At 46.1% G+C, this 65271-nt stretch overlaps 2 protein-coding genes across 3 annotated transcripts; one reads left to right on the top strand and one right to left on the bottom strand.

Moving 5' to 3' along the window:
• Nucleotides 1-28383: 28383 nt before the first annotated feature.
• On the top strand, nucleotides 28384-37595 carry SLC10A1 (solute carrier family 10 member 1). The gene is made up of 6 exons (XM_083454502.1): nucleotides 28384-28549; nucleotides 29175-29595; nucleotides 32440-32650; nucleotides 33542-33720; nucleotides 35230-35426; nucleotides 36397-37595. Exons 2-6 carry the CDS (start codon nucleotides 29183-29185, stop codon nucleotides 36495-36497), a joined length of 1101 nt encoding a protein of 366 aa, XP_083310628.1. The 5' UTR covers nucleotides 28384-28549; nucleotides 29175-29182; the 3' UTR covers nucleotides 36498-37595.
• A 3375-nt stretch (nucleotides 37596-40970) lies between these two features.
• On the bottom strand, nucleotides 40971-45050 carry SRSF5 (serine and arginine rich splicing factor 5). Of its 2 annotated transcripts, XM_083445416.1 has the most exons (8): nucleotides 44834-45050; nucleotides 44041-44188; nucleotides 43675-43745; nucleotides 43467-43565; nucleotides 43288-43357; nucleotides 42068-42141; nucleotides 41694-41804; nucleotides 40971-41600 (listed from the first exon to the last, which is right to left on the bottom strand). In XM_083445416.1, exons 2-8 carry the CDS (start codon nucleotides 44164-44166, stop codon nucleotides 41351-41353), a joined length of 801 nt encoding a protein of 266 aa, XP_083301542.1. In that variant the 5' UTR covers nucleotides 44167-44188; nucleotides 44834-45050; the 3' UTR covers nucleotides 40971-41350. The 2 variants fall into 2 exon arrangements, with proteins under 2 accessions (XP_083301542.1, XP_083301543.1); XM_083445417.1 differs by lacking the exons at nucleotides 40971-41600; nucleotides 41694-41804 and having other exon boundaries at nucleotides 42137-43050.
• Nucleotides 45051-65271: the final 20221 nt, after the last annotated feature.

Here is a 65271-nt window from a genome sequence, read left to right as displayed (position 1 = left end):
ATGAAAATTATAAAGGCACAGCCTTCACACTTTCCCTCTGTGCTTGTTTTGCATCTGAAATCGGCCCATTTGTGTACTCTCTCACACGCACCTCTGCCCCGAAGATGAACCACAAAGGACACAGAATAATAGAATTGACATTATATGGAGAAAGAAAAGTTCAGTTCCACCCCAAGAAGGAATCAGAAGCTTGATTGAAGTTATGATACAGTCAGTGGCGTAGCGTGGGTTGTCAGCACCCGGGGCAAGGCAAGTAATTTGCGCCCCCTAACCCCTGGATTTTAGCACCGCGAGTGCGAGCGCGCCCCCCCCAGATGTTGCGCCCGGTGCGGCCGGCCCCCCCTGCACCCCCCACGCTACGGCACTGGATACAGTCACAGTTTGTTTGTTTCCCCAGTGGGCTGGCCAATCCGAAACATTTTCTACCCAGAAGTAGTACTTCAGTAATAAATAAGGTTGAACTTTTTAAAATTCCGGATAAAATAATTTAATTTTGGAGAGAACAATTGGACTAGCATGGGAAGCAACCTGCTAAAGGTTCGCACAGTCCCATCTGTCAAGCTTGGTGGTCCCTATGTCAATAGCAGTTGATGTGTATAAAAATGAAGAAACTGAGGCTTTGGGTCACCAAAAATGGTTGACAGCATCTTGAGCACACCCCCCCCCAAAAAAAAACCGGGCTGCCAGCTGAAGACATTTTGGCGCCTGCAGCAGACCCCAAATTGGCTCCCCTACTCCCCACCAGGGAAATGCTACATCGGGAGCAAGGGAAGAAGAAGGTTTGACATTGGAATCTGTTGCCCAGGTGGATCCTGCTACCTGAGGCAATCACGTCACAGATGATTGTGGAATGCACATCTCCAGCTTTGCATAAAAATTGGACATTGCTACCTTAATAATAATAATAATAATAATAATAAATTTTATTTATACCCCGCCCTCCCCAGCCAGAGCCAGGCTCAGGGCAGCTAACACCAATAAAATTACAATAAAACATAATAGGGGGGGCAAACAAACAAAAAACCCCAATTTATTAAAATACATGTGTCAGGGGTTCAGGAGCAGAGTCACAGGAGAGGGAGGAAATGGAGAGCGAGGGGGAGGAGTCCGAAGGAAATGTCAGCGATGACAGCAGTCCGAGGTCTCTGAGTCTCTCCAGTGACTCGGAGGATTCACAGAAAGGGGCCCCCATAGTCAGGGCAAGGGGAGTACCCAGGGGGGCACCTCGGGAAGAAGGGGCCAGAAGGGACTCAGAGAGTAGCAGCTGGAAATCCGGACCAGCGTCCCCCCCAGAGTGCAGTAGGGGGGAGGAGTCCCAGGCATCGGGATCAGGTGGCGCGCGGGCAGCGGGAGAACGTGAGGCAGGAGTGACCACACCCTCGTCAGGGAGCGAGGAAACGGTCATCAGGAAAGTTAAACGCGCGCGCGCGCCAAGTTCAAATGTACAGGAGGGCGGCAAGGTGGGCAGCCCGGGTAGGGAGCCAGGTCCTAAAGCCCGCCGAAGAGAGGGGGAGGAGTCAGAGGGGTCAACGTCTGCGTCAGAAGAGTCCAGGAGGGAGGAGACCCCGGGGGGTAGTAGGACCCAGAGGAAGAGAGAGAGAAGGAAGAGGTGGAGTAAGATTAGAGTCTTAAACTGGTGCACAGGGGGCGGAGACTCAGACGGAGCTTCGCCGGTCTAGACTCCAGACGTAGAGCTGGGACGCTGAGGCTTGGAAATGGAAACTATTCTTCAATAAAGACTTTGATACTTTACTACCGGCTAGCGTTGGTCCTTGGTGAGCTGGGACCAGGAGCCAGCTCTGACAGTAAGCTCCGTCTCCTAAAAGTTTTGGCACCAAGAACCTCGCCACGTGAGTCGACGCAGCGAGGGCAGAGGAGGGGTGCTTCCAGAGCTCACAAAACTCAGGCAAGATGACTACGGAAGAGCAACTAGCAGCCCTGCAAGAAGCTGTGACACAACTCAGCACGGAGGTACTTGCATCCAGGAAAAGGGAGGAGGAAATGGTTAACGCCTGCCGGGATCTCCAAGTCAGGTTGGACGTGCTTTCTAAACAGGGGCAACCGGGACCCAAAGCAGAGGGCATTGGCTTGGGGAGAAGGGGAGGCAGCCTCGTATCTCATTTCGACGGGAGTTTACAGCAGTACCCCAACTTCAGAGCAGACCTGCTGTTTGCGCTGGATCTGCTTGACAAAGACTTTAGAGATGAGAGAGAGAAAGTGGGGTTTATCTTGTCCCATTTGCATGGGGAGGCCAAAACGTGGCTGAGGAATTTATGGAGAGATAATGATCCGGCGCTCCAAGATGCGAAGGCTTTCATTAAAGCAATGGATTCGTGTTTTTTATCAAAGATAGACATCGATATTGCCAGGAGAGACATACATGGACTTAAACAGGGCAAAGCCAGCGTGAGGCAGTACCATGCACGCTTTTTCGGACTCGTTCATGCACTGGGATGGGAAAAAGATTCTGCGCCAGTGAGAGACCTCTTTTGGGAGGGCTTGAATGCAGATGTAAAAGCGGAGATTGGAAGGGGAGAGAGACCAAGGAGCACCCAGCAAGTAGTCCAGAGGGCTCTGGAAATCGGGGTGCATCTGGAGGAACGTCCTTGGAACAGAGAAGAAGGACGTTGGGGAAGGGCACCAGCCAGAGCACCTCCCTTCTCTCCCAAAGAAGCAGCGCGTGCGCACTCCACACCCTCGCAGGGAGGGGGAGAAGAACCGATGGAGATCGGAGGTGCCAGGGCTCAGTCAGCTACCAGAGCCCTAACACCGGGAGCAGTCAAAACGAAGCCTCCTAGAGGGAACAGGAAGTGCTACATCTGCGACAGTGCTCAGCACATGGCGAAAGAGTGTCCCCAGAGGCTCCACAAGCACACTGCAGCCTCAGCAACAGTCACAGAAGCAACTCAACTGAGAACACAGCAACAGTTAAACGACGGAGTCTGGCTGGAGGAAGAGGCACTGGGGTCCAGCCAGACAAGTCAATGAAGCAATCCCCAGCACTTTTGCAGCCCACAGACCCCCTCCCACCCAAACCAGTGGTGCAGCTTACAGCGTCTCTCCAACTGCCCAATGGACGCACTCTGGAAGTGCCGATCACCATTGACTCCGGCAGCAACGCCGACTTTATAGGACTGGATTTCATTCAGCAGCACAATATACCACTGCTACCAGCCACACTGCCCCTGAAAGTTGTCACGGTGGATGGCAGAGACTTGTTAGGGGGGCAGGTGGTACAACAAACGCAGCCAATGGTGATGCGGATTGGAAATCACCGAGAAGTCATCAGCTTCAATGTCACCCACCTGTCGGACACGCCGGTAGTCTTGGGCATGAGTTGGCTGCACAGGCACAGCCCAGCATTGGCGTGGTACCAGCGCCAACTGACCTTCGGCTCCTCCTATTGCGCGGAACATTGCATCCTTCCTAGCCCGGAAGAAGGAGGGGAAGACCCGCAGCTACAATTAGGCACGCTGCAAGCAGTGCCACGCAAGTACGCAGCGTTTTTGGAGGTTTTCTGCGAGAAGGAAGCAGACAAGCTGCCTCCCCACAGGCCCTATGACTGCAAGATTGACCTCCTGCCAGGGGCGACGCTGCCAGCCGGGAAACTGTATTCCATGTCTGAAGACGAGCTACAGGAGCTCAAGGAGTTCATAGACCTCAACTTGAAGCGCGGTTTCATCCGGGAGTCGAAAGCAGCGGGGGGCAGTCCGGTATTCTTTGTGAAGAAAAAGGACACGCCCCAAAAGAGGCTTGTAGTGGATTTCAGGCTCTTAAATTCCAAGACCAAGCCCACGGCCTTTCCCATGCCCAAAATAGATGACCTGCTTGCAACGGTGAGGAAAGGACGCGTTTTTACAAAGTTGGATCTGCGAGGGGCGTACAACCTGATTCGCATACGGGAGGGAGACGAGTGGAAGACTGCCATGTTCACGCCCCTGGGCACATATGAATACAGAGTTATGCCCTTCGGTTTACAAAATGGCGCTCACTGTTTTCAAGCCTTCATGCATCACGTCCTGGCGGGTCTCCTCTACAAGAAATGCGTCTGCTTCTTGGACGACATCCTGATATTCTCAGAATCTGAGGAGACCCACGAGGGAGACGTCAAGGAGGTTCTGCAGAGACTGCAGGAGCATCGGCTGTACGCCAAGCTGGAGAAGTGCCAGTTCGACAGGAAGGAGGTGGATTTCCTGGGCTACAAGCTGTCGGACAAGGGGCTCGCCATGGACAGCGCCAAGGTTCGCGCAGTGTTGGACTGGAAGAGCCTGCGCAATCGGAAGGAGGTCCAGCGGTTTGTGGGGTTTGCCAACTTTTACCGCAAGTTCATCAAGGGCTTCGCGATGCAGACAGCGGCCATTACCGACACGCTCAGCTCCAAGAAGAAGAAGTTCATCTGGACGGAGCAAGCGGAGCAGTCCTTCCAGAACCTTAAGCGTCTCTTCTCGTCCGAAGGGCAGCTACTGCATGTGAATCCCAGCAAACCGATGAGAGTTGAAATGGACGCCTCAGACAGAGCCGTGGGTGCCGTACTGTTGCAGAAGGACCCACATGGGGACTGGAGACCGTGTGCCTTCTACTCTAGGAAGCTCAGCAAGTCGGAGCAGAACTACACCATCTGGGACAGGGAGTTGCTGGCCATTCATGCAGCATTCAAGGCGTGGCGGCACTTCCTCATCGGGGCCAAACACACAGTGCAGGTTCGCACGGATCATAAGAACCTGGAGTACTGGCGCACGGCAAGGTTCCTGAACCAGCGGCACATCAGATGGGCGGAGTTCTTTGCGGATTTCGACTTCAGGATAGAATACATCCCAGGCAACAACAACATCATGGCAGATGCACTGTCCAGAAAGCCGCAATACCTCGAAGAGGCGGCACCAGCAGCGGCCAAGCACATTTTCGCTCCGAAAGCATGGGCGTGCGCTTCCGCAACCGTGGACCTGGAGGCGGTCCGTCGAGCACTGCAGGAGGACCCCTTCGCACAAGCCAAGATGGAGGAGGTGCGCAAGGGCACGGTGAAGGACGACGAGTTCCAAATACGGGACGGATTGCTCATCCGCAGAGGAGCACTCTATGTACCGGGAGACGACCTCCGTGCGAAAGTACTGCAGCAGTTGCACGACGCACCCACCGCCGGGCACTTTGGCAAGGAGAAGACGGCAGAACTAGTTGCCAGAGATTTTTGGTGGCCCAAGATGAGGGGGGAAGTCGCGGAGTACGTCTCGAGGTGCGACACCTGCCAAAGGGCCAAGTCAGTGCACAAACCTCCGGCGGGACTGCTCGAACCGCTGCAGACCCCGAGCGAACCGTGGGAGAGGGTGGCCCTGGACTTTGTCACGGATTTACCCAGCTCAAGGGGTAAAACGGCAGTGCTAGTGGTGGTGGACATGTTCACTAAAATGGCCCACTTCATTCCATGCGCGAAGGTGGCCACGGCAGAACAGACCGCCAAACTGTTCATAGACCACGTCTTCAGGGTGCACGGTCTGCCACGGTCTATCTTGTCCGACAGGGGGCGCCAGTTCATTTCGAACTTCTGGCAGAAGCTGATGGGTTTCCTGAATGTCAAGATCAACCTAGCGTCGGCGAGACACCCGCAGACCAACGGACAAGCGGAGCGCGTCAACGCCATCATGCAGCAGTACCTGAGATGCTATGCAAATCAGCAGCCGACAACATGGGTGGACTACCTGCCGCTCGCTGAGTTCGCCTACAACAACACGAAGCACGTGTCCACGGGGGTGACACCGTTCTTCGCCAACAACGGGAGGCATCCCAGAACCTTCCCGGGATTAGAGAGACTGGGGGAGGGGGAGCCACAGGCAGCGGAAGTCTTGGCGGCAGAATTGCAGGAGGTTCACGAACAGCTTAGGAGGCAGTTAGAGCTTGCAAAGCACGCATACAAACTGCAGGCTGACAAGCACAGAAGGGTCGGGGAGGACATACAGGTGGGAGACTGGGTGTGGTTAGCGGCCCACGCAGTGCCGACCAGATCATTAGCTAAGAAGAAACTCGGACATAAGCAGCTAGGACCTTACCAAGTTGAGGCACAGATCAATCCGGTGGCCTTCCGGTTGACACTTCCGGAGGGATCCAGAATGCACCCAGTATTCCATAGGTCGGTGCTCACGCCCTACAAAGCACCTCACCGATTTCAGGCGCAGGGCACGGCACCAGACCCGTATGGGGAGACCCCCCCAAGGAGGGAGTCGCCAAGAAGGGAGCCCATCAACCAGGTCACAGAGATTTTAGACTCGAGATGGGGGGAAGAGGGAGTAGAATATTTTCTCGCCAGTGAAGGTACCCCGGCCAGCGCCAACCGTTGGGTGCCGGACTATGCCCTGAACGAGCCGCTTCTCAAGGAGGAGTTTCATGCCTTGTTCCCACACAGGCCCATGCCAGCCGAGTATTTCGACGACTGGCTTTTCACACCCACGCTTTCAACCAGCACATTCCAGGGGTTCACCTCGGACGAGGAACCGGCAATAGAAACACGTTCCCCGGAGGGCTCGCCCTCGGGGTTTGCCTCAGACCGCTCGTTTTGGTGGGACGATCGAGGAGAGGAGCGGTGGAGCAGGAGGTGGCTGGGGGGTCCTTGGCAGGCAACGGACCCAGAGGGGACCGAGGGTGAGATGGACAGGGACGTGCTGGGGGAGGACGTTGGGTTCGAGCATGGCGGCACGGAGATGGAAGCAGAGGAGATCGAGGTCGGCGAAGACAAGGAGGACGAGCCGGACTTATCCGGCTGGATGCATGCCACGGGGGACGAACTGTATCCGCCATTCACCCCCACAACGACGGAGCACCCAGCACCCCCGCCGGAGGAGGGGGAGGGGGGAAGGGGGGGCTTCGAGGGGGGGATGGATGTCAGGGGTTCAGGAGCAGAGTCACAGGAGAGGGAGGAAATGGAGAGCGAGGGGGAGGAGTCCGAAGGAAATGTCAGCGATGACAGCAGTCCGAGGTCTCTGAGTCTCTCCAGTGACTCGGAGGATTCACAGAAAGGGGCCCCCATAGTCAGGGCAAGGGGAGTACCCAGGGGGGCACCTCGGGAAGAAGGGGCCAGAGGGGACTCAGAGAGTAGCAGCTGGAAATCCGGACCAGCGTCCCCCCCAGAGTGCAGTAGGGGGGAGGAGTCCCAGGCATCGGGATCAGGTGGCGCGCGGGCAGCGGGAGAACGTGAGGCAGGAGTGACCACACCCTCGTCAGGGAGCGAGGAAACGGTCATCAGGAAAGTTAAACGCGCGCGCGCGCCAAGTTCAAATGTACAGGAGGGCGGCAAGGTGGGCAGCCCGGGTAGGGAGCCAGGTCCTAAAGCCCGCCGAAGAGAGGGGGAGGAGTCAGAGGGGTCAACGTCTGCGTCAGAAGAGTCCAGGAGGGAGGAGACCCCGGGGGGTAGTAGGACCCAGAGGAAGAGAGAGAGAAGGAAGAGGTGGAGTAAGATTAGAGTCTTAAACTGGTGCACAGGGGGCGGAGACTCAGACGGAGCTTCGCCGGTCTAGACTCCAGACGTAGAGCTGGGACGCTGAGGCTTGGAAATGGAAACTATTCTTCAATAAAGACTTTGATACTTTACTACCGGCTAGCGTTGGTCCTTGGTGAGCTGGGACCAGGAGCCAGCTCTGACAACATGTTAAAATACAATTTAAGATGCAGCCTCATTTTAATAGTAGCCCATAAATCAAAACCATAAAGGGAGGGAAACATAAGGGTCAGACTGAGTCCAAACCAAAGGCGAGGCGGAACAGCTCTGTCTTGCAGGCCCTGCGGAAAGATGTCAAGTCCCACAGGACCCTAGTCTCTTGTGACAGAGCGTTCCACCAAGTCGGGGCCAGTACTGAAAAGGCCCTGGCCTTAGTTAAAACTAATCTAACCACCTTGTGGATTGGGACCTCCAGTGTTGTTATTTGTGGACCTTAAGGTCCTCCGCGGGACATACCAGGAGAGGCAGCCCCATAGGTACGAGGGTCCTAGGCTGCACAGGGCTTTAAAGGTCAAAACCAGCACCTTAAACCTGACCCTGTACTCCACCAGGAGCCAGTGCAGCTGGTAAAGCACTGGATGAATGTGATACTGTGGCAAGGACCCCGTAAGGAGCCTTGCCGCGGCATTCTGCACCCGCTGGAGTTTCTGGGTCAGCTTCAAGGGCAGCCCTGCGTAGAGTGAGTTACAATAATCAAGCCTGGAGGTGACCGTCACATGGATCACTGTGGCCAGATTAGGGCGAGAAAGGTAACTACTATGCAGTTTCATATGCTAGTGTGACTGGTCCCTCAAAGTAGAAATTATTATGCATAAATGTCAAAGCTTACGGGTAATTTTCCCACTACCTTTACTGAGCCAAACGCTCCAGGGAGTTCAATGGGATTTACAGTGGTGCCCCGCAAGACGAATGCCTCGCAAGACGGAAAACCTGCTAGACGAAAGGGTTTTCCGTTTTGGAGGTGCTTCGCAGGACGAATTTGCTATGGGCTTGCTTTGCAAGACGAAAATGCCTTGCGATTCCTGGGGTTTTTTTCCCCTCCCCCCCTTTTTCCCAAGCCCCTAAACCGCTTAACAGCTGTTCGCTAAGCTGCTTAACAGCTGATCGCTAAGCCGCTTAACAGCTGATCTAAGCCGCTTATCAGCTGATCTAAGCCGCTAATAGCCTTTTAGCAGCTAATCCGCTAATCCCTTAAACCTTTAATAGCCGCTAATAGCCTTTTAGCAGCTCATCCGCTAATCCCTTAAGCCTTTAATAGCCGCTAATAGCCGCTAAACCGCTAATAGCGCTAATCCGCTAATGGGCTTGCTTCGCAAGACGAAAAAAACCGCAGGACGAAGAGACTCGCGGAACGGATTCTTTTCATCTTGCGAGGCACCACTGTATTCTGAAGAGCGTGGGTATAGGCAGTGCTTTTTCGGGGGGGGGATGAAGGGGTATGCATACCCCTAAACATTTTGTGAATCTAAGTTTGGCCTCATTGGAGGGCAGAATTTCAATATGAGTAGGAAAATGACAGTACCCCTAAACATTTTTTTAAGAAAAAAAAGCACTGGGTATAGATGTAATAGTTCTAAGTTTGGATGGGAAGTTAAGAACCTCACACATCATCTATGGCAGAAGGAGAAGGGGCAGAAAACCCAAGCATTGTGGCTGAAGCAAAGGGGCAGTAAAAACAACTGGAGTTCAATGTAGGAGCCTAAAGGGAAAGAAATATGGGGGTTGACAAGAGTCCTAGGGGAAAGACTTCACCATGGGAGAATTGGGTTGTTAAGGCTAGGTTTCTCTGCTTTTAGGAATTGTACTGAAGCATTTTTCATCAATGCAGCGTTGGAACTTGGTGGTCCCTAAGGAGACAGCGGAAAGAACCAGGGTGCTAAAATGCTGGATTTCGCCTCTTGATTTGAACTAGCCAGGCAAATCTGTCTGTAGTGTTATTATCATCATCGTCATTGGCAAATGCTTCCAAGTGATTTATAGCAACAACAGAGAGAGGCAATAATTAAGAATGGTGCTGCTGGGCTTTATGTGACCGTTCAAGAAAAAACAAGTAATTTTAGTTGGGAAATGCTAAGGAAAGCAGGACAGAAGGATTCTCTAAATCTCAGTTATCAGGGGTCACTACAGAGTTTATAAATTATGGGTGCATCTGACAAGGGAAACCTGCAATAAAGCCAGGCAGAAGCACTGTTCATGGTGTCTGGTCAAGCAGGTGTCTGGTCAAGATACCAGCAACCAATACCATTAGTTTTGTGTTTCCCCCCTCCTCATTTTTGCTTCTTCTTACAATAGGTGGTATTCAACTAAGTTTTACTCAGAGTAGATAATTATTGCCTGGAACAGAATGCATCATCACCAGGGTTAGAATGGTCAACACAAGAAAGACATAAATTCATTGAAAATTAAGTGGGATACAAACAGTGTTAATTGTAGCAGCATTTAACCATTTATTAGGTTCAGCACACACAAATTACTTGGAAAAAATTCTGTAGTGATGTCTGTGCTTAAAATGTACACATTTAATCCATTACGAGAATTAAAAGGAGTAGATAAAGGAAAAAGTATATGAGCTAATAATGTGTGGTAGCAAGTTGTGCTAACTAAAGTCACTTGTTTTGCAACTGATGCTGAGCAGAGAGCAGAAGTTGAAGAGAAAAGTGAAAAACGATCACTAGATTTTGCAGATTATTTGAAGAACTGGCCCTTCTACTTCCCCCTTAAGCATTTGCACCATTGCTTTTTTCAATGGTCTTTTCTTACAGTTGAAATGCACTGAGTAGATAGGCAAGATTTTTCACCGAAAGCATCACTGCTATATATTTGTATACATTACACTGCCAGCACAACAAAGCAACAGGGGAAAGGCCTATAAGTTGCCTATACTTAGTTTAAGTTTACTAGGGTTTTTTTTAAAAAAAAAAATCTACAGAAACTAATAAAAGTTTTAACTTGTTTAAAAAAGGCCTTAAGCCACTTGTTTCTACACCAAAATTCACATTCTTGAGGCTTTTTATAGGCTAATCATGAATAGCATTCTGAAAAACAAATATATAATACCGTAACAGACCCCAATATTAAGAAACTCCTCTGTTCCTTATGGCTATTGTAGCACTTCCCCTCCTCCCCACCTACCCCCCATTTAATTAAGATTCTGATTGGTTCTGCTAGCCCTTGTACAATTGTGGCTTAACTCCCTGTTTGCCAGATACCAGCCAGTAGCTTCATCTTGTATTGGAATTATGATTGACAAATTCTGTTCCGGATGGTCTCCTGTGCTTTCAACAGCTCCATAATAGATATTCTATAGGGAAAGACTTCCTCTTGCTCTCCATAGTAGAAAAAGCTTCCCCAGTTGAATTTCTGCCCGGCATACAGCTATGAAATCCAAAACAGAATAGACAAAACACTGTTCAAACAAGCAAATGAGACCACTGGAGGAGCACAGCTGACACTACCTACAAACAAGTTATCTAATGTCTGATTTGTAGAAGTTTTTCATCTGTTCATATTCGTTTCTGTAGTACAGCAAGCTGAAGCAGAGAAATGAGGCTTTCTTCAGACTGCTCCAGTGTAATCATGGCTCACAAACTGTCTAGCTTTCCTGCTGCAAGGGAGGGCAGAGATTTTTCTCAACCAGGATCTCTGGATTCTGAAATCAGGAGAGAGAGACAGAGAAATGATTGTTCTGATTACTAGACCTTGGCAATAATGTTCCATAGTGTAGACCATCAGACCAAGATACTTCCAATGGCTCTGGGCTCAGAGCACACCCTCATAAGAACCTGTAAGCATATCAGATGCTTTAATCAATGTTCGATGTTTTATCGCGCTTTTAATATTCTGTTGGGAGCTGCCCAGAGTGGCTGTGAAACCCAGCCAGATGGGCGGGGTATAAATAAATTATATTATTATTATTACTCAAGACAAAGGAAGGCTGTTTCCAGACACTAAAATAGGGTGGTGTGTTGTAAACTTTTACTTCCGGGTATAGCGCTTATCAGGACAGAACCAAATTTTATTTGTGAGCTTTCCACAGACTTCTTTTTCAGTTCTGGTTAGTGCTTTGCTACTACTACAGGTATGATTTTGTTTGAGGTTTTAAACCTTTGTGTGTGTGTGTTAATTTTTCTGCATTTACCAGTTCCTAAAAGAACAAGCTGGTTTGCAAACAAATCAAAACACACCTTTAGTTTTGCTGTTATTTTAAAAACATATTTTCTAAAAAATTACCCTCCTCTTTTGACCCCTCCTGCCACACACAATATACAGAGAGAAACCTTTCACTAAGCAGAAATTGCCTAGAACCAGATTTCTGGAATACCCCATTGTGGTATATATTAACTTTTATCTTATGATTGATAGACACTGCCAAGGCAACTTAACAGAACAGATGTGGGAGGGGGGGTTGCTGCTGTCAAAGGACTTTTAATGCTCTCCTCCCTTGAACCCTGTACCTACAAAGCTGTTTGTAAAAGAAGCGTGAATCTAAAAGCTTGGGGGAAGGGGAGCAGGGGGGATTAGGGGACATCTGAGGAAAGCAGTATAAAATCGCACCAAAGGATAAAAGGGGTGGGGTGGGGGGCGGGATGAACCTATAACCCCTTTCCCCCACTTACTCCGTTAACAAATATGCAACCAATTAATGTAATTGCAGAGTTATTTATGGTGCACAAAAAAGACCCCAAGAGCCAAGATTGTAGAGATAAAAAAAAATAAAGAACCTCACTCCCTCATCTCCTCCTTTGCAGTTACTGGCTTGTGGAGTCCAGGTGTCTTATAACCAGAAAACATGTGCACTTTGTTTGCAGGTGCAACTTTCTGGATGGAGGTCAGGCGAGGAAAGGGATGGCAGGGATGGAGGAAGGGAGCAGAGAGCGAAAGGGTCTCTCTCAGTTTCAAACTGTGACCAGACAATATGGTTTGTTTGTTGTTCAGTTAGTTCCCCTTCACAGTCCACAATAGCCCTACTTAATCCTTCCCCCAATTACTCTTTCGGACAGCAGCAGCAGCAGCAACAACATTTGCACACAAGGTGGTTGTGGTGGGAATACAACTCGGTCGTAACTCCATAATTTAATTGTCTGGGATGACAGTTCGTCTACTTTTCAGCGTCCTTCAGGAGAGAGGCTTTAATTAGAACTATTGAGTGGTCTGAATTGGCGCAATTAGGGTCTGCATTAATTATTGTTGCATGTGCTTTTTTTGAACAGTAAGGCGTTTGTTGTTGCCGTTGCTCTTGCTGTAGCAGTAGAGGGTCAGACAGGGGTGCCAGCTAATGAACTAGGGGAGTGCAAATTACCTCTAAAATGGTAGGGCAAGTGTAACACACACTTGAGAGGAGCAAAGAAATCGCGGGGGGGGGGGGGATCGGCTGAAAGGCACGGCCTGTGAGAAACAAATCCTTCCCTTTAAGCTCTCAGCTCCTTTAGTTCATTCTAACACCAAGTTTAGGCCTGCAAAATTTTATGATCCACCTGCCTGAATGCAATCCATCAGTCATAGATCTCCAGCAGGCACCTTGATTAAGACTCTTCTCTTTGATGGGACTGCAAGAAGAAGGGATGTAGCCAGCACCTGCAAGACCACAATACATGGCTAGTAGATTGTGCCTATTGTGCAGAATCATAAGACTAAAAGGGAACAGAAAGGCATTTAGATCCTAGGCCAACACTTCCCCATTTCTCCCAAACAAAGGGAAACCCATTCGCTTGCCCTCAAGAAATGAATGAATGAAATTCAGTGGCGTAGCGTGGGGGGTGCAGGGGGGGCCGGCCGCACCGGGCGCAACATCTGGGGGTTAGGGGGCGCAAATTACTTGCCTTGCCCCGGGTGCTGACAACCCACGCTACACCACTAATGAAATTAACTCCATTAAGATTTCTTTAAAATTACTGTTTGTAGTTTAATGTGAATATGGTCTTACACTGCTCTCTCCTGTCAAAATCAGTACTTTTATTTTATTTTTCTTCTATAGTATATAATAATAACATTTGAAAACCTAGCATAGAAGGAAATCAATGCTGTATGTTGTTGCTGCAATTCATAAAGCACTTCATATTCCAGCATTCACTTTGGCTGCTATCTCCCCTACTTAAGCTCACTCTAAAATGGCACACTTCCCACCCCTGGAGCTGTCTGTTCTCACCCAGGAGCATCCACAATCATTCCACCACCCCCTTCCCCCACTCAGCAAAATTATATACTTCTCACCCCTGGAGCTGCTTGCTCTCAAAAGCACATGCACAGATATGCGCCTCCATAGGCACATACCTCTACATGTGGTGGGAATGTCCCAAAACCCAACAATTCTGGACAGCAATCGTAGAAGAAATATGCAAAATAACTAAGCAAATATTAGATATCACCCCAGAACTGGCCCTACTAAGCATCTTCCAAGACAATAATCCCCACTCACTGTGGACCATTGTTATCAAGTAGGTTGGGAAACAGCCCTATTAGAAAAACTAACCAATAAACTGAAACTGACACAGGAACAAATAGAAGAAGACGCCTTCACCCCAGTATGGCTCCCCTTTATCACGTACACAACCCCACAAGATAACGAGAAAACTCCACCAACAGCATACAAATCAATCTGGCTAACCTGATTTTTTTAAAAAATACACACTCACATACCCCTATCTCACACACAAATAAATCTCACTACAGCCACCCAGGGACAACCAACCACACCCTAGGTCACCCTCTACCTCTCCCATCACCAAGGAAACACAACAAGTGAATAGTAAGAAAACCCATACAAGTAATGCTGACACACATACACTAAATAGAAGAACAGAAACATAACCACCCCACCCACCACTCCCCCTCTTTATTTCCTAGTCTAACATTGTATGTATCATTAATATCTCATAACAAATGCAACTGAATTGTAGAAATCATAACTTGAAGAAAGAGACATCACACTGTTTTTATATACTTAAGAAATCTTTTTTAAAAAAAATTTTTTTAAAAAGCACATGCACAGATGCATGGGAAAAGCTGACATATGCCACACCAAAGATCCAAAAACGCTCACAATACACTTTTTGGAATGTGATGCAAACATCAGAGTTGTAAACCCAATCACAAATTGGTCTTCAGTTAAGATAGAAGTATAATAATCCACTTGTTACAATATTTTGCGTCTCCCATAAGAGGGAGCCATGGTTCTCCCAGTCCAACAGCACCACTGACACAGCCAGCAACAAGGTGAACCTCAACAGCAACCTCCAGGGACTCACTGAATAGGGCATGATGTTGGGAAGTTGGAGGTGGAATTCTAAACCATACTGGATGAATATATAGCTTCCCACACCTTTTGCATGCCTTGCCAGAAGCAGTCATCCTAGGGCACGACTCTCTGGACTCCAGTCCCTTGGTTGGTTTGGTTGCCCATGTCTACCCCTAAGATAGATATAGCTTTAGATGGGCCAAGCAGAACCAACCCTAGTACTCTATAGGTAGTTGCACCATTGCTTTCCATAAAAGTCTTGCAATGTTGTTTTCAATTGCTAGCATGAAACCAGACATTTTCACAGCCACTGGGCCCCGAGTGGATGTTTTAATTGAACCAGGATATTGACTATGACCACATGTAAATGCACCACCATATCACTTTAACAGTCAGGAGGCAACAATTCATCTGTCAGGAGGTCAGGTAAGCTGCAGCACCCCACCATGCTGTCTGCTACTGGCATAAGCCCTATACTTTAGAGAGGGTTGTGCCTCTAAGTTCTTGGCTCCCTTATTTCACAGGCCCCCAAAGTCATCTAGCACTGGGCCAGTCTATTCTAGAAGAGTAGAGCCATGTTGCAGCAAGGGCAGCAAAGACCCCTGAGCTAACTAAGGCATTTATTTATTGTGCTGTATGTTTTCATGTTCTGTCCCTTTAACTTTCTCCTTTCACAGCCATGTTCCCCGGCTGCTGCCGGCCCCCCAACACCAGCTATTAATATGTGCAAACTCCTGACACCCTGAATGGTTTCCCAGTGCCGACACTAATCACATTTTAGGGAGCAGGTCAGCAGTGAAGGGACTTAAATTCGTGTGAAAATGTCTCCAGGATGGCCCCGGTGGCTCACACCTGCACGCCCTATTCATCCGCACTGTTTACATGTTGTCATCCACAATTAATTCTTTCCTGGGTCGCTCCGTTGATTGCCCTCCCATTGCACAGGGACCCCATTCTGAGCCGTTGTGGCTGTTCAATTGAGCATGGGGCAGTGCGATTAAATTAAGTTTTGTGGCACTCTCGCTTTCTCTCCCTCTCATTTTCTCCCTCCCCTCTTCTCTCTCTCTGCTCAATAATGATGCCTGTTTGAGGATGGCTGGCACTGAAGTACAAAGGTAATTACAAGCACTCAGTGTGTGGGGAAGGAAGGCTTCTGTTTGGAAGCATGAACCAAGATAGCAAAGGGAGGGAAATCTTTTCTAGACTTCTGCCGAGGATTTAAGAACAATAACTGAGGAGGCGAGGAACAACAGAGGATCATCCATCTCAGTATTATCTACACTGAGGGTTTATCCACACTTTCTGCCCTGCGCTCTCCAGACACAGGTCCACACTTTAAAGCTCTGTGCCCAAGCACTCTTTCTTTTCGCCGCAGAGCATTCCCTGTGAAAACCATCTCTTTAAAGCTAAAGCACAATAAACAGCAATTCAGGTTTTCCACTGATTGTTTGCTCCAGTTCAGTGGTAAAGAGTGGGTTTTTGCGGGGAAAGCTCCAGAGCAAGAAGAAGAAGAAGAGAGTATTTGAACACTGAGCTTTAAAGCACAGGCCATGCCTGGAAAGCACAGAGGAACAGTAAGTTTGGATAAGCCCTGACTGGCAGTGGCTCAGACATCCCCAGGCCTAGCTGGATATGCCAGAGATTGTACCTGGCACACTTGGCATGCAAAACTGAGTTGAGAGTCTTCCCCTGCAGACCTGATCAGGAAAGAGAGAGCTGCAATATAAATCACCTAGGTCACATCCGTATCATTCAAAGTACAATGGTACCTTGGTACTCGAACAGCTTGGCTCCCAACAAATCAGCTCCCAAACACCTCAAACCTGGAAGTAAGTGTTCCTGTTTGTGAATGTTTTTCAGAAGTCCAATGTCCGATGTGGCTTCCACTTGAGTGCAGGAAGCTTCTGCAGCCAATCAGAAGCCGCGCCTTGGTTTTTGAATGGTTTCAGGAGCCAAACAGACTCCCGGAATGGATTAAGATCGAGAACCAAGGTACCACTATACATGGCTTTCTTGAATCCCGTGAATTGTGGTTTACCCTTCACAGAGCTGCAATTCCCAACAAACTACAGTTCACAGGATTCAGGATGGGTGTGATGACCCTAATCCGTGTGCACATCTCCATCACCCATATGGCAGATGTCTGGGACCTGTAGAAAGGGAGCGCATTGCACATGTACTTATGCTGTTCTCTACCACAGAACAAAGAAGAAGCAGAAACAAACCCATTGGGGGGGGTGACAAACATCAGGCTCAACATCCCACTTAGCTTGCCATGTGATAGTGGCAACCTGCAAGCCCAGTGGAGGCAGAATCAACCTATAGGCAATAAATGCCAGGATTCACTGGGAGGAGGCACCTTCCTACCTTCAGCTTGGTTTGGCCTGTTCTTTGCAACTATCCCATCCCAGTAGATGAAAACTAGATTCACCTCTCCTCTTACATGGCAGTTGGTCCCATAGACTGAGATGACAGATAGGCTAGGACCTGGGTGAGAACTAGACCAGAAATTAGCCCTCGCTCTTCAGCAGATCAAGATCAATGTCAGTGTAAGAAGGAAATGTAAGGTGGATGATAGGATCTTGCTTTGCATACAGGGAATATTGCCTCTCCCATTCCTTGCACTTGCAGGACTTCTGAAGCGCATGCACACCCTAGAGGTCACTGGTGGACACACTACATGAGCAGTTCATTGTGACCAAGGGATAGCAATTGTTTTTGCATGATCGTACTTCTAGTCTGCCCTAGCCCAGAGTCACAAGGAGGGCTGCAATATTGTCATGTATAATACAAAGTTAGTTGCATTTCAGTTGCTACAATATATGAGCTAGTTCATCAGGTTGACACCCCACTCAAAGAGGATACATTCCAGCTTTCCTGTTTTGATATCATACGAACATAAAAACGTAATCAAATGGCATTAACACACACACACTTGCTCCTAGGATACACCGTTTTTATTTTAAAAAAAGAAATCTGAACTGTAACAATTAGAGCCAGACTTGTATGACACACCATTTGAAAAAAGGAAATAGAAGAAGAGACAGTTAGACACTTGGTGCCTTTGTTTCCCTTTCAAGCAATGCGGGGATGATAGCTCTTTCTTACCTCCAAGGGGCAAGGGGCACTGGGATGGTAAACACAGCTCAGAGTACTTCCACATGTCCAAAGGGACCACAGGTCAAGCAGCCTGGTGTGGGAGGATGCTAGGATTCAGAGAGCCACAGGTTTCCCTGGGTAATATGAAGAATAATGATTTACTCCAGCTTTAATAACAGGAAACTCAAACCAGATTGCCATAATTTTGGACCAGCACTCTAACCCACTGAATAGCTCATCCCCTTCAGTTCCTGAATATCTGCACTCTTATCTCTAGCAGGTTAGATATGTTAGGACTTGGGAGATGCACCTTGAGATAGAGGCGCCCAGTTTTCTAGCAATGAATGCATGGGTAACGGTCACACAATTAGCTCATCTGTGTTGGCTCATGGTTCATTTTCACTTAAGGTGCAATTCTAAACTTGAGATCTGCCAGCTGAACGGCTATAGGTTTTGGACACTATGCTGTTGGATTGCCAGATACACCGCCACTATGGCAGATATGCCAGCAGAATACTCCAGACAGGCTTGTGGATCATACCACCAGCCTAACTGTTCAACTGGCAAAGATACACAGAAGAGTGGAATAGCAGAAACAGGGCAGAGTCATATCCTGTACAATCCATGGCCAAGCCCCATCAACAACAGACTGTTACACCAGCAAAAGAGGCCCCTCCTATTGGCTTCACGGGAGGGATTTAAAAAATAAAAAATAAAAGCAGCTGCTACCCCTGTGAAGATGAGACCTCTGCCTATGGCACCATGACACAGCACTGTGATATAACTCAGCACACCATTACGGCACATGACTGTGTAAATATAAATCCCAGATGGGGAGAACGTATCACAGATTACAGGGCATTCAGCAAGCGGCTATCTCTCTCTGCCCCATGTGCCATGCATACTTAGAGCTCTTACCACCCGGAGATGGAAGGTGGAGGCAAAACATTTGGCCAATAAGGAAATATCAACCAACAAACTCTGTGACTGACTCCATTGACAGCAACTATTGCTTAGTTCTCTGCATTTCTGCTGGTTGGGGATGAAGTTACTTGATGGGCATATGTCATACACCCACTTTGAGTCTCTCAGTGTCTGCATTGCATGTCAGCCTTGCCACCAACAGGGTCCCTGATAGGCTACAGCAGCGCTTCCAGAGATGCTGGAGGTGTGCCCAGTTTTTTGTATTTTGTGATTGGGCATTTTTTCCTCCTCTCCCATGCTCAGCAAGCACTGGATTGGGTATTGCAGCTGCTCCTCCTAAGTAGAGGTTGCATAACTCTCTCTGCACTGGCCAGCCTTGAAAGTCTTGAGTCCAGGGCCCAGACAGGCTATCGGCATCATATTACAAACCTTTTGAAGGCAAAACTTTTATAATCCTTACAACAGACGAGGAACAGTATCTTACATATGCATGTGCTTTTGTAAACAAGGAAAATATTTAATAAAAAATATATTTTTTAAACCCAGTATCTTACATAATAGTAAAATACCAGATAGATGAAGAGAAGCTAACATCACACTCGTACCTAGAGAAGATCAAGATTTGATTATAGCAAACAATTACTGACTGATTTCATTAGACTATAAGTTCTTTACAATGATTTTGTAAAAAGGATTTAAAAATATTCTAGAGAATTTTATTTATGGTGATTAATGTGGATTGATGCATAAAAGACAGTTAAGAGATAACGTCAGACATGCTTTAGATAATTTGGAAGATTTGATTTTTTAAAAAAATTAATTAAATTTTATTAAGTACAAATTAGAAAACATACATATTTACAACAAAAGAAAATACAAAAGAAAAAGAAAATACATATAACCAAGGGGAAAAAATTGAGAATACTTTGTCTCTTTTCATATTTACAGTTATTATTTATAATGTGGAATATTTGAATTACCACAGTGAGAGTCAAGAGGCATTGGGGTTTCTGGGGGGATGCAGAAAAAGTCAGAAGGAACACTGATTAAGTGAAAGTGATAGAAACCCAGCTGGATCCTTTTTCCTATCACTTTTTTTCACCCTCATACCTCCACACCTATTTCCTGGCACATTTTAGCCCCTGCCCTCCAGCTGTAGAGGGCAAGAAGCGACTCAGCGGGGCGCTGCAGTGTGTGTGTGGAGCCTAAAGATCACCACATGATTTCTTTTAACAAGGAAAGGGAAACTTTTAAATCATCCACTGTGTCTCTCACCCATGCCCTGGTCAGCGCACCCATTAAAATACTCTGCGCAAGTGTGAGAATATGTGGCTCTGTTCTGCTTTGAACTGTGCTAAAGTAATTAAATTGGTATCCCATTGTGCCTGGGTATTAGAGGACACCTGGTGAATTTCATCCTGAACTGCTGGCATGCCACCTGGAACACCAGGCTAGCTAGCAGCACCTGCAGGACTCCTTTGCAAAAAATAATAATGTTTTATCTTAGTACAAAACGCAGTCTGGCTTTGTTCCTCTGTGTATGTACCCTTTAAGCTCCAAAGGGAACAATCCGTGCCACAGTGTACCTTGTATCCTGTTGTATAAACATCCCCTTGTTTTTGACTTTTGCTATTGTATTTTTCATCAATGCCGCTGCTACGTTGCACATTTTGGGTATATGAATTATGAATTACGTCATGAGAAGCATTTAGTTAGCAAAGGCTTGTGTAGCTTGTGACTCGGGTAGGTAGATGCAAAAGAGGTTACCTTAATAATTCAGCAGCTGTAGCTTGCAATTCCCTCTTCTGTTGGTTTGTTTATATATATATTTAAAGTATTATTATTTATACATTTCATAATACGCTACAATAAAAAACCAACTAATCTAAACAAAAACTTCAGAAAGCAAGAGAAAAGAATACAAAGTCCTCTTTTGCAGGTAAACCTTACATTGTCCCACACAAAGGTGAACCCTCCCAGCTCTCACCTGGGAATTTCCCTTGCTTTTCCCATCCTCCCACCTCAGGAGGTCTTCTCTTCCCTGCCTGTCATACAGGGTCCGTCAACTATTGAGCCCCTGTTCATTTCTCATTCATGATCACTTTTGGGTGCCTCCAGACTGGTGTGATTTGCAGGAGGAATTCAAGCTGGAATTTCAGATTTACAGTGTTCTGTCGCCCTAGCACAACAAGTCCACTTTAAAACAAACATACTTTTGCAGTTCAGAGAGGGTCAGCGAAATGCACTGAAAAGGGTAGGGTGAATGAATGATTAAAACGGAGGCGTAGAAAACCTTGGAAGGAAATCAGGATGATTGCTTGTTGTCTTAATCCTGCCCCCACAGATAAGTGAGAACAAATGCTCAAGGAAGACCAGATCTAGAATGCGTACCCTTCTATGTTTAAAGCACATTTTTAACCTCCAAGAAACCTGAGAACTGTAGTTTGTTAAAGGTGCTGAGAATTGCAGCTCCATGTGGATTCCAGGATACTTTCAGGGTGGTAGTAGATAGGCGATTTAAAGCTATGGTGTGTGATCAGCCCTAGTTTAAACATATATGGTGATTTATTGACAGAACACTCTTCATGTCTATGGGTTGTATACAACAAGGGCACCTGTTACATTAGTGTAACAGGACTCCCCTCCCCAAAATCTATTTTGGGTTTCCCTCCAACCCTCCAGAACAGATGGAAGGTGCAAGTGGAATGAAGAGGGGCTGGAAGTCCCACTGCATAGGAGGAAAGTCCTTGCACTAAAGAGACAAACATGCTGGATACAACCCTAAATCTGCATATATCCCGGGGCATTGTTGTAAACTTGGAAATTCCAACTGTGAGTGGGTGAAGAGGAGCAAGTTTCCCCTGACAGGCAGTGGCGTAGCGTGGGTTGTCAGCACCCGGGGCAAGGCACGTAATTTGCGCCCCCCCCCCCGCTGCACTGTCCCTCCCCCAGATAGTCCCTCGCTCTCTCTCCGCACCGCACGCCTGGCACCCTCCCTTCCACAGTGGGCGGCGACCCGGCGGCTCGGATCGGATTCGCACAGCCAGCACTGCAGTGAGAGTGAGTGAGCCAGGTAGGGGCAGAGAGCTGCGAGTGCGAGCGTGCCCCCCCCCCAGATGTTGCGCCCGGTGCGGCCAGCCCCCCCTGCACCCCCCACGCTATGCCACTGCTGACAGGGTAGGGTTTTTTAAAAAATGAGTGAGAGTAAGGTCAGAGTAAAGTACAAAAAGCTATCCTTCCTAGAACATTATGGATATAAGGCCTCCTCAAGAGAAGCTCTTGCCGTAGAGCCTGACATCTTGTGCTGGTCAGGGAAAGCTGAGGGAGCTGAATGGGGAGGAAGAGAAGCAGGAGGAGGCAGGAAAGGGCAGGAGGCCATCAGAAAGTGAGAACAGGAGGAGGGGGGAACGAGATGCAGACAAGCTTGTGTTTCTTGCAGAAACAGAACGGCATTAGGGTTTGAGAGCAATTATCCTGGGAGGATAATGGATAAAGCTTGCTGTCCACCCTTCTCAAAATAGCAATTGGGGGAATTATATGTTTTTAGTCCTAGATGGAATGAAGCAAATTACTGCTGCTTATGCAAAGCATGCCGTAGTGTTGTGGTGGACTTTCAGTTTGTTTTGACTGCACTAAAAAATGTTGGGAATGTTCCAGTGCTAGACTCGGGTAGGAGTTTTCAGTATGGTTTTGAAGATCTTTGCCAGCCTTGGAAACCCAGTTGCCATGGAAAACAGGGGAAGTCACGAACGGATCCTGCACGCTTCAAGATGGAAGTGTGCAGGACATGCACCTCAGCCATTCCAATATCTCTGTGTGTGCCTTTCCCCCTGGGCTGGGTTTAATGGCAAACACCAAATGCTTGTAGTCACTTGTGTTCATGGCAGCAACACTGAGCCACATTGCTGCTGAGCGCAAGAAACCAAAGAAAGAGGAATGTTGCAATGATTTGACACCTGTCCCTCATTGTGCTATTCAGGCTGTGTGGAAACAGATTCATGATTGTGATGCTGACCTGCATCAAACAAGGCAGCCTTGATATTAAGGTTGATCTTGTAAAGCAATCATAGTGAGTGTCCTCAGCATCAAGAACAAACCAACCTCCCTGAACTCAGGCAAGGACACGGGGTGGGGGTGGGGGAGGCGGTGGTTGGAAAACTAAAAGAATCTCTGTTAGCGACAGCAGGGAAGAAGAAACTCTATTAATGTATAGTGTGATATGAAGCAAAAAATTCTCTTACTAATGGTAGCAAATGGATAATTGCTGGACTAATTGGCTAGCCGGTGTTACTTACGTAATTATTTCCAACATCTTAAAATGACTCTTCTGTGAGAAAAAGTGTGCAAGGTTCAAAGACAGGGAAATAACAGGAAACGTTGCCTTGCCCCACTACCCACATCTAAATCATGTAAGGTGCAGAAAGGTCCTCAGTCAGGTGCAGAGAAACTCAATCCACAGGGTGTTAGAATCTGGACAGGAAATTGCTGGCCATATCTCCCGAGTGCCTGTGCAAAACTGACAGCCAGCTTCAGGAGGGAGCTAAGAGGGCTCTCAATTTGTGCCCTCCAAATGGAAACGTCAAACACTGCCTGCAAATATTAATCATGCAGGTGCAGCTACATCTTATTTCCTCCATTCCTTTTCTGGTTCTGAAAAATCCCATCGCTGCATGTGCAGTCTCTGTCTTTCTGAAACCTACTATAATTTCATCAATAGTCATGAGACTCTGAGGGGTATTTCTCTCCCACCTTGCAGGCTGAGGAGTTGATAAGAAACTATTTTCAATGAATTTTAACTTTTTCTGACCCATACCTCAGATTATGTGGAGACATTTGTCTCCTACAAGAAGCCGATATATTTCTGGAGACTGTACAGTTTGTAAATCTGCTTGTAAGCATTTTTCCAATTAGCATAAAGATAAAAGCCCTTTACAAGTGTGATCTTGCTATAATTTCACTCCGAAGGTCCTAATTGGTCTAGACTTCTTATTGATCACTGCAGCTGATGGAATGTGCCACCACCACCCTGTCCCCCATTTACACTAATCTTGTTAGTTCTGTTTACAGTGAAACTTCCTGGAGCGCCCCCTTGGGCAGATAATGGCTTCCTTTGTTCTAGGCTGCCCCTTGTTTGCCATCAGAACAAGCAGATGGGAATTAAAGCATATTTCTAACCATGGCAGCCTTCTAAGTGTAATTAAAACAAGACAACTTCAACACACACATGCACAACCACCACACACAAATCCCCACAACCTCTTATTTTAAGGGAGCAGAGAAAGTGGGGGGTGGGAAGGCACAGGCTGGATTTTCCAGAATGCTTCCAACAATTCCTGCTAGGTTGATGGTGTGTCCCGCTTTGCAGATGACTGCCTTCTGTTTGAAAGGCTGTCTGATCCAAGTCCACTTTAAAGACTGCATGCAAAAGGTCCCAAGTTCAATTTCCGGCATCTCCAGGCTCTTTCCCTAAAACAGTGGAGAGCTGTTGCAAATCAGTGATGACAACACTGAGCTAGATGGACCAATGGCCTGACTTGGTATAAGGCAGCTTCATCTCTTAACCATAAGAAAGGAGAGCCGGGGGGCAGGCCTTGCAGTTGCCCATCAACAGTTAACGCCTGGGCAGTATACCAAGCTGCCACACAGGTCACCTGGTCCCAGCCTTCCTGACTATGATGAGCTGTATCATATGCCCACCTAAATTACTTGATTATTCCTTAATTTGCTTGGATATCTATACATTAAACATATGCAACTTTTACGCAAATATGTGCCTTTTGTCCCTGTCTAGTTCCTAGTTCCTGTCTAGTTCCTTGTCCCTGTCTAGTTCCTAGTTCAATGCATACCTCTCAAATGCTCCCCATTTTGATGAGCATTTGGTTGCTTTCAGGTGGTGTTTACCTTTTGGGAGTCAGTGTGGTGTAGTGGTTAAGAGCGGTAGACTCCTAATCTGGTGAACAGGGTTCGCGTCTCCGCTCCTCCACATGCAGCTGCTGGGTGACCTTGGGCCAATCACACTTCTCTGAAGTCTCTCAGCCCCACTCACCTCACAGAGTGTTTGTTGTGGGGGAGGAAGGGAAAGGAGATTGTTAGCCGCTTTGAGACTCCTTAAGGGGAGTGATAAAGCAGGATATCAAATCCAAACTCTTCTTCTTCTTTCTCCCTCTCCTTCATAGCTCTGGGCTGCCTATCTGGTCAGATGCCAACTGTCAAGAAGCACAATCGAAAGGTAAGACTTGAGCTCTCTTTTCCGTTTTGACGTCCTCTGTCAGAACTGGACTTGCCTGTCATTGAATGCAAAGAGAGCCTAACTTGAGGTAGGGCAGGACAGCAGCGATGTTGGGGTTGCATGGAAGCACCAGTGGAGCCAAACTCCCCCTGTACGAGGAACAGATGTACAGAGCTAATACTAGCCTCTTTCAGGGGGTCATTGTAAGGCTCAATGTGATGCCTGCGTGCTTTGAACATTCAAACTGCGTTTTCCCTGTAAAGCGCTGCTGTTGTTCTTCATGCCTCAGTTTCCCAACATTGAAACTGGTTTTAGATGGTAAAGATCACTTCTATGCTCCTTGCTACAAAGCAAGAATTTATTTAAAGATTGTTGTTGTTTAGTCGTTCAGTCATGTCCGACTCTTCGTGACCCCATGGACCAGAGCACGCCAGGCACTCCTGTCTTCCACTGCCACCCGCAGTTTGGTCAGATTCATGTTTGTAACTTCGAGAACACTGTCTAACCATCTCGTCCTCTGTCGTCCCCTTCTCCTTGTGCCCTCCATCTTTCCCAGCATCAGGGTCTTTTCCAGGGAGTCTTCTCTTCTCATGAGGTGGCCAAAGTATTGGAGCCTCAGCTTCACGATCTGTCCTTCCAATGAGCACTCAGGGCTGATTTCCTTAAGAATGGATGCGTTTGATCTTCTTGCAGTCCATGGGACTCTCAAGAGTCTCCTGCAGCACCATAATTCAAAAGCATCAATTCTTCGGCGATCAGACCTTCTTTATGGTCCAGCTCTCACTTCCATACATCACTACTGGGAAAACCATAGCTTTTACTATACGGACCTTTGTTGGCAAGGTGATGTCTCTACTTTTTAAAATGCTGTCTAGGTTTGTCATTGCTTTCCTCCCAAGAAGCAGTCGTCTCTTAATTTCGTGGCTGCTGTCACCATCTGCAGTGATCATGGAGCCCAAGAAAGTAAAATCTCTCACTGCCTCTATTTCTTCCCCTTCTATTTGCCAGGAGGTGATGGGACCAGTGGCCATGATCTTCATTTTTTTGATGTTGAGCTTCAGACCATATTTTGCGCTCTCCTCTTTCACCCTCAATAAAAGGTTCTTTAATTCCTCCTCACTTTCTGTCATCAAGTTTGTGTCATCTGCATATCTGAGGTTGTTGATATTTCTTCCAGCAATCTTAATTCTGGCTAGGGATTCATCCAGCCCAGCCTTTCGCATGATGAATTCTGCATATAAGTTACGTATGCACAAATGAAAAGGCTGGTACTTTGCCTGAACTGGAGATAAAATAATATGGAAAAAGAAGTCCCACACTGCCATCTGGTGGTCCTTACATGCCACTCAATTGGAATTTGAGCTATTGTCACAGCTGAATTGAATCTGATAAAGCAAAAACGGCCTCTGAACTCATGATGTTAATTTTAAACCCATACAACTTTCAGAAAGGGTTTCACACTTTGTAGAGTTTGGTATTACTACAAAATCTGTCAGTTCCCCCGGTAAGAGAAATCCCCCTTTCTTTCACAATATTCAGAAGCCATCCAAGCTGATTATCACAAATGGAGAATTTCAGGACCAAATTACATGAGATGTTATTCACATGGATTGGCCTTGTGTGTCTGATTAAAATAACAAAGCCGGGGTATGTGTGTTGCAGAACCAGATCGGGGCTGTGGGATGGAGGGGGAGGCGTCACCACATTCCCAGCCAATGATTTCATTTTATGTCATCCAGCCCATCATTGCATTGACTCAGTCAAACTGCCAGCAATATGGGAAAATACTCTTCCTGGCTAGGTAGCTACAAAAAAGAGAAATACATCTCACATATCGCAAGATATACACGGCTCTTTGTTTTTGCAATATGCCCAAGACCTTTTGGCCACCAAAGCCTTTGTTAGTTGGCAAAGGCCATTTAATAGTAATAATAATATTAAGGAGCTGGAGGAGCTGATTCTTCCCCTTTTCATCCTCACAACAACCCTGTGGGGAAGCTTAGGCTAACAGACTTGACTAGCTTCTTAGCTGAATGTAGATTTCAATCCTGGTCTCCTGCATCCTGATCCAGTAGCCCAACCATGACATCATCCCACAGGCTCTGTATGGAATTACAGAACTGCATCCAAAAGGCAATAAATGCTAAAGGCATAGAAGCACAAGGGCATTTTGAGTAGTGGAAAGCAAACACCAGCTTGAGAGGAGTACAAGAAGGTGGTTTTTGTTCTACTCTGGATAAAGTGGGTCATGATTGCTAAGTGCCATTGAAACCAAAGGAACAAATTGCTCATAGAAATGTCCTGTTGCTTTTAATAGAACCTGGCCGGGGGGGGGGGGGAGAGAGAGAGGGGGGGGGGAGAGAGAGAGAGAGAGAGATGGTGTGGCAGCAGAACAGGAAGAGTCATGTTCAGGCCACACATCAGAATCCATGGGGCAAGACAGGTCAGAAGTTTCAGAACCACGGATAGCTCCAAGTGAGCAAGTTGCCCACTCGGCAAGTTGAGAGCAGACTACAGTGGTACCTCAGGTTAAGATCTTAATTCGTTCTGGAGGTCCGTCCTTAACCTGAAACTGTTCTTAACCTGAGGTACCACTTTAGGTAATGGGGCCTCCCGCTGCCGCCGTGCCGCCGCTGCAGAATTTCTGTTCTCATCCTGAAGCAAAGTTCTTAACCCGAGGTCCTATTTCTGGGTTAGCGGAGTCTGTAACCTGAAGCGTCTTTAACCCGAGGTACCACTGTATATTAATGGGAACCAATTCTAAACCACACTCAAGCATGGTATGGACAAGCCCTGAGCCTATTAAAATCTGTGCACTCAAATTAACTCTCCCAGGCTCAACACCCATGTTCATAACTAGGTATTTAAAGGTCCAGCCCTTGTAGTAATTCCCATTAAACCCGGTGGAACTCGCTTCTGAGAAAACATGCATTATTGAACTGTTAAAACCCTAAAAAACATTGTACCCATTGTCAGATGACTTTGAATTAGCTCTGGTTTAGAGTGATGGAGCCGTTAGTCAGCAATTGACCTAATAACTGAATAGATAACCTTGTGGTCTACTGACAGACCTCAAAGTCTGGGAAGAAAATGCACTAGTGCATTCCAGGCATTAGTTCACACTACTTGCGTCAGCTGTCTTGGTCTTGCCCCTAATTTGAGCAAGAGTTGTCCATCCTCCAAACTTCTTCTGACCCTCTGTGGATTCAGAATTGTTTGAAACCAGCGGGAACAGGGCAAGCCAGGAAGAGAGAAAAGCTTACCACATTCCTTCCTCTTGCCAGCAGAGTCCCCAGAGCATTTTGGCTGGAAAATTGGCTTGCTGGAGTGATTCAATTCTAACAGAAAGAATTAATAATTTACCCGTGTGCTTAAAGACAGGAGCTGGGTAACTTCCTAATAAGAAAGGCACAGAAGTTCCAGAACAGAGGAAGAAAGCAGTGAAGTGAAAATCTTTATTTTCTCCCACATCCAGAATGGATCAAGGGGAGGAAGCATCAGATATCTAATCTCCAAAGGAATCAATTGGGATTGGATCATATCTCCATGGTGAATCATTGACCTTCCTCTCTTTTCTATGGTAAGATAGCAAAACAAACAAACAAAAATAGTATTAGACAGAAGAAGGATTCTCCCCGACTGAATGGTGCTTTTAAGCTTCACCTCATAGTAGAACTTGGAGCAAAATGCAACTGCCCTGCAAAGTGGTGTATGGAATCATTAGTAAATTAATTTATTGTGGTGTGTGTTTTGTGTGTGCATTCCCATAATGTCTATTATTCTGTTGGGAATGTGTCAGTAAATAGCTTCACTACAGAAATGTTCAATAAGAAGGAATGTAAATGGACCAAGATCAGTTGACATAGGGCAGGCATTGGTTCAACAGAAGATAGTGGGTGCAAAACAAACTTCAACTATGCCAGTATCACTGAAATCCTTATCCATTCCTATGATTCAAAATAGGAACATTAGAGGGAGGGGGGAACAATGGTGGAGCCAGACTGAACCGTATAACCTGCGTTCAAAACCAGCGTAAAACAAGACAAATGAACAGGTAATGCTCAAGTATTTGTAGTGCATGTGTAGAGTGTTCTACATCCTCAACAAATGACAAGAGTGGTCTTGAGTGATCAGTAGGCTCAATGAGGATTATGGCTTCAATGTTTTAACATCACCTTCTTCAACACCTTTGTCAATCCCCATAGGGAGAGCGATGACTAAGATTCCACCAGCTGACACTAGGAACACCTATGAAAACCTGGAACACTGGAGGCCAAGGCAGCTAGCCAACGCCTCTTTGGCTAATTTCACTTTTCCATTTGGGTTTGGTCAAAGGGCTGACTATGCCCTGAATGGCGTCATTATTGTTGTCATCTTCATCGTTATGGTATCTCTGGGTTGCACAATGGAGATCTCCAAGATCATGGGTTATCTCCGGAAACCCAAGGAAGTAGCTGTTGCTGTGGTGGCTCAGTATGGAATCATGCCTCTGACAGCATTTGCGCTGGGCAAACTCTTCCAACTGGAACCCACTGAGGCACTGGCTGTACTCATCTGTGGCTGTTGCCCCGGTGGAAATCTTTCCAACATCCTCAGTCTGGCATCAAAAGGAGACATGAACCTCAGGTAAGCAGGATGTGTGCTAGTGCTTATGAAGGCAGAACTAGACAGTTAATGGCAAAGCCGCCTTGACAGGGAGATAGTTACTGGGTTGAATACAAGGCTGGGATTTCCCCATTAGTCCAATAAATACATAGCCACATTCATCACTATTATGGAACAGTGAGAGGACAAAACGCAGGCATAGAGCACATGCCTCATATAATGTCCTGGATCCAATCCCTAGCATTTCCAGCTAAAAGGAAAGATAACAAGGAGGGATCCAGTCTAACCTCTCTTGAGAGGAAATTCAACAAAATGAGAACAGCTATAGAAAAAGCTCTCTCTCGTGTTTCTACCAACCATGCCTCTGACGCTGATGGGACCCAGAGAAGGTGCTCAGCCAAGGACCTTATCACCCAGGCAGGTGTGTAAAGGGAGATAGGGTCTTTCAGATAACCTGGGCCCAAGCCATATAGAGCTTTGAATTGTGTCTAGAAACAGACCAGTAGCCAGTAAAGTTGTTTCAACAGGGGAGTGGCATGTTCTCTGTAACCAGCCTGCCTTCAGTCTGGCCATAGCAGTCCGGACAACTGAAGCTTCCAAACATTTTTTCAAAGGCAGCTCCATCTGGGGTGCATTACAGTAGCCCAACTGGGATGTAACTAAAGCATGCATCACTGTGTGGCGAGATCTGACATCTCACAGAACAGGCATAGTTGGTGCATGAATCGTAACTATACAAACGCATTCCTGGCAACCAACAAAACCTGGGCATCCAAAGTCAGGGCAGAATCCAGGAGTACATTCAAACTGCGAGCCCAAATCTTCAAGGGGACTGTAAACCAAACACAGGTTGAAGCCCTGTTCCCTGATCTGCCTTCCAACTGACCAGGAGTGCCTCTCTCTTGTCTGGATTAAACCTCAAGTTGTTCAGACAGGCTTCAGATCCTAATGTCATTAATTTTGCAGTTAAAATGGTGCCTTTCTCTAAGGCTTCGTGTGAATAACAACATTCCCTTATCTTGTCCCTCCTTCCAAAAGCTTTACAAAGCAGGAAAATGTACCGTATTTTTCGCCCCATAGGACGCACCGCCCCATAGGACGCACCTAGTTTTTTGGGGGGGAAATAAAGGAAAAAAATTTTATTTCCCCCCCAGGCGCGGGGGCTGGCTCGGGGGAAGCCTGAGCTTCCCACGACCCCAGCCCCCAGAACAGGCTGCCGCCCCAAGTCTTGCGGCCCGGCGGGACCTCCTGCAGGGCGTGCGAGGCTTAAGGACATCTGCCTGAAGCAGGGGGCAGGCTCCGCAGCTCACCCCCTGCTTCACGCTGCAGGCTGCTGCCCCAAGCCTTGCGCGCCTGGCGGGATGCACCGCCGGGCGTGCGAGGCTTAAGGACATCTGCCTGAAGCAGGGGGCGGGCTCCGCAGCTCACCCCCTGCTTCAGGTAGCAGGCTGCCGCCCCAAGCCTTGCGCGCCTGGCGGGATGCACCGCCGGGCGTACGAGGCTTAAGGACATCTGCCTGAAGCAGGGGGCGGGCTCCGCAGCTCACCCCCTGCTTCAGGCTGCAGGCTGCCGCCCCAAGCCTCGCGCGCCTGGCGGGACCTTCTGCCGGGCGCGCGAGGCTTAAGGACATCTGCCTGAAGCAGGGGGCGGGCTCCGCAGCTCACCCCCTGCTTCACGGTGCAGGCTGCCGCCCCAAGCCTCTCGCGCCTGGCGGGACCTAATGCCGGGCGCGGGAGGCTTGCGGACATCTGCCTGAAGCAGGGGGCGGGCTCCGCAGCTCACCCCCTGCTTCAGGCTGCAGGCTGCTGCCCCAAGCCTTGCGCGCCTGGCGGGACCTTCTGCCGGGCGTGCGAGGCTTAAGGACATCTGCCTGAAGCAGGGGGCGGGCTCCGCAGCTCACCCCCTGCTTCAGGCTGCAGGCTGCTGCCCCAAGCCTTGCGCGCCTGGCGGGATGCACCGCCGGGCCTGCGAGGCTTAAGGACATCTGCCTGAAGCAGGGGGCGGGCTCCGCAGCTCACCCCCTGCTTCACGGTGCAGGCTGCCGCCCCAAGCCTCTCGCGCCTGGCGGGACCTTCTGCCGGGCGCGGGAGGCTTGCGGACATCTGCCTGAAGCAGGGGGCGGGCTCCGCAGCTCACCCCCTGCTTCAGGCTGCAGGCTGCTGCCCCAAGCCTTGCGCGCCTGGCGGGATGCACCGCCGGGCGTGCGAGGCTTAAGGACATCTGCCTGAAGCAGGGGGCGGGCTCCGCAGCTCACCACCTGCTTCAGGCTGCAGGCTGCCGCCCCAAGCCTTGTGCGCCTGGCGGGATGCACCGCCGGGCGTGCGAGGCTTAAGGACATCTGCCTGAAGCAGGGGGCGGGCTCCGCAGCTCACCCCCTGCTTCGGGCTGCAGGCTGCCGCCCCAAGCCTCCCGCGCCTGGTGGGACCTCCCGCCGGGCATGCGAGGCTTGCAGATGTCTTCCTGAAGCCTGGAGAGCGAGAGGCGTCGGTGCGCACCGACCCCTCTCGCTCTCCAGGCTTCAGCGAAAGCCTGCATTCGCCCCATAGGACGCACACACATTTCCCCTTCATTTTTGGAGGGGAAAAAGTGCGTCCTATAGGGCGAAAAATACGGTAATTCCTAATTTATATGTGAACTTTGAGAGCTTGTGTCTTTATCATCATTGCTGCATACCTCATGGGATTGTATGCTAAATACCTCATGTCCGGACAGGTCTGGATTCAGGATGTGTGGGGTGCATGGGCAAGAGAGCAGATTCTATACGTTAAAGGGTCAAAAAAGGGTCATGTGAGACATTCAGAAAAGGAAATATGTCTCCAAATTCAGACTACCTCCTTCACATAGGTTGCTCTTCTTTTGCCTCAGCATTGTGATGACAACCTGCTCAACACTCTTGGCACTTGGTCTGATGCCTCTTCTGCTGTATCTCTACACTAAGGGATTGTACCAGGGTGCTCTACAGGACAAAGTGCCTTACAAAGGAATTGCTGTCGCCCTGGTCATGACACTTATCCCCTGTGCCATTGGGATCTTCTTGAATGAAAAAAAGCCTCAGTGTGCTCGCCGCTTTGTTAAAGTAAGTGGGGATTGCAGTACTATTTGGATCTCACTTTGCATATCTATGTAAATGCTGCAGGGGAAGTCCTTTATCTTTCATTATTTCTTCTGCCCTGCACATGGAAAGGGTTTTTTTTAAAATACCAAATAAGAAATTGTGCACTGCAATTCTTTTTTTCTTTGTATTACCTGCTGCCTCAGTGCAAAGTTCAGCCCACAGTACTAGATGTGAAAGGTAAGCAGTGCTTGATTTTGAATTCCCTTGCTTTATTTAACTTGCCCTATCCTCATGCATTGAGCTTATTCATTTTTTTCTGCTGTTGAAATGTTTTTTTGTGTTTGAAGTCTCTGTTGCCAGGGACAAAATGTCCAAATAATGCATGTATCAAAATGAGATGTATTATCCTGCTTTGAAATGCAGGTCACTTTTTTACTATTTACTGAGCATTAACACTCAGTAAATTTATTTGCAAGAGGGTTGAACAATGTCAAACAATAGATGTCCCACACCTTCTAGTGCATTTTACTATTACTTTTGTTGCAGCAAAAAATCAGTGGAGGTGGAGGAGGAAACCCTATTTGTGTGTTCCATTCCCACCCACCCAATATGCACATTTTTTTCCTAACTCAAATGTCCAACCCTGTAGCTGCCAATGGCTGGGGTAGCTGTTCTGCAACTCTGGGAGAGTGGAATGAACCAGTGGCCAAAGTCAATTAGTCAAAGAGAGGAATGGGGGAATTGCCTCATCACTGTGCAAGACTGAAGGAGTGAAGCAGCTTCCTCCCATAGTCTATGAGGTAGGTGGCACAAGGGAACTGCAATACATAGATCGGTATTAATGTAACAGATGATGCCCAGTTTTGGATTAAATGCAGTGGTGTTTTGTTTTAACCTCTCTTCCTTTTTCAGGCAGGTATGATTGTTCTGCCTGTGCTATCTATCACAATAATTGTTCTGAGTGTGGTCAGTTTCGGAAGCAGTATCTTGATCATCTTCTCTCCACACTTGCTGGGAACATCAGCTTTGATGCCTGTTATTGGCTTCTCCTTGAGCTATATCCTGTCTGCATTCTTCAGCTTCAGTGATCAGTATGTCCTCTTAACTAAACCCAATTCCTTTTGCCTAAAGACAGGTACTGAACTGGGGATCAGTGAAAGTCACTCCACCTTGTGTCAGTAGAATTCCCTGCTTGATTGGAAGCCTGATTGATTGAAATACCACAGAGTTGTGTCTTGTTCCCTGTGCCTTTTAATAACTGCACCAGAACTGGTGAACATTTTTGGCCCTTTATCACGCTTTACCACTGCAGGTCCACTTAGACATGTTTGTGAGACTGCCTGCCTGTCAATCATCTGATGTCATGATAGGTCACACCCACCTGTCCAAGGTGACCTGTGGGATGGGGATAGGGATCTGTTTGCTGATGAGCAGAGGATTCAATCCTGATGGCTGCTGGGGTCTTCTTTGCCAGAACGTACCCCACAGGAAATGTGCTGGTGAAGCAGCACCCAGCAGGATCAAACCTCACCCATTAGCTGATGTCACCCAGTGACATCAACTGATTGACAGGTGCATGTGGCTTGGGGGAAATGGCCTCACAGTCCAATACAGGGCCTGTGCTGGATGAGGTTACATTCATCTAAATGAGCAGGTGCTCAATTTGGGGATGCTTCTGGAATTCCTGGAGACAGCTGTGGACAAGTGCTTTTTGCCAACCTAGACTGGTGTGCCAAATGTGGACACTTCTATAACGTGGGAGACCTCACCACCACCAAACATACCTTGGCAATCTCCAGGCTTGGCTACCATATTGGGGAGGCCTTTGCAAACTCCTTAGAAACTCTGTTTAGTTCAAAATGAAGCACATCAGCTCCACAATTCAGTGGAGTCAATCTTTGTTTGGAACAGGATTTACCTTATAAATTGCTTTCCTCTGAATTAACTCCCGGCACATGAAGATCCTCAGAGAAGGCCCCGTTCTAAGAACTGTGTAAACAAATCAACCTTCTCAGGAGGTGTCCAGATCTAGCATCTTGTGGCTGAATCTGATGTTCACCAGCTAACCTTCTCCGAGGTTTCCTTCAGAACATGAGGACAGGCATCTTGCTTCCACTATTAAATGAATGCCTTACTTCTTGTATCAACCAAACTCTACAGCAGATGACAAATTATGTATTGTGTGTCACACACACATACAGAGCTGATTAATAATAGTAGTAGTAGTAATTTTATTATTTGTATTTGTTTGACTGGGTTGCCCCAGTTGAGCAGCTTCCAACAAATATAAAAGCATAATAAAATGTCAAACATTAACAACTTCAGTATACAGGGAATTATATCCAGGGGCTGTTTTCACCAACTTTAAAGCAGCATTGCTATTCTTTTATTGACCCTTTCCTTTCTACCCTTCTACTGCTGGCTGGCGAGTTCAAGGTCTGGGGTACTTATCCATAGTGCTAAAGTAGGTGGGATAAAGTTGGTGATATGGGGAAACTGTGCAAGCAACTCTGAAAACTAATGATCATGTGTTGGGAGTGGTATGTACAGAACTATAGTCCCATGTAACAGTCTCATACCGCTCTGTGTTTCCTGCACAGGTGCAGGCGGACAGTCTGCCTGGAGACCGGTTGCCAGAATGTACAGCTCTGTTCAACCATCCTCAAGATGGCCTTTGCATCTGAAGTCATTGGGCCACTCTTCATCTTCCCTTCTCTGTACCTGATTTTCCAGTTGGGAGAGGGCGTTCTCCTGGTTGTGATCTTCAGGAGTTATGAAAAGATAAAAGAAACAAATGGCAAGTACAATCTTTTGGTGGGGGGCACCTGTTCCTTCCTTTAAAGATCAGCATTTATTCTATAGATTGCCAGGACAGACCAATTTAGTTAAGTTTGCCAGAGTCCAATCTGTGATTTCAGTAGTTGCCATTCTTCAGGGTTATCAGTAGGGTTGCCATATTTCCAAAAGTAAAAACCAAGGCACCCCGAAAGTTGCCAAAGATCCAGGACAAACAGCTGCCTTCCCGAAATTCTCCCTGGGCGTCACTTCCGCCTTTGAAATCCCAGTAATTTCTGGGAAATCCTGGATGTATGGCAGCCCTAGTTATCAGTGAAGTATTTTATTAAAGGATGCCTTTTTCAATAAAATCATCTACATCATTTGGATTATTCAATGCATGTAATCTCCTTGTTAATTTTTATGATACAGCAATAGACCATACATTCAGTTTCCAATGGCATGGAACTTTGTAAAACTGAGAGCTGTTTGGTTTTTGAGACTCAACTTGTGTAAACTTCAGTTATGACTACATGCATAGGCATGTAGATATAGTTAAGCACCAGTTGCACTTTTCCACATTGTTAATCTGGCTCTAGATTAACCAGCAAATGTGGAACAAAATGGCAAATTGATTATAAATTCTGGCAACAGACAAAGACCCTTTTATTTTCAAAGGCCTTTTATATGTGAAATTGTATCCCAGGTTATTCATTCTATCTGTGGCTTTTAGATTTTATTGGTTTGATTGTATTATTGCATTTTAATCTGTTTTATTGGGAAAACGTTTATTTGAAGGGAGACTATAAATACTTAAAATTAATAATAATAAACCTAATCTGGATTTCATGGGGCCGACTTAACTGTGTTTGCCTCAGAGATAGACAAAAGTAATATATTTACAGGTTTAATAGGAGTGGTTGTTTCCTAAAGCTCCCCCCATTGATATAGGTAAAAGAGCATCTTCCCTCTTTCTTCGCCTTTCATTTTAGATTCAGCAAAAATGATCTACAGAAATGTGGACAACAGTGAAGTGGAAACCAACCAATCACTAGAGCCCCTAAGTAGAATCAATAATCCAATGGAAGGCTGACACACACAAAAAGGGCAACTATACCATCAGAACTCCAGGTTACTCCTATGGCTGAGGTCTACTGAACTCTGGCGACAGTCCTGCACAAAACATTATGGTGGAATCTACACACATATTAAAAAATGCTGTGAAAATGCTTTTTTTAAAAATGTTTTGAAACATATATTGAATTTGCCATACTTCACTGTCACCATCTAGTGTGACATTTGTATATTGCACCTTACAACATACTTAAAACATTTTATTTGCAGCTGTGTAGCTGAGTTCTATGACTGTGAAGAGTGAGGAACGTTATTCAATATTTACAGTTTTCTGAGACAAATCCTGAAGCGATTCAGCACTAATTACGTTACCTTCATTCCTGATTCAAATAAGAGTTGGTCCCATTAAGATCAACACATATGATCACCATGATCCAGGGCTAATTGTCGAACTCACATCCAGTCATTCTTTCTTTATCACACACCTATTTTCCAATATATCTCACAGTTTCACAAGATTACCAAACAGCTGTAATTTACCTGTTGAAATGTTCTTAATTTTACTAACAAATGGCTAATTATTGGGAAGTTTAAAAAAAATGATTTTTCAATACTTCTACTACCTTGTAATAAAGCACACCACATTTATGGTCCTAAACTATCTGCCTATGCCACTTGGTGAAATTCCATAAATGACGGGTTCTAGTTTGTGGGTTCATGTTATAGATACAGTGGTACCTCAGGTTACAGACACTTCAGGTTAGACACTTCAGGTTACAGACTCTGCTAACCTCAGGTTAAGAACTTTGCTTCAGGATGAGAAAAGAAATTGTGCAGCGGTGGCGCGGCGGCAGTGGGAGGCCCCATTAGCTAAAGTGGTACCTCAGGTTAAGAACAGTTTCAGGTTAAGAACGGACCTTCAGAACGAATTAAGTTCTTAACCCGAGGTACCACTGTATAGGGTTGTATCCAGTGTTAGTCCTACTCAGAGTAGGCACATTGGGCTGGATTCAGCTAACAGCAAGGTCCAGCCAAGCAAGGACCTCCACTAGCGCAACAGGGCTTTCCCCCTTCTTCTCCTCCCATAAGGTAAAGGTAAAGGGACCCCTGACCATTAGGTCCAGTCATGGCCGACTCTGGGGTTGTAGCGCTCATCTCGCTTTATTGGCCGAGGGAGCTGGCGTACAACTTCCGGGTCATGTGGCCAGCATGACTAAGCCGCTTCTGGTGAACCAGAGCAGCGCACGGAAATGCCGTTTACCTTCCCGCCGGAGCGGTACCTATTTATCTATTTGCACTTTGACGTGCTTTCGAACTGCTAGGTTGGCAGGAGCAGGGACCAAGCAACGGGAGCTCACCCCGTCACGGGGATTCGAACCACTGACCTTCTGATCGGCAAGTCCTAGGCTCTGTGGTTTAACCCACAGCACCAACCGTGTCCTCTCCTCCCATACCCCTCCCCCAATTGACTAAGCAAGGGCAGAGACAACCCACTGAACAGTGTGCAGAGGATGTGGGGGGGGGGGAGTGGTTTTTTTGTCCAACCAGCTGAATTGTTTGCACCAATGGAACGATTGCCATAGCACTATGCTGAATACCTCCCTTCGAAATTAATGGCCATGACAAACAGGTCCATTAATTTCAATGGGTCTACTCTGCATAGGGCTTGGTTATTTACGACTTAAAGTTAATACCATTTGCATGATTCAGGGGACTGGATTGGCCTTCCCCATGACTAAGCCGCATTCTTGTGTCTTGAGCTAAAGCTTGCCAGGCAGAAATTCAACATTTCCACACCAACCAACCTCTGCACACCTGTTGAATGTCTGCCTGTCATGTCTCTGTTACAGGTACAAAAACCCTGCCCTGTGACTCAAAATAATCCTTGTTTGGGAGCCAAACTTTTCCCATGGAGGGAGATATTTTCTTGCAACATGATCTGAGTTGCTCAACTTTTTTGAGTGGAAGACGCTCCCTGCTGAGAGAAGGAACACTGGCCTTGGGCTGATCGCCAGCCACTCTTATGGGGTTGAAAACCAGGGGAGAATGAGGAACGCTGCCTTGAGGGTTTTTGGTTTTTTTAACTGGAGAGGGCAGGATATAAACGCAATAAATCAGCAACCACCCTTCATCCTTATTGTACTAGACAGGCGCCCTGCCTTCCGTGCGGGATCCTCATCAATATAGGACCCCTTCGCTATGAATTTATATGTACTCAACACGTGCCTACAAGTTCACTGTCACACGCAGCGCAAACAAGGCTCGCTTAACAGAACAAATAGGTTTCGCGGTGGGATGGGAACCATACAGCAGCCCCACCCCGTTACCCTCTGCGCGACAAAATGGCGGCTGGCTTCCCTGGGAAACTGAGCAGCCACGGCAGCGGGCAGAGCGACAGAAACACGGACACCGTGAGGGAGAGATATGGTTGCATAATTCGCGAGACCCACAAAACCAGGCAGTTTTGACGCCATTTTGTTTTGCTCCCCACCCGCGCTAGCCGAGTAAAGGGGGAAGCTGCCTATGGAGAAACGCGGCGCTTTGGTATAAACGCAGCTCCCCCCCCCCCCAAAAAAAAGACCTAAGCTGCGAATATTTCGCGTTAGCTTGTCGGCATTCGAGAAACATATATGCAGCAAATGCCTATTAGCTTCCGCATTGCAGACGGGGAGGGAAGAGGGGAGTCACCGAGAACTGCTCGGGCTGCGTCTTTATCCCTGCATTGCAGGAGTGGGGACGTAGAAGCAGCGGCTCCACAAATGTGACGGTCCCCAGTTCCTTATGCGGCTTAAGAGGCGGCACGGAGTGACTCGCGCAGTATACGGATAGCACATGGGATCGTCGGCGGGGGGCTTAACAGTCTGGAAACGCAGTTGACACAATGGCAAGTCCGGCTCCCGATTTCGGGCTCGCAAGCTGCCGCCTCGCCCAGTACGAGCACCGCCTGCGTCTCGGCGATAATGCGGCAGCGCGTAAGGTGCTGCTGGAGAGGCCAGCAACGGACTCTCTTCCGCGCAAGGATTAACTAGCGCTTTAAAATACTGCCGCTTCGACTATGTACCTCTCATCCGTTTCTAGCGAAAATTGTTCTGCATCTACAGCTAAAAATCTTACAAGACTGCAAGAAATCTATACCGGACTTGAATTGGCCTCCCATAATCAGCTCACCCAGCACTCAGTTGGGCATGTTTGTCATGCTGGCCACGCACTAGGTCAATTGGAAAGCATGCATTGAACCAGCCTCGTGGGCCTGGTAGACGGCAGCAGGAAACACATCCTCCTAGCTTCTCTCTGAATGGCAGTGTGCAGGGGCCATTAGCTTCAGCCTGATTTTGAGATGGCCTACTACGCCCCCCACCCCATTATAGGAAAAGAGAAACCCTTTGGTAAAGGTTCTTGAAATGGGGCCTACCATCTAATCCAGGCCTATGTAGTTTGCATAGCCCAGCTTCTGAATTTGCAGTCTCAAAATGCCTCAAATTCTATTTTTAATATATAATTTATAATCTTCTAATTTACATTTAAACAACTTTATCTTGTGTACTTTTCTCGTGAACTGCCTTGATAGTCCGAAGAGCAATTGTTCTGCACAACTGGAAGGGCTAATTTATTCTCATGGATGTGAATCCTCCCCAACTGCTCAAGTATGTTAAGCTACTGGTGCATTTCCAGATGCTAGACCCATTAGGTAAAGGGGCCTAATAGCTGGACACAAAAAGCTGTTCAAAGGGTCATTAGGCACACAGTGATTAAAATGTTTTTTGTCTAGATTTCACCATGTTTTGTGTAGTGATTAAAATCTGGTCTAGTACTTTTGAAGAAACAATTCCATGAAAATGCAGTATTTTCCTCTAACCCTCCTGGACTGTTAAGGAGCTCAAAATCGTTTAAATGCTGCAGACAGGATTTTTTTTTAAAAAACCTGGTCAAGTTCCAAAATAAATCAGGCCACTGCTGCTGCTCCTACAGGGATGCATCAAGAGCCAGTGTTATCTCTGCTATTGGCTTTTTTGCCATAGCAGAGGCTTGAAGATTAACTAAAATGGGTCGAATGTAGTGAGTGAAAACTAATGTCTACTTTGGAAAGGCAGATGCTGCAGCAAATAAATAAATTGGGAAGGGGTTGCCTTTGGCAATGTAAAACTGGACTTTAAAGTCAGGCAAGAAAGACAAATGAAAAAGCATACTAATTCCATTAAGCAAGCCTTCAGTCCTGCAGTTTTTCTGCAATGTAGGGATTTACCACCTAGTTCCAGCTCCCCTTGTACTCAAAACCCCCCTCAAATGGAGTGCCTAGTCATGCAGAGATTATGATTTGTTCTTCTGAAAAGCTTGCCCTTACATTCCCTGCTCAGTAGTTGTAAAGTATTGTGTATATATAAACCAACCTTATGCTAACTACTTTTTTCAAAGAACACACACAACTTTAGTAGCATTTTATTTAATTAAGAATGGAGACCAAGCCAATGCAGGAACACTAAGGAAGCATGGAAAATCTGAAATAAAGCTTTATTTACAGCTGGTGTAGAGCTCTACTGCCAATAAAACGTTTTCAACACTTGAAGTGTCATATACTGGAGTACACCGATAACTAAAAATGTTCAAAAGTAGGGTTCTCTTTAAATACAAAAAAAGTTTTCTTCAAAGAGCTCTAGCAATATACATAAAGCTATGCACTTCTGACTTAATGAAGTGAGCAGGAAAAGGATTATCAAAAAGACAATACAATTAATTCAGTAACTTGTGTGGTCCACATATACAAAGCTGTTAACCCCCACCCCACCCCCGTTCAGTTCCTCTTTCCCAGGAGTCACATACTTACCACAACTAATAGCAAGTATGATTTAAAAGTCCCCAGGGCAAACTATTTGTTCAGTTGCCACTGTCAACAGATCTTGACCTTGAGCGTGATCTCTGGCGATCCACAGAAGCTGGAGACTTTGATCTACTTGAGGAAGCACGTTTTTGGCTCTTTTCAGGGGCAGGAGACCTACTAACTGAGCGTGACTTGCTACGGCTCCTGCTCCTAGATCTGGTGTAAGACTTGCGGCTCCTGGAGCGAGAACGGCTACGAGACCTTGAGGAACTCCTACTACGAGACCTGGACCTGCTTCTGGACCTACTGTAATGGAATAAAATATTCATTTTAGGTTCTTCTCTGTGCAGAGATCTCAAACATGACAATATGCAAAAATTTATAAATTAAAATTCTTACCTGTGCCTTTTGCTGCCTTCAATTAGTTTTATTTTCCTTCCATTTATTTCTTTGCCAGAAAGCTTTTCAATAGCATTCTTTAAATCACTGTAAGAGGCAAATTCAACCACCCTAGTAGTATAAAACAGAACATACGAATTAGTGAATAAAATAAGCTTAAGAAAAAAAGCACATTTTACTATAGTCTTTTTACTATTTCTTCTAATAGAGACCTTTCTCCAACACTATACATCAACCTTTGCCAACCTGGTGTTCTCCAAATGTTTTGTGACTACAACCTCTAGAGGACACCAGGCAGGGAAGGACAGTATACATTATTACAGTATAAGTATAATTACTCCATACCTCAATCACTATTACTGCACGATACTTACCCTTCATTTAACTTGGGCCTATGTGCATCTGCAAAGGTTACTTCCCCAGCTTGTCTCATGAAGTCTTTGAGATCCTAACACAAGATCAAACACGTTAAGACAAAGCAGTAAACACTACTCATGAATAATATTTTAAAAAATACTACTGTAAGAAAAGGTGTTAAGAATTACAATGTGGCAGATGCCACAATTGTAGATAATACTACATTTGATAGAATACATCAGGGCACGAAATAAATGAAAACAGCAAATTGCTTTAAGCAAAATGCTCAACAACTTTTAACATTTAAGTTACTTGTCTATACAGTTTACTAAACAGAATGCGTAACAGTTTATTTGCAGAAAAGCATTCTGAAATGTTTTATGATTAAACAGTACATTTACAAAAACACCAGTTATTTTGTGCCCCATATGTCATTAAAAATATAGTTTACTTTACCTTCATTAAAATTTCCCTAGGCTAGCCAAGCAGCAAACTGCATTAAGCGATCGAAGATACCGTCATGATATATGCCCGACTGGCTCTTCGCCAACCATGTGAAGAACACTACCCAGTCGAAGGAAGCCTTTAATCGCACAGCCCTCCCTATTAGCAGACTACTGGCGGATCCAGACATTCTCTAATCTTGTGAAGTTACACCAAGGACCACTTTACTGCGATCAGGATTCCAACGACCACCTAATGCGTATCTCTTTTCAACTCTCTCGGATCATCATCATCTTATTTTCGAAGCGTTACAGGAGGTACAGTTCTCAACTTAGGACTCAGAGCTCTTTAACTTTCGGGGATCGCTGCAACCCGGCACTTTAAGGAAGTGCATCGATTACGTCTAGACCAGCAAACACAGATCTAGAGGTGGCCAACTGATACACTGGAGGAGCTGACTGGATAAGTCAACCAGGCCCAACCAAGAGTGACCAAGACAGAACGATTAGGATAACCCACAGGCACTCCTCGTCATAAGGCCAACGACACAGATAGGCTGGCAAATAAAATGGATTTTTAAAGTGGTTAAAATGGATTTTGAAAACAAGGTAAAATTACATTAAAAACTCTACCATTAATCTACTTTTGAAAATGTATTTAAGCATTAAATATTAATAATTTTGATAATGTTTTAAAATTAAGATAAAAATTAGTTCTAATAAAAAACAATTTACATATTACATATTACATACCCATTAATTGATGTCTAAGAGATAATCATGTTTCAACAAACCTGCCAGCTGACTCTGGATGACAAGTTTTCTACAATGAGACGATTCTCTGTCCTTACAGGTGGAGCATTTCTGGAACAAAATGTTTAGTTCAGTAGCAACATCTAATAAAAAATGAATTAAGTATCTGTCAGGTCCTCTAGACCACATTTAGCTCTAGCTATGTATGTGTACATGATACCTTCTATCATTTCGTGGACGGCGGCTACTAAAACGGTCAGAGTATCGACCTCTGCCTCTTCCACCTCTAGAACGGGCCCTTGCATGTTCAATTGTAACCCTAGAAAGACAGACCAAACCAATTTATTTCATTGCTCAGGCATTCATAATCACTCATTTCAGCAAACTACAGTACCTGGGGAAGACATGTTAAGATACTAATGATCTACCTTTCACTGCAGAGCTCTTTTCCATCCAATTCATAGACTGCATCATCAGCATCTCTTGGATCTTCAAACTCCTGTTAAAAATAGGATCTGCTGAGTTCTGGCTTTGTAGTCAATTCATTTAACAAACCAGAATGACATTTTAAACACCAGTAACATAGTTTTTTTTACATTTCCCCCCAAATCCTTAAGTCACATTTGACCTTTACATTAAACCAAATTATTTTTATTTAGAAAACATTGCTTCTATTTCTTTAAAAATACAATTGGATGCAGTATTTTACCACTGGCAGATCCCCCCCCAAAAAAAGGGAGAGCCATTTATCCACTGAAATCCTAGTTGTACATGAACAGCTTATTTCCACTTACGACAAATCCAAAGCCTCTTTTCAAGTCGATGTCTCTGATGCGTCCATATCCCTTGAAAAATCTTTCAACATCCTTCTCTCTGGCGGCTGGATTGAGCCGTCCGATGAATACACGACAACCACTCATGGTGTATCTAAAGATGAATCAGCTGTAGAGAAAAAAACAATCCGTTAAGCAGGAAACCACGAACAGAGATGCCGAAGCAAGATGGCTGCCACAAAAATAGGTCAGCAGCTGCTGGCATCGCCCTCCCCTTTGGACTGTGCCGCAGTACCGGCTCCGCCTTTCGCTGCCGCAATCTGACATCAAGGCAGGCAGAGCGCCAAACAAGCCCCGCCTCCACGCCTGCTGCTCCAGTCGGAATTCGCGTCCAAGCACCGCCTTTCCCCAAAGCCAATCAGAGAACGACGCATCCGTTTCGCCTTTTATGACATAGCGCCGACTAACAGCCCCGCGAGGCTTCGGAGCGACCGACCCGCGCATGCGCTCTACCGCAGGCCCGAGCTTTTCGCCAGACGCCATTTCTTCCACAAAATGGCGGCGGAATCCCGCCGCACCCGCTTCGACTTTTCAGCAGCAGCACCGCCTGCGCTCTCCGCGGCCTAAATAAAGATGGCCGCGCCCAGCCACCGTTCAAACGCAAGCCCCCATTTCCTTCTTCCGACACCTGCAAGAGGTCAAAAAAACGACCCTCCCCGTTGACCCTCTAACCGATTTCCTTTCTCACGCCGCTTCATCCCTTCCTCAGCCCGCCCCCTCGCAGTCTCCAAACAGCTGCAAAACCTGCACGAACCTGTATTTTTCTGATCGGTCGTTCTTGATCGAAGTAGCACAGATGCCAATCGACACTCGACGATCAACTACCTCGAACCTTCTCCAACGGCGTCTAACTCCCGACTGGGTAGTTCGGTCGCTGACTGCGCCACAAAATGGAAGCTGGCACCACGTGACCGAGAAGGCACGTGACGCCCTTGTCGCTCAGGGATAGGTGGAAAGGGATGCAAAAATCTAGGTCAGTGGCGGGGGGAGGGCTTTCGGCTCGGCTGAGTCATGGGAAGAAAAGAGGATAAGCGGGTCAGGTTGGCCGGCGCGCATGCGCAGTCGCGACGAAGCTCGATGGAGTTGGTGTTCCACACCGAGCTGAAAGGGAAAGAGCTATTGGGAGATTATTGGGTTCTTTCCTGCAACACTAGGCGTCCTTTTACAGCTTCCCCACTCCTGTCAGCTGTCGAGAGAAGAATAGAATAGAATAGAATAGGGAGGGTAAATAAGTCAGTGCAAGTAAGAGTGATGTTGCATAAGTGGGCGAAGCACCGGATGGGGGGCTCGCTAGTCTCCCCATTTCGAGTTAACTCATAAACCTTACCCATAAACGTGATTGTATGCTTGTTTATTAATAAGTCCTGGGACTTAACTCCCGTCTAAACGCTCATAGCATTGCAGGCTTTGCTTCCATAAAGCGATGTCGATTTTTTTTATTTTTTAAGAGCTTTCCTTTCGGAGGCAACCTTTTCTCTACCACTTTTGCTCTATAATATCCACGAATCAGCATGAAGGGATCTGGACGGCATTTTTAACTTAAGCACTTCGTGCTGCCACACTGCCCCCCCCCCCACGACGTCCTCCTCCATAAAAATATCCGGTTACACAACGTGCAGCATTCCAGTCCAGGCCCGACTTCTCCAGCACCTTCCCAGAATTCCAGTTTGCATGATGGGTAAATCTTGGCGGGGTTGCGGGGTGAAAAATCTGCAACGGATTTGAAATGCGTTTTGTTTTTGTTTTTATAAGGAATGCAACTTCGTTGTTGATTTTATGCTGCCCACCGCCATAATGTTGGTACAGAATTTTTTGCATGTTTATATAGTAATAAAGTTCGTATACACAGGATTATTAATTAAACTGCTTGCTGTGATAGCGTTTGATTCCTTTCTTAGGATGTTAGTTCTCTATCGCAAGCGAAGTTGTGAAGCTTGATAAAAGCTTATGAAAAGGGGTTATATTAAATTTACAAACCCCAGATCAAAAACATTAAACAAAATGTATACAAATAAATGCAACCTTAAATATGTCAGAAGTGTCCCCTCTTTTAGCAATCGCAGCCCACTTACCTTTCTTCCCTGTTTAGTATAGGCATGTTGGACCCTCAGTAATTATTATTTTCTACAGCATCATTTATGTACACACAATGTTTTATAGAGTAGCATAAAGGAACAAAGGACAGATCCTTATCTAAGGAGAGGCAAGAGCAATTTTGGCTAATTTCCTGCTACCTCAAACTTATGCTTCCAATTGGAAGTGTGTTTACTTCATTAGACATATTCATTCAAATGTGTTTTTACATCGATTTTAAAGCCACAGAGTCTTGTCATATATCCCTCACTATTTTAATGGTTAACTTTGAACTTATGCCTCTATGAGTTATTTTGAGTTACTGTAATGTGAGACAGGCAGCAGTGAAAGCAGAATAAGGGTAAGGCTTGAGAGGAGGACAGTCCCTTTGCTCTGTATGCTTTAAAGATAAGAAGTGATACTACTGCAGGGAGGAGCTGTGTATGCTTAGAAAGGGCACGAGCAGGAGCTTGTGTGAACTTTGGCACACACATGTGGAACTCCTGGACTGTAAAATCCTGAAATAGTGCAAGTGGCGCCTGCTTTGCTGGCACTGCAATCGCCGCTCCTCACCCATACATACACTTTCATCTCCAACGTCAATGAGTGAAGGACCAGCAATGCCAAACACAACACAAACCACAGGGCTCAGATGCACTTTGGATCACATAAGAGACTCCAGAAAAAAATGGCTGCTTTTGTTGCATCTGGTTTTCTGTCAAGAGTATCATAGCTGCTTCACTCACTGTGGGGACAATCCAGCCAGTTAAGCCATCAGGGCTACTATTCTGTACCTGCAGTCACAAACACATGCTTAAATCTAAATTAATAGTGGGTGTTATAAGAATTTCAAGGTCTTATATATATATAAAATAGATGTTCATAAATGTACCAAGCAAACACAAATATGTAAATCACCTGTCTGAAACCCACAGAAAAGTCCTGAAACCATTTTCTCTCTCCCAAAATGTCCTCAGATATTTCTCTGCAAGGTCGAAGGAAATGGGAAATCTCCCATTGTCTCTTTTGCAAAGGGCACATTTAAGATATGAATAGGGTGTGAGCCTGTGACCTGGATTCAGGAACTGAGTAACAAAAGAGTGGCCAGGATGCCCAGGTAATCCAATCAAGCAACCTAGCAGACAAGAGAGAAACAACTCAGATTTCTGTGGCAGTCCACCCCTCCTGTGATGTATGTATGATGTTTCTGTGGGTGGTCTGGAGTTTGAGGGTGAGCAAATTAAAAAGCCGATATAAGGGCGGGCACACCTTTGTTCTGGGTCCTCCCCCATGTGTCGGGGGGGGGGGGAGCACCCTGTTGCAACAGCTTTAATAAAGATCAGGCTTACTAGCTGCTTTGCTTCTCAATATTCTCTGGTTGGTCTCTATTATTTTCTCCTACCGATAGAGAACCTACAAAAGGACTCTGTATGGGCTCTTAAAGGGTAAAGGTAAAGGGACCCCTGACCATTAGGTCCAGTCTCAAACAACTCTGGGGTTGCGGCGCTCATCTCACTTTACTGGCCAAGGGAGCTGGCATACAGCTTCCGGGTCATGTAGCCAGCACGACTAAGCTGCTTCTGGCAAACCAGAGCAGCGCACGGAAACACTGTTTACCTTCCTGCCGGAGCGATACCTATTTATCTACTTGCACTGCATGCTTTCGAACTGCTAGGTTGGCAGGAGCTGGGACCAAACAACAGGAGCTCACCCCATCGCGGGCATTCGAACTGCCGACCTTCTGATCGGCAAGCCCTAGGCTCTGTGGTTTAACCCACAGTACCACCCGTGTCCCCATATGGGCTGTTGTGTACCCCCATAAGGGAAAAGGAACAGTTTTTTCTCAAAACAGTGGGCAAATGTGTTTCACTTTTGCAGAATTGTTCCCTACACTTTCTACAGTATCAAGGGAGACGCTTTATGTACACATGCACAACTCCAGGCTTTATGCGTGATAAGGTACAGATGCCAGGAAATTGAGCTTCTTTGCTTACTGTACATGTATAGAGAGGCAAACACAGAAGGGGGGGGAGAGTTCTGTATCTGTAAAATCACCCACACTGTTTCCATCTTCTGGAAAGTTGTGACTGGGAAAAAAATCTTCCATCCAAATCTCAGGGATTTTCTAGACATTGGTTTAGTTTGGTTATGCTTTGCTTTTAGTGCAGCCATCATCTCTTTTGCAGGGTATCCTTCTATTTTGAGGCAAACAAATAGTAAACTGGATTACAATGTTGTTAGGCAAAAACAGTTAGGATATTATGTAACCTCCCTGAATGACTCTGAGTGCCCCCAATCTAGAGGAACTAATTTCAAGTCCCCCAGCCTTCCCTAGAGTTCCGGGGACTCTGATTATGGAAAATAATCCCCAATCCAAAGGAATGTGTTTATGAATCCATATAGTGTTTATGATACTCTCAAGGCTGCTTTAGGGTGTAGTCTCCATGACCTATATATAAGCTCATGTTTAAAATTCCTAGTGTGTTCAGCTATTTTCCACCATTCCACGCCTACATTTTAATTTTATTTGTAGGAGAACACACATATGTACCACACTTTTAAATTTGATCTGAACGCTCTTCAGTTATACATTCATGGATTGTAATAGACCCCTTGAGGAGTGGCCAGACTGGCTTTTTATGAATAAGTTAGTTAGGTCAACAGTAAAATATCCTGCTGACTGATGGGTTACTTTTTATAGTTACATCCACACACAGTCAAGATGTGGCAAAAAGGAGTGGGAGAGACTGGATCACTTTCCTTAGTTGTAACATCAGGTTAGCAGTACGACACAGATGGCTATTGCACAATGTATTTTTGTGTAAAATACTTGGAGCTCATTAGAGTAGGACACTTTATATTTTCTAATATTGTAATCATCCTGGAGTGGGGCTCAATCCATCCTGACAAATACCAAGTGCATTGAAAGTATTGAAATACGTGTGCATTGAAAGGATTTAAACAAATTCCATACAATTTGTGCTAATGTAGTACTTTCCAGCCTGGGAAAAACAGCTGATGGAGATGTAGCCTAAGGAGCTTTCTCCAGAGTTATGGCATTGACAACACAGTTTCAGTTTGCAGTATGTGAATAGGGTGTGTCATTGTGGGGTGGGGAGAGGGTATCTTAAGAGTCAGTAATAAATTTAAAGGCTCGGCCTAAAGGACAGCTGGAAAAAATATTCCTGATTCTTGGGGGCACATAGGTGATAGAGTAGTATGTAGGGAGTTTTTCCAGTTTTGGTAAGAGCAATAGATCAGAAATGTCCTCAGTTCCAAATACTATAACTTGGCATGTTATGCTCAGTAACTGTTGTGATAGGAATTTTGAGGTCTTAGATATATGGTAGTGTTCATAAGTGTACCAACCAAGCACGTACATAGATCAGCACAGGAAGACTGACCTGAAACCATTTTTGATTCCCAAACTGACCAAATGTTTTCCCTGCAAGGTGGGGGGGGGGTCAGGGAGCCTTCCCATTTTCTCAGGAATTGAGTAACCAGCATTTTAATGGGTGACAGACTATCAGGAAAGACAATCAGATAACCTGGCAATCAGATAACCTGTGATGTAGGTAAGATGTATCTGAGGGGTGGTCTTAGGTTACACCCCTTCTGTGATGTACCGGTGTTATGTACTGAGTTGAATAGGATCCAAACTGCAGCAGTCTGATTGGTCCTAGAACAATAGGATCCAAAAGGCAGCAGTCTGATTGGTCCTAGAACAATAGGATTCTGAATGCAGCAGTCTGATTGGTCCTAGAACAATGTAGCAGTATGATTGGTTGGCAGGAACCACCCAATCAGGCTCCAGATAGAAGTGAATCCACAACCTGATTGGCTTACAGTAGAATTCCGGAATTAGCCAATCATGTGCAGCCCATTGTGTAAATAATGTATATAAGGCAGATACTTTGAGGGGACTTTCATTCATTCCTCCTCACCACTATGAGCTGAATAAAGAGCATGAAATCACTGTGCGACTCTGAGTATATTTCAACCGGTATGTATGATGTTTGTGGGGGTGGTCTTGATCTACAGGGTGGCAATTTCAAAAGTCCATATAAGTCCTTGCACACCATTGTTCTGGGTTCCTCCTCCTTTCCTGCGGGTGAGGGGAGTACCCTGTTGCAACAGATCAGTAAATATCAAGCTTACTAGCTGCTTTGCTTCTCAATATTCTCTGGTTAGCCTCTGTTATTTTCTCCTACCAATAGGGAACCTAACGTAAGGACTCTATATGGGCTCTTAGATACCCCATAAGGGGAAAGGGCAATTTTTGTTCACAACAGAGTACATAATTTGGATGCTTCACTTTGTTTTCCCTGTCAGTCAGTTTGTGAGCTTTTAAAAAATAGATATATCCTGAACACAGTATTACATGTTCTTTTAGAGTGAGGGTACAACTGGAGTTCAGCCTGAAAGCCTAAACACCACTTTTTAGGGAGTTAACTCTGTTGAACTGCATGGGACATGCATGCAAGTGAACATGCATAGGGATGGGCTTCGCATGTGCTTTTAAAACGTAAGGGTGAAGAGAGAAAGTGGAACTACATTCAACAGAAGGAATTTCAATGCCAACAATTCAGCTGCTACCAATTTGACTTGCAGATTCTTAGCAAATGAAAAGCTCCCCACCCCCACCCCGCTTCCTCTAAAATAATGCAGTTTAATTCTGTTAAGTAAGGGAAGGGAGTGGTTTACTTGGATTATACAAAGACTGAAAAGGCCTCTGTCATTTAGCCAGTTACTTGGAAGCTATTGCATAAGCATGCCAGTATATTTTCCAGCCCTGTTTCAAGTTCCTGAGCCAGACCTGCCTCCACAGCTGTTCTTTGTCAGACTGTTTTAGTATTTGACAGGTTTCTGTTTAACTAACTAGCCCTTACAACGTTCTTCTTTCTCTTTTTAGCTGGAGCCCTGTAGAAAAACATTATTTCCTCATAAGGCTTCAAAGCCTTACGAGTTATCTAGTTAAGATATAGGCATGCATGGCTGATACATGGGACACAGGAAGGTCAGCAGGGCTGGCCCACCCATGAGGTAGAAGCCTGTGTGGTGGTGTCCTAGCAGGTGCCCTGCTGTCATCACCAGCGAGGAGAAGTGACTGTAGCTTCCGGTAAGATCTCACGAGAGTTCCACAAGATCTCACGAGCTCTTGCCGGAAGTCGTGCCACACAATCCCGGTAAGCAAGGCTTCTTCAAGCAGATGACAGCGTCCCGCTTCACTTCAGGTGGTGAAATGGGACAGTTTACCCCCAAAGGTCAGGCTGTGAAAGGGAAGAGATCTCTGCATCTCTCTCTCTCTCTGGACATCAAAACAGGGGGAAGGTGCACTTAAAGACAGGTCCACCTGTCGAAGTTGACCCATGGGGGGTGGGGAAACAGCCATCAGACAGAACTGAACTCCCACCCCCTGATTTCCTCAGGGATCAGCTGCTTGAGCAGCAATTCCAGCTGACACCAGGACCAGGTGTGGGGCAAGCAGGTGTGGCTTGGGGAAAACAGACTGGTAGTCCAAATTTGGCCTGCGGGCTGGAGGTTTCCCACTTCTGTCTTAAGATATACTCAGTGTCCACTGCTCTAACCCCACCCCTTCTTTTGATATCTCCCATTTGAACAGCACATTTGAAGGGTCAGGGTGCTATGACTGTAGCACACCGCATGCATTAGGACTCCTGTTTTCCTGGGATTAAGCAAGCAAGCAAGCCACCTCCCTCTCTGCATTGTGAGCGAAGCAGAAATAGCTGTTTCACCAATTAACATCTATCCAACAAAGTTGTTCCATTTGTGCAAGGACCTCTGCTTGCACAGCAGAGCTTTTCCTCCCTCTCCCTGCCAACTCCACACCCGTACCAACTCCCCCAATCAGTTTCAGAGGGTTGGGGGGAAACCAGGAGCAGAACTGGGGGAGCAGGGGGAGGAGAAGTTCCCCTGCCAAGTGGAAGTCCTTATAAAAATGGGATTCCTTTGTGGGATACAACCCCATCGTTAAATAACTTTGATTTCCTTTTTTGCTCTTAAACATTGCTGTGCCCACAGCAATCACTATCATAAAAATATCTGCTCTGAGCAAAATGAGTCAAACAATGCACCCATTCTTTGCTTGCAGTGTTGACAGAATGCCTTTTAAGACCTTACTCCTTGTGCATGCCTGGAACATTCCTACCACTGAACAGAACTGGGCTGCCTCTGTTTACACAGTGCTCCATGAGTACCTTTGTGCCAGCAGTGCATTGGGGCAAGCGTGCTGGCACCATATTGTACTGGTGTTATTTGGTTGTGTGTTTGAAAGGAGTGCTGTGACTTTCCATACCTCTCCCATTCAACCAGTTATCTATACATCTTTAGGGATTGTTGCCGAAGGTTAAGCACTTCACTCTTATTAATCTGTCTGCCTTTTGTTGTCATTTTATAGATCATCATTGTTCTTCCAAGAATGTGAACATAAGAATCAGCCTTTTCAATCTTTTGAAAAACCAGGTTGCTATGACTCTTTTTTCCACCCCATATCTTCTCCAGCAATTGGCTTTAATATCAGTCAATCTGCACCATGCGTTTTTCCCTTGAAGCAGAGCTGAGAGGCAGGATCGATCAAACCGTAAAAACTTGAGGAGAGTACTTGCCAGCTAACAACAGCTTACCTACATGAAATATACTCGGAGTCAAGTGTGAATTTCATGCTCTTTTTTCAACTCATAGTAGCAATGAATGAAACTTTCCCCAAAATGTCTAGCTATATATACATTAGTTACACAATGGGCCCTGCGTGATTGGCTAATTCCGGGCTGCTCCTGTAGGCCAATCAGGTTACGGATTCACCTCCTCCAGAAGCCTGATTGGCTGCTCCTGCAGGCCAATCAGGTTGCTGGTTCACTTCATCCAGGAGCCTAGTTGGCTGCTGCTGCAGGCCAATCAGGTTGCTGATTCATTTCCACCTGGAGCTGGATTGGGTGGCTCCTGCGGACCAATCAGACTACTGCATTCTGGATCCTATTGTTCTAGGATTCAGCTCAGTACATAACACTACACATGGAGGGTAGTCTGAAATTTTGTAACAGCAAGGGTAGAAGGACCTCAAATCATTGTAGGTGTAATAAAGTTTCATACACCAAAATTCCACCAGGCGCAACAAACCTGCACTACCAGTCTTTCCACATTATTCCATGCTTTGCACAGATAAGGTCCCATGCCCTGCTCTTAGCATCTCCAGTTAAAAGGCCCTCATCCTAGAGAGATACTGCAATTCACTGGAGACAGGACTGGTGTAGGTGGACTAAAGGCCATTCTGTATTCTCAAATCCATTTCACACATGCTAAGGGGGCTCTCTTATTTGGGGAGAAGTCACAGCTCCATGGCAAAGCTCATGTTTTGCACGCAGAAGGTCCCAGGTCCAACCCCTGACAGTGGCGTAGCGTGGGGGGTGCAGGGGGGGCGGCTGCACCGGGCACAACATCTGGGGGGGGCGCTCGCACTCGCAGCTCTCTGCCCCTACCTGGCTCACTCACTCTCTCTCACTGCAGTGCTGGCTGTGCGAATCCGATCCGAGCCGCCGGGTTGCCGCCCACTGTGGAGGGGAGGGTGCCAGGCGTGCGGTGCGGTGTGGAGAGAGAGCAAGGGACTATCTGGGGGAGGGACAGTGCAGCGGGGGGCGCAAATTACTTGCCTTGCCCCGGGTGCTGACAACCCACGCTACGCCACTGACCCCTGATCATCTCTAGTTAAAAGGATCTGCCACCTGACAGAGAAGGCGATACCTAGGCTGGATGAACCAATAGTCTGACTCAGCAGCACAACCACTTGACAACTGCTAGAGTCTCAGCAGACCACTGAATAAAAAATGTTTTGGGGGAGTGTTCATTGGTACATTGTAGAACAAATATTCCTTTCACTTCTGGATTACTATAAAGAAAAATAAAGCACCATGTCTTGCTGCATCATAAGCATCACTGCCCAAACCAGTACCATGTTATGAAAATCATGGGCCCTAAGCCAGGAGCTTGTTAATAATCTGGCTCTTGTCAAAATGGCCTTTATATCAATTGACAGCGGAGGAGAGGGGCAAACTACAGATTTCCTTGACCATTCTGCAGCCTTTCCACAGACCACCTGAACGGAGCTCTCAGATCACTGCCTTTGGGTCACAGAGTACAGTTTCAGAACCCCTGGTCAGACTCAGTATAAGGCGAGTTTATATGCCACTACTGTAATAGTAAAAAACATATAATACCACTTTAAAGTGGCAGAGGTGTCCTAAAAACACAATATTTTAAATGCAACTAAGCATATAGAAATCTCCTAGCTTTTATAGTGTTTTATCTCCAAAATAAACACAACAAAGCAAAAGGATAGCAATTGGGACAAGATTAAGCTGACCTGAAGATCAGACTGAACTATCCTTTGTTTGGCTTTTCAAAGAGAGCTTACCTACTTGGTGACTCTATCAAGTACAATGTGATCTTCAAGCTAAACTACAGGCTTTATATTCCACCTAATTTAAGAAGTTGGGGTGAGGAAAGCACCGATCCAACTCAAGTTAGTTGTGATGAAAACTGCAATCCTATACCCACTTGCCTGGGAGTAAGCCCTATTGAACTCAGTAGGTAGGCATGTTTCAGAGTGCATCGCAAATGTCATTCAAACAAGTTAATCATAGTAAGTTCCTTTTTTCTGAATGAGCCTTTGTCCTTACTAATTATAGTGGGGCCAGGAGCAAAGTATACTCCACGCAGTGTTTTCCCTAGCATCTGCAGTTTCTCCCTGAAATCACTGACATCAACAGCACATGTTTTTCAACTAAAGGCTATTACAAAATTAAAATGTAGGTATGGAAACTAAGAAACAGAGAAGTAATATTGTGACCTGTTTGACAGGATTGGCTCTTATTATGAGCTTTGGCAGGTATTTTGCAAATCAAACAGGGTAGGGCTTGTTCTGCTATGCAAAATGGAACTCAATAAAGATCTGTAAAAGTGGCATCCCAGGACACCTTTGGCAGGTATAAAGGTAAAGGGTAAAGAGACCCCTGACCATTAGGTCCAGTCGCTTTATTGGCCAAGGGAGCCGGTGTACAGCTTCCGGGTCATGTGGCCAGCATGACTAAGCCGCTTCTGGCGAACCAGAGCAGCGCACGGAAACGCCGTTTACCTTCCTGCCAGAGCGGTACCTATTTATCTACTTACTTTGACGTGCTTTAGAACTGCTAAGTTGGCAGGAGCAGGGACCGAGCAACGGGAGCTCACCCCGTCACGGGGATTCGAACCGTCAACCTTCTGATCGGCAAGTCCTAGGCTCTGTGGTTTAACCCACAGCGCCACCCATGTCCCATTTGGCAGATATGCTTAATCACTATTTCATTAATTATTTGGATTTTATTCCAGTTCATTTAGTAGCCACTATGAGGCTCTTTTTCAACCTTTGTTTTTATAATACCATTTAAAAAAAAATCTGGCTTCTTCATTGGCTCAAAGTAGCCTACAACTTCAAAAACAGTAATGCAATGCAAAACAACATCATCCATAGAACCAAAAGCAATTTATTAAAATCAGTGCTTTTCTTCTAGAAGAAAAGGTGCCAGTACTGCGTAACCTTGAGTACCCCCAGGGCAAAAAAACACTGCTTAAAATCATTATTACAAAGAAAGAAAATTCTGAACACAGTACACATGGTCTCATTACAGCTTGCAAAGCATTTAAATATCCCAATTAAAATGCAAAAATGCTTGGACTAATTCCAGGGAGTAATGAAATGGGCTGGATTCAGATACCATAATCTGTACATCCAGGCTGTGAGGGCTGCTGCTTATGTAGTCAAAGCCACACATAAGAGGTAGCCCCATGAGGATTGAGCATGCTCAGTGGCCATGGAATGTGGACTATTTTAGAGTGGGTGGAGCTAAACCAGAAGAGGGGTGGAGTGGAAGCGATCCTGGAACAGCGCCATATGAAACAGCAACATTTTGTTGCAGACCACAGTTACACACATGTTAAATTAATGTAGGGGTCTTTCTACCTTTCACCATAGCTTGCTTTTTTATTTTTCTGTATGACCAATCTGTCTCTCTCTCTCTCTCTTTAAATCCAGCTTTTGAAAATGAAAAACAACAAGAGTAGTGCTGTAAGCAAGAGCCCCTGAGCAAAGTGCCTTGGGAATTCCATGTCGGCAGGGCGGCTGGCCATCTGTTGCCATCTCAGTCATGTGCCAAATGACTGAACAATGATGCTTTGAATTTCAGAAATAAGGACATGTGTGATCTGCACCATTCTCGTAGGGAGGGCACAACTTGCCCTTAATATTTCTGTGTTCCAGGCATGGGCAACCACATAAAGCCTCTATGCAGCATTAACATGTACAGCTGTAATGTGCTATATGTGTGGGCTTGACTTTGAAGGTTGTTTAGAAACTTTGGTTAGTGCAGAATGCCGCTTCTTCTAGGTTACTTAACTGGGGTCCCATCTGCACTATACATTTCATACCACTTTCAACAGTCATGGGTTCCCCCAAAGGATCCTGAAAACTGTCGTGGAGGATGCTAAGAAGGCTACAGTTCTGGAAGGTCTTGGAAAAGAGGGCTTGGTTGTTAAACCACTCTGGGAATAGGGGCTTCCTATCAACTATCAGCACACTTAATGGTTTGCAGTTGTCGTCCTGTTAAATCAATAAATGCGAAGCTGTGTGAACTGTTAACAAATGGGATAGGTATGGAAATGTAGAGGGCTATGGAGAACAAAACGGATTTGGAAAATGTAGGTTTTCAGGTCTGAGCAAGCCCTCTGTCGCTTCCTTTTTTGGCACAGGTAATATTCATTTTCAGCACTAGATGGTGGCATTTAATTGCAGTTGCCTGATGTCTATATCTTTCCTTATGTGTTCATATATACTTTCATAGATGCGTCATCCACAGTGTGTTGCAGTTTTCCTACTTATTGTTATTTCAAGTACAGCGGTACCTCGGGTTAAGAACTTAATTCATTCTGGAGGTCCTTTCTTAACCTGAAACTATTCTTAACCTGAAGCACCACTTTAGCTAATGGGGCGTCCCACTGCCGCCGCGCCACCGGAGCACGATTTCTATTCTCATCCTGAAGCAAAGTTCTTAACCTGAGGTACTATTTCTGGGTTAGCCGAGTCTGTAACCTGAAATTGTCTGTAACCCGAGGTACCACTGCACTGCTGTTGCTATTCCATCTGTGCTAAGAACTCACTTGTAGCCAGTGCTTGTTTGCCTTGAACGGGGATTGGGAATCTAGTGTGCCCCCACCCACTACATGCTGCTGGACTACAACTCCCATCATCCTCTGACCACCAGTGGGTGGCTGATGGGAGCTGGAGTTCAGCAACATCTGGAGGGCCACTAGGTTCCGCACCCCTGGCCTGGAGGCAAGTCTTGCTCACCGCAAATACTCCAGCTGTTGCCTTTTTACAATGCTGAGTTAGATAGACAAGTGGTCTAACATGAGAAGCTAAGTGAAGACCACTGGTCCATCTAGCTCACTACAACAATTGGCAGCCGTTCTCCAGGATTTCAGATAGGAGCCTTTCCCAGCCACATGTGGAGATGTCACAGACTGAACCTGGGACCTTCTGCATGACAGCATGTGCTCTAACAGAGCACGATGGCTCTTTCCCAAGTCTGCATGGGACACTCAGTTGCTAGCCTCTCTCCTAAGCTTGCCATTAAGGGTACCAAGCATGGGTGCTGGTTTAGAGATGTGGACATCAAATTTCCACATGCAGTTAAACTATGGAACTCTCTCCCACAGAATGCAGCAATGACTTTAATAGAGGATGAGACAAATTGATGGAGGAGCAGGTTATCAGTGGCTTCTAGCACTGCCTCAGGAGGCAGCTTCTGAATGCCACTTGCTGAAGACTGCAGAAGAGAGTGCTCTTGTGCTTGGATCCTGCTTGCACAAGGCTTCCCATAGGCATCTGGTCAGTCACTGTGAGAACAGGATGATGGACCATTGAACTGATCCAGCAGTCTCATCTTAAATCCTTACGTTCATTTTATTCTTGTTCAATGTAAATATGCGAAGCTTTGGGGAAATGTCTTGCAGATTTAAAAATCAGTTTAAGTTTGGTGTTGTCTTTTAAAAAACAACAACAGCAACACACTATGGTTCTGGCCAGTTGTTACAATACCTCTCTCTTTTTTATAGATAATAGTTTTTATTAAGGATTTCGCATAACAAATTATCAAAACACATCATCTTTGTTGTCTTCCCCAGTTTTTCCCCCTCCCCACTCCTTGAGGCAATACCCCCCTCCCTCCCCCCGAAACTTCCCTCAGCTCCTCTCTTTGATTTTTCAGCACATATTATTCTCTGCATATTGTAAAAGTGTAAAGATCCTTAAATTATCTATCTATTATTGTTAACAATCAATAAATTTGTGTATGTTTATTCAAAAGTTGTTAGAATACTTCTCAAGCTGACTGGTTGGTAGGGTGCAAAACATTTTTCAAAAGAAAGTCATATAGCGGCCATTGGAACAGTCGGCATGGCCTGATTCTTTGCTCTTAAAGCAATGAGCAGCATTTATGATGTGTGACAACTTCAGCCCAGCACAATTTTTAATAGTTATGCAGAGGAAGAATTTTCCAAGGTGGGTCACCACTGTTAAAGAGTTCATAAACTGCATTCCACTTAGGTGGAATCTACACACACATAAAAAAGCTGTGAAATGTTTATTTTTTAAAAAAAAAGTTTGGAAAAATGTATTGAATTTGTCATAGCTCACCATCACCATCTAGTGTCACATTTGTATATTGCACTTGACAGCACACTTAAAGTGGTTTTATTTGTAGCTGTATAGCAGAGTCCTTAATGATTTCAACAAACCAACCAAACAAATATTTGATTGTAAGGTTACTGTTGTCTTCTCTTGAGAAAGCAAATACGGTATATAATTCCTGAGCTTGAATGGGCTTGCATCCCATCACCAACCGTCTCTGTCATTTCCGCATCCTGAATTTAAGCAGATGTTGGATGGCCATCTATCATGTGTGATCTATTTGAGACTCCTGCATTGCAGGGGGTTGGACTAGATGACCCTTGGGGTCCCTTCCAACACTGCAATTCTGTGATCAATTTCCCTCCCACAAACACTATCAACAGGGAGGAAAATTAATTTTTATAGCTTTGTGGGCTAATAGCGTCAAATTAGACTAGGCCCCTATAGTGGCCTTCTTACAAATTGTTGTTTACATCCCATTTGACCATGGCTTTCATTTGGCAAGTATCCAAGCTCTGTGTGTCACAGTAATTACACTATTTCTGCCTCAGGATCTAGGAATGCCAACAGCTTCAATCAATGAGTGACGTACACTGGCTGAACTTCATTGCAACCCAGGAAGTTTCGTTTGTTTTTTATAATTATTTATTATAACTGAGATAGAAGAGTAAGCACACTCTCATGATTCAGGCAGAAGGCACTTCCAGACCAGGCCTCATTGCAAACACGTTGCTCAGAGCATTCTTGGCTTGTTAGCTTTCATACCTGCCCGTTGTTGTTTTTCAGTTGTGGATATTCATTGCCATACTGCCACTTGCCGTTCACAGTGATGGGCAGAGCTGGACAGAATTGTGTGTGTGTTGCATCCCTTTACTCAATCACTCCTTTCTTGCCCTCCATTTTTTCCTATTCTCAGCATGCACACAGGAATTTCTGTATCTCAGGAAATTCCCTTTCCCTAGGAGGTGAACAAGAACAAATGTTGCCATGTTTCACAATGAGCAAAATGAATGCTTGTGCAGTTTTTGGGGTGGGTGGGATATCAATTTCCATTTGGGTTTTAAAAAACCATTGTTGAGGTATTGTGCAAGAGTGATGTTATCGTTAGGTAAAGGTAAAGGTACCCCTGCCCGTACTCTAGGGTTGTGCGCCTGTCAGGGAACTGCCATCAGTGCCGGAGGGAGAGAGCAAAATCCAGAGGGATTCCGGAGAGCGTCCCGGGATTGGGAGAGGCAGCCCATCTTCTGGGGAAGAGAATCAGCGTATCACCAGTGGAGAAGGGGGGCAGATGGGGGAAGCGGCAAGGCGGTCCCATGACTCCTTGCCGGGGACCAGCGGGGAGAGTAGAGGTCCTCCGCTGCCTACGCCCTCCTTGCACAGAAGGCTTTCGTGCAGAGAGAGTAGGAGAAGACTAGGCATCAAAGAGCTTCTTTGCTGGAAGAAGTTCAAGAAACGCCCACTGACGGATTCTGCCAGCGATTGAGACAGCCACAGGTGAGTGGCTGTCCGGACAGAGAAGGTTCACTCAGGCAATCCAGCCAGGTGTTTGCACCGGCTTACGCACGAGCAACCCCTAGAACCATTACAGCGCCCATCTCACTTAAGAGGCCAGGGGCCAGCACTATCCGGAGACACTTCCGGGTCATGTGGCCAGCGTGACGAAGCTGCTCTGGCGAGCCAGCACCAGCGCAGCACACGGAAACACCGTTTACCTTCCCGCTATAAAGCGGTACCTATTTATCTACTTGCACTTAAGGGTGCTTTCGAACTGCTAGGTGGGCAGGAACTGGGACCGAAAGACGGGAGCTCACCCTGCCGCGGGGATTCGAACCGCCGACCATACGATCGGCAAGTCCTAGGTGCTAAGGTTTTACCCACAGCGCCACCCGCGTCCCTCAATGATGTTATCGTTACTAAGGCTTATAGAAGAGTGATTTTTAAAGGTTTTGTTGAAGATCTCTTTTAAAAGAAGAACCAAAAACAGCCACCGCCTCTATGTATGTACTGTGATTACAGTCTCCAAAGCAGTCCCCCACTGTGGCGATCTTGAGAGTACAGCTTCTGCTAACTGGGTTGTTGAAATTCAAACATGCACCTGGCTTGCCGCAGGAAACAAAATGGCTAGGTTGTGCTCAGGTGTGGAGCAGGAGTGTGGTATGAGAGACTACCTGCTGAAAGTTACAAACTGACCCCTCCCCCCCCCACTCCAGATGCACTAACTAGCTTCCACACAACCAGCAGCCAGTAGTGGCTTGGGATCACTGGACTGGTGAGGTGGCTTGGAAGCTAGTGGAGCTGGGCCCAAAGGGAAGTCACAAAGGCAGAGCCAAGAATGTCCCAAGCTGATGACAGGAAACACTCTTAGTGGTCTCCCATGGTCCACATGCAGGACCCCTATCAATGAGGAATTGTGCCTTTGGCGTAGTTCTCTCTACAGAACACCCTCCCAGGAGAAACTAGACAGGCACCATTCCTGCAGAGCTTCAGGCGTCTAAACAGTTTTATTTCAGAAGGCATTTGCACCGTGAATGCCGCTCGAATGTTCCTGTTTGAATCTACATCTTAGATTTCGAACACTGCATGTTTTACTTGTTGAAAGCTGCTTTGAGAAGCAGTGGCGTAGCGTGGGGGGAGCAGGGGGGGCCAGCCACACCGGGCGCAACATCTGGGGGTTAGGGTTAGGGGGCGCAAATCCACGGGTTAGGGGGCGCAAATTACTTGCCTTGCCCCGGGTGCTGACAACCCACGCTACGCCACTGTTGAGAAGCATGTGGAAAGGGAAAGTGGGCATGAATTCTTTTTAAAAAGCACAGGCTGGTTGAGGACGATATAATGCGGATGCTGCAAAGAACCTCCTGTGCACAAGCAGCACTGATTCCACAATAAATGCCATCTGGAAGCACAGACAAACAGACAGACAGGTGATAAAAATACCAGCTGAGTCATTGCCTCTATCCTGCGCAAAACAGTGATTACAACATACCATGGGTTTCAACATTTTATCTCTAGCTGCATGCTTCCATATGTTCTGGTGGTGGTATGCATTTTTTTGTTTTGCCTACGTATGTACGGCATGCATCTTTAAAAATCCCTTGTAAGGTGTTTCTCTAAAACCACCCCATGCAGAAACATCAAATACTGCTGAGAGGAAGAGGAGCTTTTCAAGGAAGTGACTTGTCCTTGGGGGAAGGAGAGTTTGCAGCTCTCCTTAAGCAACAGCATACCTGAAGAACAGGAAAAACAAGCTGAGGGTGACCCTTTCTGTCCTAAACACAACTGTTCCCTGCCAGGCACTTTCATAATCTCCAATTTGCACATGAAAGAAAAATTACAGCAAGCTCATTGCCTCCTTCACACAGTTTTTAAAGTCATTCCAGAAGTCAGAGCTTTCATTTCAGCCCTTTGGGTGCCTAGGACAGATTCCATTAGTAGCTTTCTTATATTCCTGGTATCTGTGTTGCCATGGCCAACTTGCTTTTATTTTCCTTGTGAATCCTTAAAGTCTCATAACCAATTAGTTCAGACTCTTTACACTCAGCTCTCTTCTGCTCTTACTCTCTCTGAGCCCCTTTTCTATATGCTGGGTCTCAAAATTTTCTTCATCCACCCTTTTGCCCAGTGAGCCACCCCAGCAGGCTACTACTGTATTTTTCGCTCTATAACACGCACCCGACCATAACACGCACATAGTTTTTAGAGGAGGAAAACAAGAGAAAAAAAAATTTCTAAACGAAACAGCGGATGTATGATTTTTGTGGTTCATACTGTGGCCACAGACATGTGATCTGACGGTGAGTTTGGGGTAGCCCAATGCAAAAATCCTGAGGATCCATGCTTTGTACCACTGCGGCCCCAGGCAACAGTGAGTGTGTGATTTTTTTGGTGCAAGCTGTAACCATGGGCATGCTATGTGATCTGATGGTGAATTTGGGGTGACCCAGTGCAAAAATCCTGAGGATCCATGTGGATCCGTGCTTTGTAACCAGGCTCTCTGTCCTTCTCTCCTCCCCACTCAGCGGCTCTTCTCCCGCTTTGCTGTTTCAAAGCGAGCCACGGAGGAGGGAAGGAAGGGGAACCATGGATCCTCTGCTCACGACTGCAGCAGACCCCCCCCCCCGCCATCCGTAGGCATTCACTCCATAACACACACAGACATTTCCCCTTACTTTCTAGGAGGAAAAAAGTGAGTGTTATGGAGCAAAAAATACGGTATTTTCTAAAGCAATTTGACTGAAACTTACCTACCTCCAAAACTGAGCTGATCTCGGTGGGAAAAACATGTGGCAAAGCAAGGAGCGAGTTTAAGGACAAATTATCCCACTCCATTTAGCCTTCTCGCATCACAATTAGCCTTACACATTTGTTAAAACAGGCTCACTGTCACAAGGATTTCTTCAACGCAGAGCCATACCATCTGTGATGTCCCAGATCCCAGGAGAATGATGTCTCTTGCTGTATATGATAGGATGCTGCCACCATCTGAAGAGCTTTAATCAATTGCTCCAGTACCCTCAAACATACAGTACCATGTACATTACCCTGATTTTTTTTTAAAAAGTTATTATTTAGAGGGTTGGGTTAATCTTGGGCTCGTTGATGCCAAGCTATTGGATTTGATACTCAAATACTTACTCCAAACTTATCTGGGAGTTCTGCCTCTTCAAAAACATTTATAAAGGAGGACATACAAGGATGCTTTAAGGAAGACCACGATCATACTGACCTTTCTTAGACGGCTTTTGTGAGAAATACTGAAATGAGGCCTGGCAGCAGCAGATGACATCCCACCACAGCCCATTGCTGATGCCTGCACAGGGATCCTTAAGAACACCACACTTCTGTCAGCTTCACATGGCTGCCATCTTTGTTTTCGACAATACACATAAAGAAAACTTAACTTCTGGGTCATTGGGGGGGGGGGATGGCCGCTCCTTAAACTGCTTGTGTCACCAAGCTAAGCCTCTTGAACCCATGGCGGAGGCAACATTGTGGGGGCCAGGATGCTCACTAGATAGCAGTTTGTGAAGAATTCCTTCAGTCCTGGAGCTCCTCTGACTGAAATAACATTTGTGATGTGTCTTGAGCAATTCACTGTTATGTTACACCAACTAGTGCTCACATGCTCTCCTAACAGGGGAATACGTAGTGAGTGCTTTCTGTTCCTGTCTCCTTAGGGAGGTTTGCCCCATACTTTTGAAACTAAATGCATGCCAACCATCCCTGATCCTTGTATGAGCTTTTAAGGTTTCATTAGGCCGGGTCTAGCTCATGGCAGGGATAGTGGAGGAGCAATTCTCCTGGCAGCTGTAATATTTTCATTTTGGCTCCTATGGCAACCAGAAAGGTTCATCTGTCCATCGATAGGATGTGAACTAACCTAGGTGCCCAAATACTTGCATGTCTCCATAGATTCCTGAAAGCAGGGTGCTAAGCACCCCATTCAGATGACACATATCCAAGTTGAAAGTGTTTGTGAGAGAGGAAAGGGAGTGTGGCAGCAGCCCCCACCTCCAATGCACATGGATTCACATAAATGGCTGCATAAAGCATGCAAGTGTTAGGCTTTCTGTGTAAGTAGAAGTCCCAAAAAGTAATGTTCCTATTAGGAGGCAAAAGACCTAATGTATCCAGTTATACAGACACATGCTCTTTGCAAAAGCTAAGTGTGTGGAAAAATTCCTCTGCTACTCTGGAAGTTCAGTGTGTGGATGTATTTTATCTGACTAGAGCAAAAGTGAAGATGGTGAAGGACATAGACTAGGAAGCTTAGGAAAGAAGGAATTATGGGGTAGGGCATAGATTTCTCAGTATCTTCTTGGCACAAAGACAGACAGGCACACCAAAACAGCCAACTCTCAAGGCAAGTCTCAGGCAGTATATGATTTATCGGGCGGCCATGTCAGGCAGAACTTCTTATTTTTTTATGGGGAAATGGCATAAATGTTTAATAATTAATCGAGTATCATTACGAACAAGAACAGTACAGCTGGGATAAGGCCAGAGAGCAGACCCAAAGTTCAAGGAGCCCAGGATGATTATCACTCTTTATTAGGCATATACGTATAGCTTGTGCCAGCGATGCAGTAAGACCTGGTCACGTGTGTCTTCAGTATCTCAGTCTTCAGTAAGTAACAAGTTTTAATCTATAACTGTTATGATTACTCTGGGAATTGTTGTTCCAACTGAATGCAGAGTCCGGCGCCTTTTTAGATAGCTAGAAGCATCTCAGCCCATAAAGGGCTTTGAAGGTTAAAACCAGCACCTTGAACTCAGTCTGGAAGCTAACCAACAGCAAGTGAAACAGTTGCAGAATGGATTGGATATGCTCCCAGGGCCAGCGTTTTGCTCTAGGTCAGGGCTTCCCAAACAGTGGTATGAAAAAT

This window comes from Podarcis tiliguerta, assembly GCF_965153285.1.
Source record: "Podarcis tiliguerta genome assembly, chromosome: 1".
Classification (NCBI taxonomy): Eukaryota; Metazoa; Chordata; class Lepidosauria; order Squamata; family Lacertidae; genus Podarcis; species Podarcis tiliguerta.
This window is presented reverse-complemented; position numbering and strand designations above follow the sequence as displayed.

What these genes read in the sequence shown, in the direction of transcription:
- SLC10A1 (XM_083454502.1), top strand. Translation starts at nt 29,183, where the DNA reads ATGACTAAGATTCCACCAGCTGACACTAGGAACACCTATGAAAACCTG. An exon ending in TTCTTCAGCTTCAGTGATCA is followed by an intron (nt 33,721 to 35,229) that starts GTATGTCCTCTT and finishes TTTCCTGCACAG; the next exon opens with GTGCAGGCGGACAGTCTGCC. An exon ending in AAAGATAAAAGAAACAAATG is followed by an intron (nt 35,427 to 36,396) that starts GCAAGTACAATC and finishes CTTTCATTTTAG; the next exon opens with ATTCAGCAAAAATGATCTAC.
- SRSF5 (XM_083445416.1), bottom strand. Translation starts at nt 44,166, where the DNA reads ATGAGTGGTTGTCGTGTATTCATCGGACGGCTCAATCCAGCCGCCAGA. An exon ending in CATCCAGAGTCAGCTGGCAG is followed by an intron (nt 42,142 to 43,287) that starts GTTTGTTGAAAC and finishes ATCTTGTGTTAG; the next exon opens with GATCTCAAAGACTTCATGAG. An exon ending in AGGCCCAAGTTAAATGAAGG is followed by an intron (nt 41,805 to 42,067) that starts GTAAGTATCGTG and finishes TTATACTACTAG; the next exon opens with GGTGGTTGAATTTGCCTCTT.